The sequence below is a fragment of the Lygodium microphyllum genome, chromosome 6 (assembly GCF_053477565.2).
Source record: "Lygodium microphyllum isolate KBCC chromosome 6, Lygodium_microphyllum_v1.1.10, whole genome shotgun sequence".
Lineage (NCBI taxonomy): Eukaryota > Viridiplantae > Streptophyta > Polypodiopsida > Schizaeales > Lygodiaceae > Lygodium > Lygodium microphyllum.
Window position 1 is genome coordinate 104,912,394 of NC_141140.1, and position 72,089 is coordinate 104,984,482.

A 72,089-nucleotide genomic window follows, 5' to 3' on the forward strand; every position below is an offset into this window, starting at 1 on the left:
CATAGCTTCCCCTCCATGCCTGGCCTCTCTCGTTTCAGTTCGGATCTTCCTTCAGGCGCCATTCTCCAGGCCCTGCCCTGATTCCGCAACGTCGCCGGTCTTCACGAACCTCATTCCAGTGCCGGGTGCACCCGGCGGACTGCACTTGCCGTGGTTGTCCTGGCTCTGCCCTGCTTCCGTGGCATCGGTCTTCTGGAACCCCATTCCAGTGCCGGTATCGCACCCTGGGCCCACACCTACCAAAGTCGGCCTCCCAAACTCTGTGCAGATCCATCGCATTGCGCTCCGAGCACTGGTTTTGTCCCAGCTCTTCGCCTTTCAAATAGAGGTGACACGAATCACCCAATTGGCTGCAGCACTAATGGAGATTTTGCCCTGATCCAGCGCACTACGACCGTAAATGAGAGGCTTTTACGATCCGGGCGGTCACACTCTCATCTTCTAGAGCCTCAGGCTCATGGATTGACGAATGCTGCATCCAGCAGGGTGAACTTCAGAATTTGCAAGAATTGGGATTCGAGGAATGAGTTGGCTGTGTCATCTTATGCAGGTTTGTATGGCATCATCCAGAAAGATGGCAAAGTAGACCTCCAACCACTAAACAGGGATGATGAATGTGAATCAGCGACAACCAGTAAGCCCTCTTCCTACTGTCTTGTACCCAGCTGTGTGATTGAAGTCCATTTCCGTGTCATTGAAATTGAGTTAGTGGTCATGTTTTATTAGATTGACACAAACAAATAAACAGGCACATCATCAATACTCTCCCATCCACCTGCCTATGCATGCATGCATGCGTGCGTGTACAGCTTTTGTTGGTGAAACCAGTCGTACTATATAAACATACAAAAGTTCATTGTCATTGTGACCATGCATAGAAAGAATGTCTGAAACAGTGGAAAAACGCCCATGCCTGGGACAATGAAGTACACTTTCAAGCTCATAAGAGTCTAAAGCAGAGACCTTCTAAAATATGTGAAATTGCCTCGGTTTATTCTCAAGACATATTCTCTGATACTGCTATGGAATGCGGATTCCCATGGCAGCACATTGGTGCTATCAGATGCATGAGCCTTCAGAAACCACGGGCAAGAAAGTGGAACGGAGGGTTGACTGGAGCAGTAATGAGCTGGGCCAGAGGTCTCAACTCCAACGTGCAGTTGACCAAACTGGCTGAACAGTGGCAGGTCAGTCCAAGAGTGATGAGATTTTAACTGGTTGTGGAGAGGACTGCAACCTGGCATTAGATTGCTGCAGGCAGGATAGACAATGTATAATTATGGTGTGCACGACAGAGGTGGGTGGGAACAGCAGTGTTAGAGGTGAGCAAAGAAGGTGCTACAGATCTGTAGTCTGGATGATTTGGTTTCATGACAAGTATTGGTGTCTGACAATGCCTTTTGGGGATTCCATGAAAACAGTCAGCTCTAATTCGGCGGGTGGGGGAAAGGGGGGAGGGGAGTGCAGGGAGAGAACATGGTCTCATATGTCAAAATGTGATGGTAGAGATGAATATGTGGTTCCAGGACACACTCACAAAGGAGTCAGAGGGGACTTTCGCTCTTGAAGGGTAGCAAGGTTCTCTCTCTCTCTCTATCTCTCTCTCTTTGAGTAAGACAATGTGCCGATGCTTAATTTTGTGGCAGCTTATAATGCAAATGTGGCTTGTCCCTCCATCAGTGTTGTGGAGGTGAAGCTGGACATTCTAGGTGGTGGCTCACATTACAGTAGGACTATTGTGTTCTTCTTTACCTTTACTTGGTCATGAATGTGTTACAACATGATGCTATGAAGGAAAAGCTTGAGAGTCCGTGCGGGTTTGATGTCTTTTTGTATTCACTTAAGGAGGCTCAAGATGCAATTTGCAATTGGTTCAATTTTCATTGACGGTTAGCTTGTTCATGTAGTGGCATGAAGGCCAATAGTGGATTGTAAGAACATTCTTTGTCAGCAATCTCTTACTTTTGTAGAGGTCACAATATCCCCTGTCAATATGTAACTTCTATCTTGTACTTTTGAGGACTGGACATTTGGGAGGTATCGGTGGATTGAGAAGAGAATCATGTGAAAATCCATGCTCACTTTGATTGGTTTTGGTATGGAAACTGTGTGACAAAGAGTATACTATATGATTGCAAAGATGGTGAGGATCTACTGATCCTTATTCTTTATGTGGACAACATGCTACTGACTGGCTCGAATGAGTCCCATATGCTGCTGTAAAGGCTGATTTGTAGTTACCTTTTGATGTTGCTAATCTTAGTTTCTTGCACTACTACCTTGGCATTGAGTTTGCTTTAGTTGAGGAGGACTTGTCATACATCAGTCCAAGTATCTTTGATAGTTACTCTAGCATTTTCAGATGGAAGATTGTAAGCCCATCTCTGCACTTGTTAAGATAGGGCATAGGTTCACACCTGAGGAATGAAGAGGAACCATTTGATGCCTCTTTTTATTAGGAGGTTGTTGGATGCCCATTGGACTTCTAAAAGACATGGCCCGATTTTCAGCTTGGCGTTGATAGAGTGATGTGTAGCAATGTAAGCTAAAAGATGAAGCTGCTGTAGACACAAAGAACTGAATAGAAGAACAATAACTTATGAACTCATAAGTAATGAAGTTGGAAAACAGAATCCATATACCGAGGCACGAGATATCAGAAGGGTGTAGAGAAATGGAAACCAAAAGATAGAATTGCGGTAAACACATAGAATTGAACGGAAGAACAAGAACACATGAACTCTAACGTAATGAAAGGAGAGGCAGCCAATAAATAGTCTGAAATAATACATCCAAGCTGTTAGGTTGGCTAGCATCATTACATGCTAGAAATACAAGTTCATTAGCATTAGATGTGCTCCACCTCAGAAATGAAATGCATTCGGACTATGCCATACAGCCATGATATGTAGATCACAAATATTTGCTCTCTAATCATGGGTGATAAGTACAATAAAATATACAATGATCAAAGGTGCACCATAGTACATACAACAATGACCATTAGATAAGACCACGGGTACCTAAGTAGTGGAGGTGATCAAGCCACCACCAAGGTACCTTGGAAAGACATTGATCTCGATGTTGATTCTACCAATCCTTGATCAAAGAGTAGAAATAGCTGAATCTTGATGCTTGTTTCAAAGCAGCTCCTTGGAAAGCACTATCATGACCATGGATACTCCCCCTTTGGCTAGACTTGTAAAGTGTTCCCTTGTGGGAATAGACTAGGAGCAAAGGCTGATCTTTGTCACATCTTCTATTATGAACTTGAATATGGATGTAGAAAGCCATGATCAAGCTCCACCACACCTGCATATAGATAAGGCTCGGATGCCCACCCTCCACCACCCATGCACACTCCTTCTTTGGCATTGGAGGGTTGTGAGGGATGATGGCATCAAGGCTTCAATAACAATTTTAGGGCCTCCTTGGCCTTTGTTGCATGGCCGGAATTAGAGTCGGAATCCGAGAATGATAAAAAATTAGAGGAAGATGGGCTTTTGGAAGAGTGGACTGCATGTTAGGAAGGTGTCACGCTGAAAATGAATGACTAAATCGTACGTGTTGCCTCGAATTGGATATTCTAGAACTGACTAAGAGGATAAGAGAGAATATCTCGGGTAAGCCCAATACCAAGAGTTCAATAGCACAAGCAAGGGAGAATAGTTCAAATTAGAGATAAGAGAGAGGAAAAAGATCTGAAGTGAGTGTAGTGAATAGAGGTACAACAACCAATACGTGTGAAGTTTGAACCTTCCCTTTAGTGTTGAAATTAGGTTGGAAACATAGAAAAGAGTGCTTGTAGAAAAAAGAGATAAATGATTGCAAAATGATGAATATGTTAGTTGTAGATGAAAGATAATGGCTAGTTTGAACGAAATGCAGGCTATAGTAGTAAAAATATAGGGTCCACCCATAGAACATGAAATGGAGAATAGGAACGTCGCACGTGGAATGGGGATGGGGACAATAATTGGGATGCCAAATCTAGGGAATGGGGATGTGGGAATGGAAACAACATTTTAGAAATTTAAATTCATGAAAAAATTTTAATATTTCAATTGTAATCCTTATGGAGTATTATAGCCAAGGTATATGTTCCACAAGGACAAATCATTTTAAGTTTTAACTTTAAAGATATCATGCATCATTCTAAAGCTAGTAATTTTAAATTGAATTACAACTTACAAGTCTCAAGAGTCAAGCTAGTCAATTATAAAACACATAGTACATATGTAAAACAATGAACAATGAACAATGAACCAAACTTTAAAGTATAAGCTGAAAGAACATGCGCATTGCCAAAAAAGGCTACAAATATGAAGTCTAATCTCTAGACTAAAGCAAAATGCAACATGCCCAAATAGCCCAAAGGGCAACTGCAAGACTACAAGTACAAATATAATGTCGGCATGGCACAACGTCCCAAGTGTCACATTGTCATCACTGATCATATACATAAGCAAACTAATTAAAGATCATCATGATTTGAGGTTGCTTTAGCTACTCTTAAAGTGCCACCCTCATCATCATGTGTACCATGATCTACTGCATCTTTCTCAACATCAACATGTGTCTCCTTTTTTTGCTGTATCTCCCACTTTGTGAATGGATCAGGCTTTGTTATCATAGTGTTACTACATGACATCTTTAAATTAGCACTAACAAATATGAGATCGTTTCCCCTCCACATCAGGATGCATCCATAACCCTCAACAAATGCACAGTATGTGATACCAATAGATCTATTCATTTTACATCATCCCAAAAAGCCGAGTTATTTGCTTTCTCCAAACATAAGATACCTATAGGAGTATCTGCCAATGCTGATGAGGTGAACTCATCAATAAGAAATAACTATCTCAAGGCACCAATGCATTCTCTTAATTTGCCTAGTATCAAGAAGGTAAAGGCAAACCTAGTATCAGAGTATTTTAAAAGCATCTTCTTCGATCGCAAAGAGAATTGATGGCAAAGAAACTGGCGATTCAAAACAAAGCTAACCATTTGAGCTTCTTGCTCTATGATAGGTGCAATCCATGACAGGTTACCAATATCCTTCAGTACGTTATTCAAGAAACAAGCCATACAAGATAAAATTGTGATATGTGGATAATATCCTTGTATGATAGGACCTGCTGCCTTGTTTGTGGGCTCTCTCCATCAACAACAAATCCCACAACATGCTCTGGGCCAATAAGCTCAATACCTGTAAGTTTGTAATCCACTTTGTTGCAAGTACATTTGTTGATGCATCATGTGAAGATATGAAATACATCTCCCCATGAGAATAGGTAACCATGCCATGAATGGATCACTTGTGTGTATCACTTCAACCATTAGCAAAATCAATGAAACTTCATTTTTAGCCCATAAGCTCTTTCTAATCACACTGCTACTTGCTCAACAAGGCACTTCTCCTTGTTTAGCAAAGTGTTGATAATGGAGGTACGTAGAAAGAGCCATACTCACCAATCTTCTTGCACATTAATTTAAAATACTATGATCTGGTTGCACGAAATTGAATGTGGTCATGATGAGCATCAAGTGTGCTTTGTCTATGTGCAACATGTGGCGCTATTGATGCCATGGCCGATGCAATGCCCAGAGTAGGTGTGGAGGTAGCACTTTCGGATACTGAACCTACTCTAGACATATTTGATGGGGGTGGTGTCACAGAATTTGCAGGGTTAGTTGCAAGACGTGGTGGTCTAGATACAAGACAAGCTTCTTGACTTATTACACAGTCACGAAGCTCCCTTTGTTGCTCCAAGGTCTCATTAGGACAAAAATGCACCTTTGAATTCGGCTCATGTAGGAGATGAGCTCGGACTTAATTATGCATAAGATGGAACAAGTGGCAATTGGTATTTCATATTCTAAAATTTAAGTAACTTTGAAAAATTAAAATTATTAAAATTTGAAATAGAAATGCTCGGTTTAATAAATTACCTTGTTTGCTCCACTAGTTCACTTGTATAGGTAAAGCTTGCAAGCCCATAGTTGAGATCCTCCACTTCTCAATGGGCGGTCAGCATTTACTTCTTCCCACCATGACCAATCATTAGACCTTCTTTCTTGACCACTGGCATGATGAGCAGGGCAGCAAGATGAAGCTAGTTCAAGCTGAAAATTGAAATAAAAGTGGTTGAAGAAAAGCCTAAAGGGCTGGCTGAAGTGAAGAGGCTTGAGAGAAGGGAGAAGAGTGAGGGAGAACTTAGAAGAGCGAAGGGAGAAGGAGAGAAGGGAGAAGAATGGAGAAGAGAAGCTTCCGCTCCAAAATGCCATTCTCTGGGGGAGTGTTGGTGTTAGCAAACTCTTGGTGAATGCTCCGATTTGCACAAAAACGAGCAAACTCATTAGACATAAATTCCCCTGTGTCGTCTGAACGCAAGGTCTTCAGTTGCCAGCCAAAACGGTTCTCCTCAAAGAGAAGCCAATCCTTGAAGTGAGAGAAAGCCTCCGACTTCAAAGTCAAGGAATAGGGCCAAGTCATCCTGCTGTAGTCATCTACGATCAACATGAAGTACAAGCTCCCCTTTGGTGCATCTTGTTGTCCCAAAGCTCTTGAAGACGATTTCCTCTTCTTGCCTTTGTTGTCCTTCCTTAAATGGTTCACTTGTATAAAGTACTAGTAACAATGAGGGCATCCCCATCATTATAGTCATAGACATTGCATTGATCCATATAGAAATTGATCACAAAACCAGCACATGCAATGGCTGAACTTGAAAGCAAGTTATTTAAAATGCATGGCATATACAAGACCTTTTCAAGCATGACAATTTTCCCATCCACTATGATAATGGGAACTTGAGCAATGCCTTGAATGGCATACAAAGCATTGTTTGTACGTACAACTGATCCCCTCTTTTATACCCTCTTTTGTACATTTGCATATGATACAAACAAGTCACGAAAGGACGTTATGTGCTCAGAGGCATCAGTGTCAAAATACCAAGTGCTGCAATTCTCAACAATTGAAAGACCATACTCATGTGAAGATGGATAATACAGACAACACACATTAAAGGCATAGGACTAATCAATGTCCAAGCTTGCCAAATGTGCAATTGCATCCTTTGCATTTACTAGAATTTTTAGCAATATACATACTCCAGTGTTTTTTCTTTTTAGTTGCCATTCTCTTTTTGCATTCTTCAATTACATGTCTCTTTTTCTTACAATACTTGCACTTTCTTAGCACCATCATCCTTGGTGTTTGAGGAGTCCATAGAAGAAGTTGTTTTGCTTTTTCTTTTGGAGTTTGAGGGCTACCATGACATCCCCTTTTTGTGATAGTTGGCTGCAAATGCTTGATTATCTATACTTATAGTAGAGTGATTCAGCTATGATTGCTCTTCTTGCAATAATAGTGATACCAATGTATCAATTGTGTAAGCATTAGGATCTCCTTTTGCAAGTAAATGGAGTGTAGTGACAAAACTCTGATAAGTATCAGGTAGACCAACCGAGACGGTAGATATAAGAGATACATCGAGAATTATTTCATCAATGCTAGCAAGATGCTTAGTAATGTCCTTAGCATGCATGATATATGCATCCACAGAATCACCCTTTGTCATGTACGCCATTTCAAGCCGCTTACGCAAATAGGCTACACAAGCTTCATTGGGCACTTGATACAATGAGGCAGGCTTATCCCAAGCATCCTTGGTTGTCGTGCATGACGATATATGTGGGATAACTTGTCTTTTGCATGAAAGTGCAATTAAAGCTTGAGCTTGGGTATTACGTTGGTCCCATTTTAACTGATTTGCTATGGGAGGTGTAGAAGGGGCACGAGCTGAAGATCCATTGGTGATTGCAGATAAGCTAGAAGAAAGTGTGACATTCTGTGTAGTAGGGCATGTATGCCTAACTTTTGAACCACATACATAGCCCCAAAGTTGCTTGGCAATAAGTACACGTTTCATCCATAGAAACAAGGAACGGCCGTTCCGGCTTGTAGGAACGGTTTAACGCATTCCAGACCCTTGGAGGAGGTGAAACGGCCTGGGAACGTTCCCTGCCGTTCCCAAGGTCGTTCCCTATCGTTCCCTGTCGTTCCCTATTTGGAACGGCCGTTCTAGGCTTGTTGACAAAAAATTTACATTTTTCCACATTTTTTCTTTTTGCTTGTATCACACTCCTATTGCATGTTCACCCATCTCCATTGCCTAATGTGCACACACTAATCTCTCTCCCTCTCTCTCTCTCTCATTGAATATTCAAAGTGTCAAGACAACCCACAAGCCAATTAGGAGTCCATGCAAAGTTCAAATTTGATGCATTATGAACTCTTGCAAATCACAATCAAATTTCAGCCTGTTCTCAATTCCAAGGTATGCCGTTCCCTGTTTGGAACGGCCGTCCAGGCTTGTTGACAAAAAATTTACATTTTTCTATGTTTTTTCTTTTTGCTTGTATCACACTCCTACCACATGTTCACCCATCTCCATTGCCTAATGTGTACACACTAATCTCTCTCTCTCTTTGACACATTGAATATTCAAAGTGTCAAGACAACCCACAAGTCAATTAGGAGTCCATGCAAAGTTCAAATTTGATGCATTATGGACTCTTGCAAATTACAAACATATTTGAGCCTGTTCTCAATTCCAAGGTAATCATCCATTTATATCGTCCAATTTCAAGGGAAACTAGAATAATTGGGACAATTCAGAGCAATTTGGAGTTGTGGGGGTAATCGAGTCAATTTTGTGACATTTGGGTCAATTTGGAGCATTGAGGGGTATTGGGGCAATTAGGGGAACATTCTTTGGGGCAACTTGGTCATGCAGGGCATATTTGGGGTACTTAAGATATGTGCCGTTCCCCCCGTTTCCGTTCCCCCACCTTGGACTTTTTCCCCGTTCTCATTGCCGTTCCCATTTCCCGTTCCAGGTAACTATGGTTTCATCATATATGTCCACATGGGATAATTAGTGCCATCTAATTTGTCCTAGTTCCCAAACATGTTGAGCAAATCATTTTGCTTGGCCATTGCTTGTTGAAATTTTTGGGTTTTTTGTAACCAGGTGCTGTCCAAAGTACGAAAGCAGTTGTAGCACAAAAATAAGCAAAGAAAAGACTGAAAAGTCACAAGTTTTAGAAAAATTGATGGTGTTGATGAAGAATTTCCAATCGAAAGGGCTCTGTGGCATCGGTGATTGGAAAGGGAGTAGATGGGCTCGTTGACGTGACGGGTTTGTCGCTTGATTGTAGACACTTTTGACAGGTCCACATGCAAGGGAAACATGATTGTTTGTTGGTTGACTGTTGGCTTTGCAGGCGTGTGACGTGATGGGTATGTTGCATGTTGATGGGTGGGTTTGCGTGTAGGGAAAATAGGGCTATCAAGACCAAGGTTGTCATGTTCGATGGCATCTGATTAGTACCATCTGATACTAGTACAGTACTAAGCGGACTAAAAAGTCTTGGATCTACGTGTGATGCTACGTTCGATTAAAAAAAGTTTACATATAATTTGCGTAGTTCACAATCTTGGACTTAAAACATTTATTTAGAGACTTTATTTCAAAGTAAATACAAAGGAGAGTTGAATTAGAGGGATAGAGAGGTCGAGGGAGTAGAGACAGCTTGAGAGAATAGGAAAGGTAGAGAGGTCAAGAAACAGAGATAGCATGAGGGAGTAGAGAGCTTGAGACGGCAAGAGTGCTTGAGGGAGTAGTATGTGGGAAGCTCAAATGAGTAGATACTAGAAAGGAGTAGAGAGCGTGCCAAGCTCAAATGAGTAGATATTAGAAAGGATGAACAAGATTTGGGGGGGGGGGGGGGGTAATCATCATGGGGACGTGAAATTTTAAGATACTTTAATCTTGCTGATAACATTTGATTAAGTTATTAACCAAATGTTTAAGGTTGTTAGTGCATGTGATTCACATGGCAGTTATTTCATGGTAACAAGCCAAGGACCTCGAGGATGTAGTGGGTGCCAAAGGCAAAAGTATAATAAGTTATGTTTGACAGGTACGAGGTGGTACTGATGTGATTTGCAACCTCCAAGGATCAGTTCTATAGCAAGTGACAGCAATTTGGAGCCTCTAGGAGTAGGAGACAGCAACCCAAGGTCCTTCTGGTGCAGGTGATAGTATATAGGAGGGGGCAACAATATTTCTGGTGGTCCTAAGCTGTAAGCGATAGGCTCCGTGGTTGTTTGAGCAGGGCAGTAGTAGTTTTTCAGTGTTTCTTACAATGAAACTTTGGAATTTCTCTATCTACAGCATTCTCTATCATCCCCAAGCCATCTCTTAAGTTATTTCAGTATTTTTTAGCAATTTGAGCCATCAAAGGAAGAGATTTCAATAAATCTCTATTGTATATCCTAATTTATAGCAGAAATCAAGGTTTTGACAGCTGCCTTGAGATATGTGCTCAGAATTGAGGGTCTAGGACTTGAATTCCAGCAGCTGAAATTGAGGAATTTTAGGAAGCTTCAAGAGGCCAGCTAGCCAATATCAGATTTGGGGTTGAATTTGTCTTTTAAGGAGTAGGGTAAAGGCCCAAGCAAACCAAAGGGCAAATTGGTTTGGAGAATTGCTAGTGAGTTTTGACAGCAAGAGGCACTTGGATTAGCAGAGGAGATAAAAGGATCTCAGTTGTACTCCTTCCATTTGCAATATAACATAAAGAAATATCGCAAGGGGCACCAATTTTGGGGCCAACAGGGTGTCCAATGTCCAAGATTAAAGTGATAATATTTGCATTTTCAATTTATGTGAATTTTATGCTTGCTGCAATTAGTGCTAAATCAAGTTATTTACCACCCTATCTGAGAAGGAAGGCTAGAGATTTCAAATTTGAATGTGTAAATGATGAGAGAGAGAGGTGGTTGCATTATGTATGTGGAGAGAGAGAGAGAGAGAGAGAGAGAGAGAGAGAGACTTAAGGTGTAAGAGAGAAGATAAGAGAGTTGTTGGAGAAGACTAGATGGTAGAGAAGAGAGAGTTGTTGGATGAAAACATGAAAAAAAAGCGCAAAAAATGGTTGCAGAATGGTCATTTTGACCTTGGCCCTTGATCGGCGAAGGGAACCCATCGGATGCCTTAGGATGGGATTGGATGAGTTGTATGGAACAGTATGGAATGGATGGGTCAACCTGTTTGTCGGACGTAGACAACCGTGGTCGAGACAGACTATCGGGTAGGCTAATGGAATAGGATGTGATGAGGAGCAGGCTGTGTAATTGAACAGTCGAGTGAACTGTTGAGACCTCGTTGGACAAGAGGCCATGGGCAGGAGGCAGACAATGTGCAGGTTGTTGATAAAGACGCTTAGTAGGCAGGTGAAAGAGAGCACTTGAGCTCAAGGCTCAAGGGCAGCTATGGCAACATGCAAACAAGGTGGTGGTTGAGAGGTATGGCTCTAATACCACTGTTAGGTTAGGGTTCAACAGCACGCACACACTCACATACTCACAGTGAATAAGTAAACAACAAGAGAGAAGATAGTGCTAGAAGGTTACTGTTGCATGTGAGTGCTATAGTGTGCAAGATATGAATGAGCAGGGATAGAGCTGAGAGTGAGGAAATCAAATGTGAGTGTACCAGTGTTGTAGGGTACACAAAGAATAAAAATGGCTTTTATGTTAGGGTACAAGTAAAGGGTGTTTTCACACCCGTAAGTTTACACACATGGGATTAATGGGAGTTTACACCCAAAGGGGATTTACACCCAACAACCTCCCACTTAAAGGCCCGAAGTGGTACCTTTAAACTATCAAACTCCCACTAGTCGAATGCAATGCTCATGATGAGCCTTTGCAAGGCTTTTAGTGAGAACATTTGTAGGGTTATATTGGGTTTTGACCTTAGTTAGTGACAAGGCCATCATCCAAGACTTGTCGAATATCTACGTATTTGGTACGTGCATGAAACATGGCATTCTTAGCCAGACATATTGCACTTTGGCTAACACAACTAAGAACTAGAGTACTTGAAGAAAGACCAAAATCCTTGAACAAACGGCCAAGCCAAATAGCTTCCTTAGAAACTTTTGTGGTTGAAATATAATCAGCCTCTGTAGTACTTAGTACTACAATTTTCTGCAATCTTGAACACCAAGAAATAGACCAGCCAAAGTAAAGACATACCCACTATTAGATTTTCTAGTGTCAAGATCTCTTGCCATGTTCAAATCACATAATCCTTGCAACTTTAGTGTACCCTTTCCATAGCATATACACTTGTCTTGTACCTTTTAAGTATCTAAAGATACATTTCATTGCTTTCCAATGTGGTTTGTGAGGGTTAGACATGAATCTACTAACAACTCCCATTGCATGAGTAATGTCTGGATGAGTTGCAACCCTGGCGTATATCAAAGAACCACAAGCTGATGCATAAGGTATGCCCTTCATAGTAGTAGCAGCTGCATCATCTTTACTAAGCTTTGTATATGGCGGTAAAGGCACACCAAGAGGCTTAGCATCAGCCATATTAAATCTATCAAGTACTTTGCTGATGTACTTGCCTTGTGAGAGAAACAACAAGTGTTGCGCTCTCTCTCTTTTAATGCGCATACCCAAATGTGTTCAACTGCTTCCAAATCTTTCATTGAGAAGGCTTAACTCAGCTGCCTTTTAAGAGCATGTAAAGTACTCTTATGCTTTCTTGCAATCAACATGTTGTTCACATATAAGACCATCACAATAAGGCTTCCATCATCATCCTTTTTAGTGTATAAGGAGTGATTTGCATGACTATGTTTGAATCCATGGTTGAGCATAAAAGTATCAAACTTTTTATACCATTGTCTAGGGGCTTGTTTCAGCTCATAGAAGCTGCGTTTCAGCTTACAAACTAAATGCTCTTTCCTTGGAATAGCAAAACCTTTGGGCTGTTTCATATACAACTCTTCATCCAAGTCACCATGAAGAAAAGCAGTCTTTACATCCATGTGATCCAACTCTAAATCCATGGATGCAGTGAGAGCAAACAAAACACGGAGTGTAGTCATCTTCACCACCGGTGAAAAAACATCCTGGAAGTCTATGCCTTCCTTCTGTGTATAGCCCTTAGCAACCCAACGTGCCTTATATTTGGGCTTCTCATCAATACATTTCACCTTATAAACCCATTTATTAGGAATAGCTTTTCTATCCTTGGGCAAAGGTACAAGCTTACATGTGTTATTCACATACAGAGACTTCATCTCTTCTTGCATAGCAATCTCCCACTTTCTCTTGTTTTCACAAGATTGTACCTCTCTAAATGTTAGAGCCTCACCTTCATCAGTCAATAAAATTCAATCCAAAGATGGTTGAAACCTCTGTGGCTGCCTTGTGACATGTGTAGGCCTTCTTACCAGATGATCTGCATTGATAGGCAATAGGCCTACATCCTCAGGTACATGCACATCATCACTTGGTGGCTGATTTCCAGCATTTTCTTGTTGCTGGAACCTGTTTTCAGCATGTTCTTCTTGCTATCCTATTCCATCACGTGCATCAATTTGCTGTCCATTATCTTCTGGCTGTAGCACAATAGGTTGCTGCTCATTTTTAGCATTAAAAGGGACAGAATCTTCAGCTAATGGTTGCTGAATGGTTGGCTGTTCATGCTGTAATTTGACCTTATTTTTGTAAAGATCACTTTTAGTATTTTTCAATAACTTTGCCTCATTAAATACTACGTCTTGGTTGCGTACTATCTTCCTATCCTGAGGAAGCTAACTCTATATCCCATCTCTCCCTCATCTCCATATCCCATGAAGATTCCCTTGATGGATTTCATGTCTAGTTTAGTCCTTTGATTTACAAGAATATTCACAAAAGCATCACAACCAAAGACACGCAAATGGTCATTTGAAGTAGGTTTGCCAGACCAAATCTTTTCAAGAATGCCATTTTCCAATGCACGATTGGGAGAGCGATTGCACATATGAACTGTAGTTTTAAGAGCCTATTCTCAGAATTGCTGTGGGAGATTAGCTGTTGACAACATGCATCTGACTCTCTCATAAAGTGTGCGATTATATCTTTCAGCCACGCCATTTGATGTAGGATTGTAAGGGGTTGTCAACTCCCTCTTAATGCCATGCATCTCACATAACTTTTTGAACTCATTTGAAACATGCTCACCCCTATTATCCATTCTTATAACTTTTAACTTAAGCCCTTTCTATGTTGTAACAAAAGCATGGTACCTTTTAAAGGGGTCCAACACTTTCTTTTTACTCTTTAATACATAAACCCATGACTTTCTACTAAAATCATCAATAAAAGTGACAAAGTACCGTGCATTCCGATGTGAATTAACATGCATAGTGCACACATCAGAATGTACTAAGTCAAGAGCATTGGACTTCTTAACAACACCAAAGTAATAAGGAGACTTTACATGTTTTCCATATATGCAATCATTACAAAAGTCCAGACCAGAGCCTTTTACATCAAATCTCCCTAAAGAGGAGAGAACTTGAAGGCCTTTTTAGGCCATATGGCCAAGTCTTTTGTGCCAAAGTTCCATCTGTGAATGAACTTCAGCAACAACCAAAAACTTGCTAGGTAATGCTTTACAATGCAAATAATACAAAGTTTTCCTTTTGCTACCTTTAACAATCAGTATGGAGTCCTTGTGGACCTTCCAAGATCCACCACCAAAACTAGTAAAATACCCTCTTGCATCAAGCTGCCCAACTGATAGTAGACTTTTCTTTATGCGAGGTACATATTTGAATCTTGCAAAATCAGCTCTTGACCATATTCAAGGGCCAAGTGAATGGTACCTACACCCTCGATTTCACATGCATAATTGTTGCCCAAGTAAACCTTGCCTAGGCAACTTGCATTGTATTTAGAAAATGACTCCAAAGAATAAGTAACATGAAAAGAGGCACCGCTGTCCACTATCCATGATTGAGACCCATCATGAGCTGAAGGTAAGGTATTAATTACCTCCCTTTTAGTGATGTGCATATCACCTGTTGCTGCCATAACATCTACATCATTACATGAGGCTGCAAAAGTATCTCTCGAGTGTAAGAGAGCTCTTCAATGACCACACTAGATGCAACATTTGCCTTTGCAACTTCTTTTGAGGGAGAGCCGTCATCATCTTTCTTGTCATCCTTCTTTTTCTTTCCTTGCTATTTCTTTCTTTCTTACTCTTTCTTACAGTAGTGACAATCATGCTTCCTATGCCCTTTACGTCCACATTGATAGTAAGTAACATCCTGTTGTTTGCCCTTGCTTTTACTTCTACTTTTGCCTTTATTTCTTGCATTACCCCTCTTTTCTGACCTAACTTTGAGGTAATAGGCTGAACCATTGCTTTCTCCATTGGACTTTCTTCTAATCTTCTCATTGAGAATAGAGCCCCTAACACCATCGAAGGTTAAAGCAGGGTTCCTCAATGAAACAACCATAGACTCCCAGCTATTAGACAAAGTCATCAACAAGAAAATAGGCTTCAATTTATCATTGAAGGGTTGCAAACCAGAGTCTTGCAACTGGCTCAAAGTCCTTTTGAAATCACTCAAATGCTTTGACGTTGGCTTAGACTTATCCAACTCCATGTTTACAAGTTTGCGCATGAGATGCACTTGATTTATTGGAGTTGTATTTTCATAGGTGTCCATCAACTTTTTCCATATGGCATAAGTTGTATCAAGATGCATAATGTTTGTAAGTACATCATTAGATACAACCATTAATGTATGCAATGGCCTTCTTGTTGAGTCTAGCCCAATTCTCATGTGTCATAGCTATAGGCTTGACTTCCAAAAGAGCATCATCACAATCCTTAAAAAACAAAATGTCTTGCATCTTGTCCTTCCACAAGTCAAAGCTAGTGCCATCAAACCTCTTGATTTCAAGAAGGGATTTAGTGTCATTGCTGCTAGAAGCATTTGCAGCCATTTTTCAGCAATGCACCCAAAGATCAATGCTGCAATTTATGACAGCAAACAATGAGTTGAATATTCAGCTAATATCGGCCCAAATTTTCAGATAACAAGAGTAAGATTCAGTCCAAGCACATATACAGTAGTAGAACAGATGGCTTTCATCACTGCCAGGTGACTCCCACTTCAGTAGTATCACCAAAAGTACATCTGCAACCATCCCAAATCTGCAATTGATCACTAAGACTGCTGCAACATGACTATTCAGCAATACATCAACTCAATGGGAGCTGCCCAACATGCGTACTGCATACATATATGACCAAGTCAACTTGTTGTACACAAAAAACACCAAGATTGTTTGCAATTTCTTCAAAATCTCATAAGTGGGAGATAAATCTCAATGCCCCAAAATTTTTCCAACCAATCTACCTTGATTGCATTAGTACATGATTGCGAGAGCAAAAAACAAGCAAAATTAGCAAAATTTACCAAAATCTTGCAAAAGTTCCAAAATTCTTAGGTCAAAATGTGCATCAATGTCAACAAATTTGACCAAGCTAAGCAAAATTTCACTAATATGAGAAAAGCCCTTGAATTTTCGGAGCCAATGTGCACAATTTCTGCAATTTCCGGGTCGGATTGTCCTGTTCTGGATCACAGTTCTCGAATCCGGGAAAACCCCCAAAATTTTCAGCCAAAATGGTATTGTGTGCTTGTGCACGCGAACACCCGATAGAGAAAGGAGAGAAAAATTGTAGATTAATTTTTTTTTTTCAAATCGTTGATCTGCTCGTCTGCATAGTCCGTTGCCTAGCCCGTCAGTCCGTTGTGTGTAGTCTACTTGACCTGTCGGCCCGTCGTGCGTTGGTCAACCTAGTCGCCCTATTACACGCGACGTGCATCAGTTGTCAGGCCCATTGGTTTGGATCTGGTCGCCCGTTGGTCGGCAGCCGTCGACTTGCTCCTTGTTCTGCATGCGACCTGTACTGGTCGTCTTCTCCCCCACTTCATTTGTTGCACGTTGGGATTGTATCGGTTGCCTTCTTGACTGCTACTTGTTGATTGCTACCAGTCCCATGACCTGGCACACTCTTGGGAAGTGCGAACGCTGTAACCTATGCTCTGATACTAGTTTGTTGTGCATGAGTGCTATGGTGTGCGAGACAGGAATGAGGAGGGATAAAGTTGAGAGTTGAGAGTGAGGGAATCGAATATGATTGTACTAGTGTTGCATGGTACACAAAGAATAAAAATGTATTTATATGTTAGGGTACAAGTAAAGGGTGTGTTCACACCCATAAGTTTATACACATGGGATTAATGGGAGTTTACACCCAAAGGGGCTTTACACCCAATAGTCACATCCACTATGTGAGAATGAATGAAAGTACAATCCCTAAGGTACTAAGTACCATACCCATTGATGGGTGTTTACACAGGAAAAAAACCCTTCTCTAGCTAGAAGGTAAAAAGTGCCTGAGAGAGAAGGGAGTGTTCACACGAGAACTTATGGAGGAGCATGATAAGTGTAACGGATGCCTACTGGCTGAGATCTACATGTAGGAGAGGAGTCACTTGCTAACAGCTAGAGCAATGTGGCATTTGCGAGGAATCTGATGTTTCATGCTGTGTAAAGCACATTGAGGTGCATTGCCACTTTGTTAGGAGAGCCGCCATGTGGGAGAGATCGACTTGGTTTGTGTCCCTACATAGGGCAATGTGGTGGAGGTGTTTATCAAGGCTCTTTTAATAGAGAAGTTTGAGGTCTTTCCAAGGCTTTAGGCTTAGTACCATTTACCAATTGATCTACCATACCTTGTGTGTGTTCATATCATTGAGTCTAGGGTGGTTTCTTACACTTTTTATGTTCCTCTCGGTGGTTCTGGTGTGAGCAGTCTTTTACATGGGCACTTTTATACTTATTATTGTGTTTCTTTTGGTTGTTTTGATATGAACAAGTCTCTAGCACACAAGCACTTTTTACCTTCATGCTGGAAAGGATTTTCCTCATGTGACTGCCCTCTTGGTGGTGGTACTTTACTATCTTAGAGATAATGTACAGAATGTTCGAGCACACTTTCTTTCCCTCATTATATTATGTGTGAGCTTTGCATCAAACCCAACAATGAACCACAATGGTCACAGTCTTGTCTCAAAGGGAATGAGGTAACGTGCAGTGCTCAAGCATGGAATGGGTCATCTCCAACACATTCCTATGTTGTCACCATAGTTTTTTTCATACTCATATCTTTGAGCAAACAAACGTTTGCAAACGTCTGAAAAAAAAAGAAGTATGTTAAGCATAACATGCTTGTCCCGTCGGCCAAGTATGTTTCGGATAACATACTTTGCAAACGTATGAAAGTATGTTATTCATAACATACTTGTCCTGTCAAATGTTTTTAGGAAAATAGTCCCAAGTGCCCGATAACTCCATAGGGCTCAGGCAACTTGTTACTTGACAAAATTGACTTGTTATCTCTAGCAACCCTTTTTGTGTACTTACGACTTTGTTGAGTACTTCAACCCACTTATCTGGATCAGCATACTGTTTTGGACTGTTTTAGGTTAATTTTTTCTTTGTTTTTTGGATCTGATGTCTAAGGTGAGCCTGTAGGCTTACACAATGTGGCTTAGATATGTCAAAATTTCACATTGTAATGCGTGTTTTAAAATGTATATGTGTCATGGGAAAATGTGGTTAATTAAATGTATACTAGTAGAAAAGTATGTTATATTTTCAGGTCATGTATGATTCAAATTTTGTCAAGTTAAACCCATTATAACATTGTTTTAAAATGTGTATGTGTCATGGGAAAATGTGGTTAATTAAATGTATACTAGTAGAAAAGTATGTTAAATTTTTCTGTCATGTATAGTTCAAACAGTACCGGTGAAACATACTTTTTTCATACTTTCATACCCATATGCATATTCGTATAAAAAACGTATGAAAAAACTATGGTTGTTGCTCTACCACACCAGTTTTTGATGGTCTGATGGTGTGTCAACATTAGCTTACTCTATGTGAATGCGATGACAAGGACAATACTGTTGATACTCGTGTGGGAGGTGAACTTTCCACTCTGATCTACTCTCATAGTTTTGAACATTCGGAGTGGAGTGCATTTCTACCATGCTCCTCTAGCCACTAAAAGTGCTGGAATGCCTTTGACCTGGCCTTCAAACAGAAAGCTCATATAGATCTGGAGAATTCATAAAAAATCAACATGAGGTAAACAAGCTTGCCCAATAGAGGATTGCGCATGGGGCTGCACAAATCCATGTGGATAAGCTCTAAGAGTAATAGTGGCTTGACAAGATGGCTTTTGTAGAAAAGGCTTTTTATGCTACTTGGCTTGTATGCAATTGAGACAAGGTGCTGGAAGGTGCACCTCAAAATCTAATAACCTCTCAACTAGATGTGCATGGCTGGCCTGTCTCAAGGGATCATACTGCAGGTGGCTGTATCAGGCATGCCATAAAAATGCTCAACTCAGAGGATCCCTGCAGCAAGGGCTGAAAGCTTATACAGCTCACCCTCCTATAAATCAATCAGAGAGGCTTATTAGTGGCCTCATCCACAGCGTGCACATCTTGGTTAGTGAAGACAACCTTGGAGCCTAGTTGTGCAATATTATATACAGAACAAAGTTTAAACCCCCAAATCTGGATCATAAAGGGCCTCAGAAACGGACCTGCAGCCTTGTCTGTGTGGAAGTATTCCAAGATGATGAAAAGCATTAAGTCTTGGCTGACACAGAATTGCAGAATGTCCGGCTGTGCTAGACCTAATATCACTATCTTGATTCTCTATTCAGCTTCTTTTCAAGGTAGGACCAATATGTATGTATGTCACAATCTAATCAGTATGTTTTTCAATTCTGTATATTTTCCTATATGTACCAATGTTCTGCACATGATTACTTAAAACCTTCTTTTAATTGGTCCTTTTTGGTCACATTGACGTTGGGGGTCCTTGGGTTCATGAAACCCTTCTTTTTGGTTTGTGTCTATGTATGTGTACACTGAAATGCACCTACTTTATTGAATACTGCATAGTTGCAGTGTGCGCGTGCGTGCGCATGCTTGTGTGGATGTGTACACTGAAACGTGCCTACTTTATTGATACTGCATAGTTGCAGTGTGCGCGCGTGCACATGCTTGTGTGGATGTGTGTGCATGTGTGTGCACATTATGCCACCACTGTACTTAATGAGTAATTATTACATACATGTAAATAAATTTTTTGGTGTGCATGTGTGTGCGTGCTGGGGGGGAGTGTTTCACAAAAAAGTGCCCATGTGTGTGCATGCTATAGATGCCATTGCTGTAATGAATTTTTGTTTACATACATGTATACATATTTATTAGCATGCATACGTGATGCATTGATATGTGTGTGTGTGTGTTTGTTTGTTTGTAAATGCCATTGCTGTAAATATTTATGCAGATATTTGTATAGACATTGTGTGCATATATAAATGCCCCTGCTGTAATTAATTTACTGCACATACATGTTAAATATATACAGATTTTTTTGTGAGTTGAGAGAGAGAGAGAGAGGGGGGGGGGGGGGGGGAGGATTTCTTGGAGCCATGTTTGCATGTCTGCACCTAAAAAAGCATGGGTGGTGGGGTGATTTTGGATGTATAGACCCATATGGTGGCCCTTCGTTGGTCACTCTTCAGAGCAATGTGTTGATCCTCATCCTTGGGTCTTTATATTCACTTGTTCTTGGAAGACCGAAGTATTGTACATGGTAGCACTAGCATATGGGCATCATGGTGGCACGCTCTTAATTCGGATACTCACTTTTCCACACTCTCCTCCATTTTGGTAAATCATTTGGTTTCTTCTTGGAGGCTCGTTCTTCAAAAGGCCCCCTGGTAGCCTGAAGAGGATCGTCTAGAGGAAAATTCCTTTTAGTTGGAATTGTTGGCGGTGTTGCGGCTCTTCCCTTTGGATGTGAAATAGGAGAACAGGCCCAAGTTCATTTGTATGGCACGTGTGGGTTTTTCTTGTTGCTGATGTGAATTTTATGAGTTGTGGGGGGTTGATGTCTTTTGGTATGGCGAGGAGACTTTTCCAGAGTCCTCGTGGATACCGCGACTTATGGGGCTGCATTGAAAGGTTGATGCAACCTTTTCCTGCACTCGACTCGGATTGCCCTTGGCAAGATTAGGATCTGGCTAGTTGTGTTTGTTTCCAAAAGGCTTTGGCTAACTAGGTGTATCATCTCTTGATTAAGGACAAGCATTGGCTGGTTACTAAAGCCAATGTGATTCGGGGCATGAATAAATCCAAGGCTTGGTGGAAAATTCTAGTGATGGAAGGATGGTTGAACAAGACCCTGTTCAAATGCAAGGTCTTTCTTTGGAGAGTGATCATTGGTGGGCTTCCCCTTGCTTCAACCCTTTCTAAGTGCTAAATCTCAAATGGCAACTACTTTTTTTGTACAACCAACCTGGAATCTTCGCATCATAGATTTATTTCCTGCCCTTTGGCTAGGAAAATTTGGGCTCTTCTGGCATATATTTGGCAAGTGCTTGTTGGTCTATTGTTATGCCCTTTTGATTGGGTTTTGGCTAGGGCCAAATATCCCACTCCAGTGCAGCCACATATGAAGGTCTTTTTCCATTTTTTCAAGTTTTGGGGCTGTTAGCATAATTGGATCACCTGGAATGCTTCGGTCTTTAACTTTGTCGCGGGCGTCCTGAGGCACATAGCCAAACTCAAGGGTCTTTCTACACTAGTAGTTAGTTCTTGTGTAGCATGCTGATCTTCTCCCTAGGGAGGATTTAGCTCCTTGGCATACGGCAATCTCTATTGCTTCTTTGCCGTGACTTTTGTATTTGATCTTCTATAAAGGGAGTTTATGCACGATGGCCTAGAGTCATCCTCTATCTTGTAATCATGTCATCTTGTACTTTTTTCGTAATTAATACAATTACCTATGACGAGAGAGAGAGAGAGAGAGAGAGAGAGAAATGAAATGATATATTAACGTCTACAAAAGGCCAAAATGACCTATGAGACCATGAGTTACAATCATGTGTATGATGGTACAATTGTCTGGGCAAAATATGTAGCACAAAGCAAAATAAGAAAGGAAACTAACTATGGCTATGTGTAAAACATAGAGCTCCAAATGGTACAATCTCATGTGGGTATGGAGGGCCTAGCTCTAGCCCAAGCAATAATCCCCTGTATCCGCCTATGAAGGTGTTGTTAGTGTTTGTGTCAAGGCCTAGGACGTCTGGATCGGCTAAGTTGAACGGCTCGATCAATTAGTACTCCTTGTCTGTGTGTGGACTGTAGCGGTGAGAGAGGCTCTCGTGTGGACTGTGGCTGTAACTGTATTGAAGTCTTCTAAGTCTCCTTTGCAAAGGAGTTTGTGAGCTGCCACTGTGAAGGGCCTCGATGTCCTAGAGTAGCTGTACTCCCGAGGCGCATGTCACGAAGCCGTCGTATCTCAAGAAGAAAGAGGCCAAGGCATCGCTGATTGGTAAAATCCATGACTGTGGATAGTGGTCGAAATCCGTCTCTAAAGAGACAGTGGAAATAACCACGGACCTCATAATACGCTGGGCAGCGGCATATATAATGCTCCTCTGTCTCTGGCTCTAATTGGCATATCTAGCATATGCGCTCCTCTGGTGGGATGGATCTATATTTGGCAGTCTCAATCTCTAGCTGATGTGAGGATGTGCGCAATTGGCCAATAGTACATTTGATCCCATGGGAAAGGTGGGTGTCCATGTATCTCGGGCAAACAATAAATCCATCATCTGTAGTATGAAGGAAATGCCCGTGGTAGAAAGCCATCTTTGTCCCCAGCTCCTGCCCTGGCATCAACCATGTCCACCTGATATCCAACTGGGTAAGATCCATCCCGATGATCTTGCGGATCTCTAACCCGCTCAGATCAAGAGATGGTGCATCAAGGGAGTACTGGAAGGGGGGTAACTTGTCCATGCTAAAGCCATGCAGCTCAAACCAGGCCGACATCTGTGCATACCAACATGAAGTATCACCCTCTTTGGCAAGTTGCCTGGAGGACTCAAGGGCCAACCGTGCATATTTGTGTTTGGGTAAGTCCCATAGGCTATGTATGTATGTGACCGATCGGGTGTGGGCCTCTACCACAATCGGTGTAGCTGCTAGCTCGGCTTTGATGATCTCATGTGGCACTAAGGCCTTACATTTGATCATCCTGGATATCATGGACACTAGGGGTTTCTCCATTGACCGCCATCCGTCTAAGTGCTCCCTGATCTGCTACTGTGGTCAAGACTGGGCCCCCATATTTGTACTCCATAAAGTAGTGTGGATGTGACCAGTGTATCGAAGATCCATAGCTTGGTGCGGGGTTCTTGGAATTGCAGCTGTGAGCACATCCTCTCCAAACCACCTAGTGTTGTGTATTTGCGAGTCAGTCTAGTGTCTGCACCCTCTCGCATAGAAAAGGTGGGCCCTGTGAATAAGACTCCTAGGTATGTATAAGAATCCACATACTCTAGCTCCTCAGATCCTTATGTGAATTTAGGTGCTGATCTCCTGACCCAGTGTGGTGTAGTATTAAATACCATCACCTTGGTTTTACCAAGGTACACTGAAAGCCCACTGTCCAAAGTATAGGAGTGTAATGCTTCCAAGTGTCTCTGTAGACCCTTTGGAGAGTCAGCTATCAATACAATGTGATCTGCATACAATAGGAGAGCTATCCAAGTGCTAGCTAGTGGAGCTCCTGGCATTTTGTTTGGACTGTGGTGGGCACCAATGAGTTAAAACACAACAGATCTTACCAAGAAGAAATCCAGTATGATAATAAAACTGAATTAGGATTATTTGATTTGTTGAGTAGAATTTAGAACATGCCACCAAGAGGCTTGAATCTGTGTACTGGCATGTGAAATCCCTACCCTCTTAATAAAAATTTTCACAATAGCTGCCCAAGGATGTTACTCTGAACAAATGTCCTACACAAGGGCCGATTGAGAGTCATCACGTGTTTCTTGACATTAAAAAGAGCAGCCCCATCATATGCTGTGGAGTAATGACTTGTACTTAAATCTCTCTCTCTCTCTCTCTCTCTCTCTGTGTGTACCTATAATAGCTTTCATTTTCCTATAATTTGTTTCCTTAGTTGTGCATTGTATATCTTCTCCATTCTTCTGCTTGTGCTAGCAGGGTTTCCTGTATTTTGTTCTCAGGTCATTTTTTAGATTGCAGTGCTTCTTAAGAAATAGCTTATCTTTACATATTATTTCTAAGTAAAATATCAGTATTTGAGAGTTGGTAGTATCTTAATCTGCTGTTCATAAGTTCACTGGGATTCTTGCTTATTATTGTTGTCAGAAGAGATTTAGTGCATGATTTGACAGTCTTTTAAACTGTAGCAAATGACATGACATATAACAAGTTATATCTGTCTCTAAGGCTGATGTTTGGGACTTGGTAGCATCTTAATCTGCTGTTCAGGACTTTGTGGTATCTCAATCTCATAAATTCACCGGGTTTCTTGCTCATTTTTGTTGTCAGAAGAGATTTAGTGAACGATTTGATAGCCTTTTAAACTGTAGGCATAACATGGCATATCTGTCTCTCAATGATTGTTATAGATGATATGTCTCTGATGCGAAAGACAGACAATCAGCTCTTCTCTTTGCAGGCTATGGACTCTACAGAAGTTCTGGCCAAGTTGTCCCAACTGATTGAAGCAACCTTGTCAGCATCAGAGAAAGCCACCTTTCATACAACTAACTGTCAAGCCCTGGCTAATTTAATCAAACAGTTACTACCTCTGTTAGATGAAGTTCAGGAGTCTGAAGTTCCAATCATGGGGGGTGCTGTTACGTCATTTGAAGGGCTGCAATCTGCTATCCTGAAGGCCAAAAAACTTATTGAAAGATGTGGGAGAGAAACAAGCCAACTTTATGTGGTAATCTATACATTTTGAATTGTGTGGCAGATTTATGGGGGATTTTGCAAGTGCCAGTGTGTCAAAATTTGTATCTGTTGCATTGATGAGTTTGGAGTTTGCAACAAGGATCTAACCACATGCATTTTACATCAAGAAAGGAGTGATATTCATAAACAATGCAAGTTTGGGGAAAATCTTGTAGGCAAGAAACAGTAAGTCATACTCATTCTGCAAATGTAAAAATGGGATGGAGTACATTTCTAGCCTCTCTCTCCTACCTTCTTGGTGCAGAATTTGATGCTGTTGATACTGCTTGATGTGTTTACAAATGGTAGGAATAACTTTAAAAAAATTTGTATCTGGTGATTTTTTGAAATTCATTTAGCATTGTCATATATATATCTTTCATTATGTAAGGCTGGACCTTCTCTCAGCAGTTAACAGTATGTTGTTGGTCCAAGGTGGGCAACTTTTATGTAGAGATGGGTTTTGCCATGTAGAACCCATTACCTTCAGAATGAGCCTGATTGCTGTTGCTGGATTGGCTTAGGCAGTATGTTTTTCAATTCCTATCTCAGGATGACTAGGGCTGCCCTTAGTGGTTGGAGTGCCAGAAACGCTTTGTAAAGGTCACAGCAGGTGGTTTATATTTAATTATGGATTCATGAGCTTCTGGTTTCTGCTTTTCTGAGGATTGAACTTCTGTAAGGTCTTGGAAAACATGCGTTGCTGTTGAGCCTAGTTGGTAATGTTCCAGCTACAAAGCTTGACTGAATCAAATTGCAGGTTTTACGGAGTGAAAAATTTGTCCAAAAGTTTAAGCTGGTTGCTTTGGAACTAGAAGCTCAAGTCAGTTCATTGCCTTTGGGAGCTCTCCAACTGACCGAGACAACACGACAGCAGGTGCAGTCCTTTGGCACTGGTTGTACTTTTATGGAGGGACTGTTATCGCCCCTTAATGTACTGCTTATTTTATTGATATAGGATATTTTGTATTGGACTACGTGTACTTGTTATGTTGTTTGGATAGTGAGTTTAACCGTTGATGGAGCTTGACAAAAAAAATGTCTGAAGTTATTCAACTCATACAAGTTGAACTAGACACTTGATATTTTTCTCGATCATGTTTTACACCAGTGTCTCTTCATGAGTTGTGCTATGCTGCTTTCTATATTCGAAATGTGTATGCTGAACATTAATTGTGCTTGTAAGGGGCAAGTTTTACACTCTAGATAGCACCCAAAATGTGGTTCAGTCCAAGTCTCAAACGACGGTTGTGTGGACAACCAACATTTGGGCATGAACTTGCAAGTAGGACATCAGCTAATGAGAGTTGTAAAACAGCCAAATTGCCTGCTTTTGGCAGGGGTGGTTCATCTCTTGAACCCACCCTAGACATCATTATAGCTGCCTGAAAGGTTAGGGAGCTTTTGAAGCTTGTCATGCTTTTTTGCCATAAATTTCCCACTAATTGTGAAGAAATGGTGACCACATATATAGATAAACTCTGGAGGACTGGTAACACTGCCAATTAGTGGAAGACAGGTGCTAGGTGCTGACTAACTCCCCCCTTGGAGGTGTTGGAAGTTGGCCTAAAAAGTAGAGAACCTAGTGCAAACTCCAGGAGGCCCTAATATTGAGGTAGGGAAATGCATGTGAGGGACATAGCAGTTGGTAAGATGATGCCAGTCGAAGATGTGTGTGGGAAATGTTGCATTGAGAGTGGAACCTAGAGAGAAAACTGTGTATCAACTCAATGATAGCCATACTTGGTGGCTTCCATTAGGCCGTAAGTGTAAGGTGTGAAGATATGCTAGGGTTTGCGCTGAGGAAACACATAATGTACAACCAAGACTGAAACACAAAGACTTTGATAGAGATAAGCAAAACTCAAACCTTAAATGCAAAACACAAAAACTCAAAACTCAAACACAGAGAGAAGAAACTTAAGTGAATGTTGTAAATGAATGTAAGGGTATGCAAAATGCCCAAGGGTAGAGCAATGTAGTGTCGGAGAGTGACATCCACCGGAGATAGATCCGAAGTTCTATAACCATCAGTTGGAGATGAGAGAGTGCTGTATAATGAAGGGTAGTAAGCTGGTCACCAAAGCATAGTAGTCAGAGGCTGAAATTTGGTAAACGTAGTAGTGTACCACTAGAGGAGGTTGAAAACTGATCACCCGAGGTAGAGAACTGTCAAGCAACAACAAGAGAGGTATTTGTTGATGTAGATGGCTTGTTGGATAGTAAAAACGTAGGTGTTGCAGCAGTCGCCCAATGGGAGAGATGACAATAGCTTGTCGTTTGGCACTAGATGTTGAAAACGCAAGCTGATTAGGTGTTATGATGATGCAACAAATGGAGACCTCCAAACAGTAGGGCAATGGCTGAAAACAGGCTGCCTAGGGCTGAATAGTTATGGGCTGCAATCGGTGATGGCTGGACAACAGATGGCACAAAAGGATGAGGTTGAATGGTGGGAAGCCTATCGGGTGCTGGTCGGCTCCCCAATGGCCCACCAAGCCCTACAAAAGAAAATGGGACCACATTGAACCTTTTTTGTTTTTTATTTTTATTGGGTGAAAAGTTAATTGTAGGGGTGGTAGACGATTAAGTAACAATGACCCTAAAGGTGGTAGTAGGGCTAAGGGATGGTGCACTCAACACATCACAAAACAATACAAGCTTACCCAACCACTCGAAGATGTCGATGATGAGGAAAAGGTGATGAAACATCATAGGAAGAAGGATGGTGGTAAACAACTTAGGATCCGTCTAGTGGTGCTTTGCAAAATGGAATGCATAGTATGCTACATGCTGAAGAATGTTCATGCAATATGTGCCACTTGGACAATGTCCCCTGTGGCGAAATTGTTCACTTGCCGAAGTGCCCTAGTACAAAGATGATGAAATCATGCAATGCACAGGGGAAGGTATAACAAGGGAAAAAGCCGATGTCGAAGATTAGTGCCGAAACATATAGAATACCAAGAAGTGTAGGAATCCCCTCTCAACTTGGATATCGATCTTCATGTCGTGCTGAGAACCATGTGGATGAAGATGATGAAGCATTCCTACAGGAAGAGCAAGGATAGAAGTCACCGCCATGATAGCATTAAGAGAGATGCTGCACAATCCACCATGGGAGGGAAAGCCTCCATGCTGGTAGAAGAGCAAAACTCCAAGTAGATAGAACCATGAAAGGGATGGTGCGTATCTCCTCTCTCCAACTTAGGAAGGATTGGTGCAAGCTTGCATGTTAGTCCTATATTGAAATACAAAACCCTTCAAAAGAGAGAAAATTTGCAAGCATAGAGTCGAGTAGTAAGATGCTCCCAAAAACAAAACAAAAAGTAAAAGAAAGCAAAGCTAAGTGCAATGCAACAAGTATGTACGTATGCAATGGAAGTCTAAAAAGGGAAAGGCCAAGTGTGTGGCCACCATTACGTTCAGCGAAGTGGGGAAGGGGTCCTAGAGGGTGCAAGGGATGTTCTAGGAAAAGTACAATAGGTGAGCTAGTAAGAGACCAATCAGTCAATCCTTCAAGAGTAGTGAAGGAGATAGGTTGCTGAGGCTGTCTGCCTGTCACATGTCCAATACCCATGGGGACAGATTGTGCAATAGGAGGCGTGGCCCCATTGGATTGGCTAGCCGGAATGGAGGCAGTCACAATAGTTTGGTGTGGTCTTCTAGGTGGAACACATGTTAGAATTTGCCAATTCAATGGGCACTGCCCAATGTTTGTCTTTAGTTCTTTTTCAGTTCCTAGTGTGAACACAACTAAAGTTGTGTTACCACTCTTAGGGTTAGAGTTAGAGTCAATTAACTCTAGTGGAGTTAGTGCTAGGTCTATCTTAGACCTATCTTGTGTCTTTCATTCTTAGACCTATCTTAGACCTATCTTGTGTCTTTCAACAAATACACTCTACACTTTTGCTTTGGCACACTCTCATTGTCTCTCTTTTCTCTCCTCTACAACTGGCTATCATTTTCCAACATTTGGTATCAGAGTATGTTCTAGTATGGATTCAGTTCAACCACCATCAACTGGTGCCGCCTTGCCTAAGGTCTTGTTGTTGTCAGCCAACTCTCCGCCCAAGGAAGAGAAGGACGAGTTGCTTCTGTTTTCAGCTTATGCATTGCCCTACGTGCAGTCTTGTATGCAGCCTGCACGCACCCCGAGGAGCTACTGTTTTGGAGGAGCCGTTGTTGTTTTCAGCTTTGCCTCTTATTTTCTCACCTTTGCCAGCCATATTCTTAGCATTGCCTGTGATTTTCTGCAAAACCTGAAAAGTGCAAAAACCCTAATTTTCAAACCCTAATTTTCAGATTTCTACAATTTTCTATCCATTTTGGCCATCTCTTTCCAAATCGCAGCTCATGGTGCTCAAAATTTGGGGCTTTTGTCAATTTTCACTTTTGGAGTTCAAATTGACAACCAATTCAAAGAGATTTCACGATTTCTTTGACATTTCCATAAAAAATTTTGGGGCTTTTGCCCGATTTATATTCCCCCATGCTTTGTCCTAGAGGCTCCGGCATGCATCACAAGGCAGATTTTGGTTGCTGTTCGCTGTAGACACACACCTCGAGGTGACATTATTGCAGAAATTCAAGCTGTAAGGTACAAATTTCATTAATTTCTTTGAAATTTTAGGAAAAAATTTGGGCCTTTTGCTCGACACACATTCTAAGGTAGCAAACAAGCGGTACAACATCATTTAATTGCTGTTACAGTCAGATTGAGCAGTAAATTTAGGGGAAATTCAATAAATTTTGGTAAGAATATGCATTAAGTTGTTGTAATTTGTACCTTTGAGAGGATGCATTACAAGGCAGGTGTGGTACAATAGTGCATGGTTGTTATGTCTTGGTTGAGTGTTGATTTAGGTCAAATTGGACACACTTTGGCATTTGTGTGATAGTTTGATACTTGTTATATAATCTCGAGGGAATTTTTTGTGCTCTGAGGGGTACAATCTTTACTTCAGCAAACAAGTATTTGGTTGCTGATTTTTGTCCATTATTGATAGCATGGTACGTCAGGGGACTAATGATTGCAACATGAATAGATTTAGAAGAATGTTGCATTGCGTTTAGGAGATGTGGCTATGCTTTCCAAGTTCAAAGGCAAAGGAAAAGTCAAGCAAAATGTAAAAAATCACAAAAGAGTGATATAGTGATGTTGGACAGGCATCATATAAGGCTGTCCGAGACATAGAAAAGTCTAAAAAAAAGGGAAAATATCATTATTGCAAAAAGCGAGGTCACTTTATTGATGAATTCCATAAGAGATTAACCAAAGAGAAGAAAAAGAACTCAGTTTTGGCTGTCCAAGAGACATCAACCAACAAATCTATTGGTGGTGATGCTTCAGTAACTTTGTGGAGGAGGGCTATGCTTTTCCTCTTTGCATTCAGCCCTTGCTGGGAAGCATGTTACATGTGCGAACAACAATTACAATGTTTATGGCATTGGGATAGTTACTACTATAATTGTAGATGGTTCTGACTTCATGCTTCTAGATGTCTTGTTTGTACCTGGCATTACAAATAACTTGTTGCCTATATCTGCTTTTAACAAGCATGGCTTTCAGGTCATATTTGAGGATGACAAATGTATTGTCAGAGATAAGGAGATGGATTATGCATTGAGGTTGTTTGGGACCTTGTATAAGGGTTTGATTTTGTTGGATACCATAGTTTCCATGCGTTTCGGAAACGGGAGTTTCGGAAACTTGAAGAAATGGAGTTTCGACCATTTAAAAATTTGGTGGAAACGGCGTTTCGGAGAAACCAATAAATTATGATTAAATATACATATATATATATATACATACTAAGTATACTAGAGACTAGAGTCACTGGTGATTGAACAATCTTAACTTTTAGCACAAGAATCCAACTTCCAAGACCCATGATTTAAATTTCACAAATCACATTGCGCAGCAATTTCACATAGTTATCAATTTCGCAAGCTGCAAATCACAAGATTGAAGAGATCTTATATCACCCAAAATAACTTACAATATTTTGAAACAAAAGTGTAACATACTAACATCATAACATCTGTCATCCAAGAATCATGATCAGAACTTAAAAGTTAAAAGTCAAGTTCATCATTCATGAGACTCATCACTTGTCACTCATGATAATACGAGTAGTCACCGGTGACAGATCATAGTACTAAGTAGATACATGATACATCAAGATTCATCATTCATCATTCAAATTTCAAAAGAAGGCAACCTAGATTCTAGAATCTAGATACATCTAACATCAACAAAAGCCAATTTAAAGACTCGAGTCAAGACTACAAGCTATAGCAATGATCATATGATGTATCATGTGAGTCGTGACATGTCTCAAGAGTCAAATATCAAAGTAAAATAATAGATCTATGAGATCTCAAAGAAGTGATAACTTCAAAGTTCAAACAATGGCCACTGGCTAGCCTGGAAAAAAACATAAGCAGCTGACAACTATCGACAATGCTCAACATCAACGATAAAATCAAGGCTCAAGGGTCAAGCATCTGTAGCAACATCATCTAAGCCAATAGAGGTGCTGTCATCCTGATCCTCCTCTGGCTCATCGCTATCCACATCAGCTGATGAGCCAGAACTGTCAGAAGCATCTGAATTTGCTAGAGGATTTGCCAGAGCAGTTGAAGTACTAGCTCCATCTATGGCTCTCTGATGTTGTGAAGCAGTCCTGCTGCGCGTGGTATAGCTCGGGGCTATCATCTCCTGGTAGAGTATGGTATATATGTCCCCTCCTCTGGAGTGATGTCTGGAACAAACCTCACCTTCTCTATGTCGATCTTGTCAATATTTACCTGTGTTTATTTGACATAGAGATTTAAAAAAGTTATAATCTTTAGATTTTAGAATTAGCATTCAAGAGTCAAACTTCAAAGATCATAAGCTATTAGCAAAATATAAATATAATCACCTGCACAGGCTCGGGATGAATATCGTTTTTCTCAAGCAGTTGGAGGTTGCAATGGCAAAAGACCAACCTCTCTAACTGAGCAGTGGTAAGTTTATTGCTTTTCTTTGTATGGAAAAGGACCCAAGTACTCCAATTTCTCTCACAAGGGCCTAAGCTACAATCTTGTGAGAGAACCCATATAGCAATGCGTTTCTATAAATCATCATTCAAATAGAAACACAAACGGAGTCGTAAGAATCTAAGATTCAACTTTCAAGAATCAAACTATGCAGTGAATGCCAGTGATAATAAATTACAAATATGTGATTATGTATAATTATTAAAAGAAATCTTGGGGTTGCAAATTACCAATGTGGGCGCACAATTTCCATACTTTTCCCACCATGAGACAGGCTGAAGTTGAGTCTCTCTCAACTTTGCAATCTCTCTACCAAAATGCAAGCTCTCATTGTGGAATATCAAAAGATCATCCTCAATCCTTTGAAGCATTGATACATTGCCACCTGCCACCTTTGTCATATACTCCTTGAATCTCTCCTCTAGCTCCTCACACTCACTCTGCTCATCATCTCGCCAAAGAGGATGTAAGATATGGGCCATTGCATGAATTGGTCTATGAAACCAATTCCATCTCCTCTCCCACATTGCTACAATTTGAGCAGTCCTTAAGATGTCAACATTGAAGAAATGTCAATTCAAGTCTCAAGAATAGTTATTCAAATTTCAAAATTTACACATATAATATCAATTTGTAAAATAAAGACTCAAGAGTTACTTGTCCGAGGGCAAAAAGTTTTTTTTTTCTTAGAGCCTCTCCTATCTTATCCATATACTCATAAAGAAGACCCATAGTGCCACCCTCCATATCGGTAATGCGTAGCACTGTGTAGATAGGATTGAGAGTTCTCACCATAGCCTCAACATCTTTCCACCAAGTATCATTCATGACATTGCATCGAAATGCCATGGTCTTTGGATAATCATACTCATCCCACTGCATGAACTCATCAGACCATATAGTGCTCACCAACTCCTTGTGAATGCGTACCAATCTCTCAAGCACAATGAAGATGTAGGCAATCGGGTGGTGGAGGGTTTTAAGAGCTCAAGGTGGCTAAATGAGTGAAATATAGTAAGAACCTTGGCCCTCCTCCTCACAAAATTGACCATACTTGTGGCCGTGCTGAATATGGCTTCAACCCATTGAATTTTGCCTATATCCTCAATCAAAAGATCAATGGAATGAGAAGCACATGGTGTCCTCGTCGCACATGAATTAGAAACCGAGGCAAAGGAGTCCTTGTTGCACGTGAATCAGAATTTTGCCTATATCCTCAATCAAAAGATCAATGGAATGAGAAGCACATGGTGTCCTCGTCGCACATGAATCAGAAACCGAGGCAAAGGAGTCCTTGTCGCACGTGAATCAGAGACCGAGGCTGAAGCGGATGCACTTGCAATAGGATTTGATGTAGCCCTACTTCTCTTTGATAGTCCAACCACACTTGTGCTACCCTCTTGTTGGTGAGCTATGGCTAAGTCTTGGTCCTGCTTTGCACCAAGTGTTGGAAGACCAAGCCATTGCCTCCTCCATAAATTAAGAGAAAGCTTCACATCTCTTAGCACATTTGCACATGGAGCTGTGCCTCTTCTTGGCACATGAGCAAGATGGTCTTTGACCCTAGTGACACTCCTTGTTTTCACCATGCCACAATAAATACATTTCCACTTTTTAGATCCACTTGACCCCTCATGAGGTTATGAGAGTAACATCGCGTCAATTAGGATTAGGAGCCATGGTATTTCCTTGGCTGCAAGCTGTCCAAACATCAAACAAATAACATATAAGGCTGAAATAATGTGCACATGGCTGGCAATACAAAAATTTTCTTATATCTTGGCTGAAAATTGCAAAAATTTAGTTCTGAAATCTACATGTGCCATGAAAACATGCTGAATGTTCACAAACAAATGATACACAAGGCTGAAATGTGTGCACACAACTGGGAGGACAAAAAATTTCATATATCTTGGCTGAAAATTGATTATTGCAGACATTCAGGCTTGAAATTTGCATGAAATAGGCTGAATGTTCACAAACAAATGACACAAGGCTGAAATAGTGTGCACACAACTAGCAGGACAAAAAATTTCATATATCTTGGCTGAAAATTGATTATTGAAGACATTCAGGTCTGAAATCTGCATGAAACAAGCTGAATGTTCAGAAACAAATGACACACAAGGCTGAAATAGTACACACACAACTGACAAGACAAAAAATTTCATATATCTTGGCTGAAAATTGCAGACATTCAGGTCTGAAATATATAGGAAAACAAGCTGAATGTTCACAGCTGAAGGTTACCTTTCGAGAAGAGAGCTTTCAGCGTTATTGAGTGACCACGGGCTGATGTGCAACAAACAGTTCAGGCACAATTGCTTCAGTTCGAGCAGGTGCAGCAGTAGGAGAGTTCAAAACGAGCAGGGGGAGAGATGAAATATGCAGGGGACTAAGAAACACAGCCTGTTTTGGGGGTTTTACCCTGCTTGTCCCCTGTCTGGCAGAAACGCTGTTTCCCAGAAACGGCCATCTCGTTTCTAGGCACCAGAAACACCGTTACTGGAAACTATGTTGGATACCTATGATGTATAGTCTCATGATGCTTTGGCAATCACTACTCTATTGCTGGCTATGCAGAATGCGGAGCTATGGTATGCCTGCTATGGACATATGAGTTTTGCGGGTTTGATGATCCTTCAGAGGTGTCATATGGTAGATGCATTGCCTCCAATGGAGACTCCACCTCTTCATGCATGCGAGGGATGTATTTTGGGCAAGCTGCACATATTTGCCTTAAAGAAGGATGGTGCAGTGCATGCTGTCTGGAAATCGCACCTTCTTCACTTTGATATTTGTGGTCCCATGAGGACACGTGGACTTGGAGGTTATCTTTACTTTGTTACATTTATTGATGACTACTCTTGGTATACATGGGTGTATGGGCTGAAAGCAAAACCTGATGTGTTTATGCATTTTAAACATCTTGTTGCAAAGCTTGAGGCTGGAACTGGCTTGAAAGCAAAACCTAATGTGTTTATGCATTTTAAACATCTTGTTGCAAAGCTTGAGGCTAGAACTTGCTTGAAAGTGTAGACACTTCGCACGGATAGAGGGGGGGGGGGGGGGGGGGGGAGTTGCATAGTCTATATACATGTTCCGAAAGAGCTTTGTGGGAAGCTTGTGACAAGGTTGTAAAATGCATATTTACTAGGTGCAGTTCGGAAAGTAAGGGCTATCACTCATATGACCCCTGCACAAAGAAAGTTTTTGTCAGTAGGGTTGTCATATTTGTTGAAAATGTTGCATTTTCACATGATCAGTTTGAAATGCCAACCACCCATGTCATTGGTGATGTCTTTGAGAGTCTCTTGCATTTTTCTTTGGAGTCCGTGCCTGCTGTAAATGGCCGGACAGACATAATATAGTAAGCTATTGTTGCACCATATGTGCTTGAACAACAGGGTATTGATGATGGTTTGCCATATGCAGTGGAAGATGTAGTACAACATGAAAGGGCTGTTGTAAATGCAGTAAAAACTGTCTCGAGATGGTTGTTACAAACTCTCCAGGAGAGTAAAATGGATTCTCCTTTAGCTCAATGCTCTAGAAGGGTGCTAGACATGCAACACATGATGCAGAGGGAGCCCATTTGGCTGATTTTACGAAAGTAGATGATTGTGATGAGCATGTTTTTATGAGCTTACTATTGGATGATGATGACCCTACTTCCTTGGACGAAGCTTAGCAAGATGTACATTGGATACAAACCATGCAGGATGAGTTAGACTCTAGTGCTACTAACTCTACATGGGATCTTGTGGATTTACCACTTGGCAAGAAGGCCATTGGTACAAAATGGGTTTTTAAACTCAAATGCAAGGCTGATAGTACCATTGACAGGTACAAAGCACGGTTGGTAGCAAAAGGTTATGCACAAAAGAAGGGCATAGATTATGAACCCCTTTTGCTCCTGTGAAGGAAACTGCTAGGGTTTGCATTGAGGACACACAGAGCGTACGACCACGACAGAAACACAAAGAGACAGACGCAAACACAGAGGGCAAAACTCAAACCCTAAACGCAAAACTCAAAACTCAAACACAAACAAAAGAAGGGAGAGAGAGAACACAACTCTGAAGTGAATGACTGCTGTAAATGAATGTAAGAGTGTACAGTGTGCTCAAAGGTAGAGCAATGTTGGAGTGTGACGTCCACTGAAGACGGATCTCAAGACGTAGCAGTCTAGAGGCTGGAAACTGGTAAATGCAGTAGTGTACCACCAATCGGAGGCTGGAAATTGTGCACAGTCGGCTGTAAATAGTAGGCTGAAAGTGTCTGAGAGTGTCAGGACCTGCAATGCTGAAAATGTAGGCTGGCTGACCCTGGAGATGATGGACAGCAGGCTGAACAGCAATCTAGAACAGTCTGGAGTAGTCACTAGTAGCTGAGAGATGTCGCCTACAGCAATGGATAGGCTGAAGATAATGTGGCTGCAGTCGATGATGGTTGGACAGCAGATGGAAGCGGGCTGTAGGTTGGAAATTGGGCGCCAACAACAGCAGAGGGTGTGTGGGCTGGTGTAACTTGCAAACAAGGATGATAGCTAAATGGGGGTAGCTTGTCTATTTATAGATATGGAAGGGCTCCCCAAAAATTAGGGTTTCCACTAAACTCTTTCGAACCGTTCCCCATTTTAGGGTTTCCACTGATCTCTCTCGAACCACTCTCCCTTTTTAGGGGTTTACACTATAAGAGCATTTTTAGTGTGTTTTGGGGTTGTTTAAGAGGCTAATCAGCAAGTAATGTATATTTTAGCTCAATACCCCCTCTCAGGCCCAAAACTGAACTGAAAGTTTAGGCCAACCATTGTGATGTTTATATACCCTAAGGCGTCCCACCCCAAAGTAGCCAAGGCATCGGACAAAGGGTGCACGTTGGCTACCCAGTGGCCTACCAAGACTACAGAGGCGATGGTTATCCTACCAAGAAAATCCAAGCAGTCATCCCAGAGAGGATAGGGCATCAGGCAAAGTGTGTACGTCGGCTGCCCAGTGGCCTACCAAGCCTTACAAAGGCGAATGGAACTAGATGGGTTTTTTTTTTTTTTTGAATAAGTGAAGTAAATTTGATGGGATGCAGTCGATTGAGTAAAAGTGACCCAGAAGACGGTAGTAGGAAGGGTACACCCAACACATCATAAAACAGTACAAGCTAACCCATCCACTCAAGGTGTCGATGACGAGGAAAAATAGATGATGAGATATCCATGTGATGAAGAAGGATGGTGGTGTGGTAACAACAGCCGTCGGTGGAAACAGCTTAGGATTTGCGCAAGTGGTGCTTTGCACAATGAGATGCAAAGTATGCTATATGCTGAAGAATGCTCATACAGCAGGTGCCACTTGGACAGTGTCCCTCGTGGGGAAATTATTCACTTGCCCAAGCGCCCTAGTACAAGGATGATGTAATCATACAATGCAAAGGGTAAGGTGCAACAGGGGAAAGAAGCTGATGCCAAAGACAAAGTGTTGAAGCTTGTAGAATACCAAGAAGGGTAGGAACCCCCTCTCAACGTGGATGTAGATACCGAAGAAGGAAGAGGAGCCTGATGTCGGTCTTCATATGGTGTCGAGAACCATAAGGAATGAAAGGAGATGAATTGGATAGAGCACGCCGCTAGAAGAGTAAGGTAGAAGTCACCGCTATGATAGCATCGAGGAGATGTTGCATGATCCGCCTTGAGAGGGAAAACCGCCATGCTGTAAGAAAAGCAAGCATGCCTAGAATGATAAAACCATGAAAGGAACGGTGCGCATCCCTACGCCTCTAGCCCAGGTAGGACCAAAGTAATTTGCAAGTTAGCCCTACACCGAAAGACAAAACCGCGCAAAAGAGATGAGAATCTGCAAACACAAAGGTTAGTGGTGAGATGTTCCAAAGCAAAACAGAACAAAAAAAAAAATCTAACTCAAAATAAATGTAATGAATGTGTATGTGCGTGAGTAAATGCAGCGGAAGATAAAAAAATGGAAAAAACTAAGGATAATGAATCCTATGGGCCCGACTCTAAGAGTGTGAAAAATGAATGCTAGACTGACCTAGGTTATCCAAAAGGACCTAGAGGCATGCGAGTCGAAGAAGATGGCCACTATCGCGTACGTCTAGTAGCAGGGATTTGCCAAGGTAACGCTTGACGAGGTGGGGAGGAAGGTGAGATAGATGCATGAAGGGCAACAGGATTGGAACTTCCTGACCAATCAGCCAACCCGTAGGGATAGTGAAAGAGATGGGCCGTTGAGGTTGTACTCGAGCCACATGTCCAACAGCAACAACGGGTACTGAAGGAGCAGATGAAGCAGGAGCGGAGGGCGTAGCCCCACTGGACTGTGCAATCACAATGGTTTGCTGAGGCTTTTTAGGTGGAAGACCGTAGGCCTTGAAGTGACACTCCTCGTCCACATGGCGTGCTCTTTGGCAATGTGTGCAAAACCAGTTTTTTCTTAGGGAGTTTTTGCCAGATAGGTCTAGATTCTTTGGTTCCATCTGAGGAAGAGGAGTCACCCTTTGATTGGCTTGCCTTCGCATCTAGCGAGTTCTTGCCACTAGTGGTTGTTCCTCTTGAAGAAGAGGCAACCAACCCCCTTTGCTTTGAATAAGGCTGTGATGAGGATTTTTTGTGGACTTGATCATACAGCCTCGCGTAACGCAAGAACTGACACTCAAACTCGTAGAAGGTTGGCAATCTAGGTTGGGAGATGATGTGTTGAATGAAATTGAAGTACTTGTTGGGCAACTTATTCAAGAAGAATGTAACCTGATCGTCATTTGACTTTGGAAAGCCAGTAGTGGCGAACTCAGTAAGTAACCGCCTATATTCAGCCAGCTTGACTTTCAGATCATCCCATTCTTTAATAGAGAATTCTTGAAGCTCAAAGTTGAGATTGATGCGCTAAGTACGATCACGAGCCGCATAGCGGTCGAGAAGGTGACTCCAACTCTTTGACGCGAGCGGAAAGTGTTGCAACTGAGAGTGAAACTCAGGAAGCAATCCTTGCATCAACTCAATATTGGTTGTGGCATTGCGGGCTCTCCATTGACGGATGTAATCAGGGTGAGCTAGTCGAAGGTCCGACATAGACTCTAGACCAATGACGAGGTTCCAAAGACCGTGAGACTCAAGCACTTGTTGCATGAAATTAGACCAAGTGGTGAAATTTGACCCGTTAAAACGTGTCTTATCCCAGGAGTTATGGGTGTGGTCATGTGCTGAAAGGTGAGAGGCACTGTGTTAAAGGGTAGCATTCCCGCTAACAAAGTACCATGGTGCAAAGAGGTAGAGAATGAGGTGAAGGAAAAGGCGCTAGGAGCGGAGATGGAAGATCCAACGCCTAGGATGTGTGATGCAGATGTGGAGTGTAATCCAAGGTTTTGGAAAGATGATGAGAGGTGTGATATAGAAGAGGGTGGGATGGAAGGGAAGTGAGAAGTGTGTGTGAGATGCTCAAATGAAACAGAAGTTGTAGATGTACTTGAATTTCGTTTGCTTCGTGAGCCCCCCTCTGTTGAAGCTCACATACGCAAAGCCATTTGGATCCTGTATCTCAAAAGAAGAAACATGCGAGGGTTTCGATTCATGCAACACAAAAGAATTGTACAAACCTGACATTGGACCTGGCTGAGATGATGAAGATGGATCGCTAGACGTTCCGAATGCTGTATGTCCTCCATGATCGGAGAGGTGGCCAACCTCACGAACCGGTCCGGATGTGGTAGCAAAACTGGTAGGAGGGGTGTAAACATCACCATACTTGTTGCGATAGTACTTCTCAAAATCCTCTGTCATGTTAGTGAAATCTGGTGAAGGTGGAGTGTCGTCCTCCTCATCGAGTCCATAATGCCGTCTTAGGGCCTCCAATGATGGAGAAGCTTGATAAGACATCATAGGAATTGGAGAAGGTGTTTGGGACATTGTGATTCACTCGTATTGTGTGCCTCGCACAAAGACTAGCTCTCCACAATATCTGTAGGATACTCTTTACAAGAGCACCGGCTCTGATACCATGTGAAGGAAATTGCTAGGTTTTGCACTGAGGACACACAGAGTGTTGACCACGACAGAAACACAAAGAGACAGACACAGTCACAGAGGGCAAAACTTAAACCCTAAACGCAAAACTCAAAACTCAAACACAAACAGAAGAAGGGAGAGGGAGAACACAACTCTGAAGTGAATGAATGCTGTAAATGAATGTAAGAGTGTACAATGTGCTCAAGGGCAGAGCAATGTCGAAGTGTGACGTCCATCGAAGACGGATCCCAAGTCTGTGACCACTAGTCGGAGTGTAGGAGTGCTGAATAGTGAATGGCAGCAGGCTGGTCACCAAAACGCAGCAGTCTGGAGGCTGGAAACTGGTAAATGCAGTAGTGTACCACCGATCAGAGGCTGGAAACTGTGCACAGACTGCTGTAAACAGCAGGCTGAAAGTGTCTGAGAGTGTCAGGACCTGCAATGCTGAAAACGCAGGCTGCCTGACCCTGGAGATGATGGACAGCAGGCTGAATAGCAGTCTGGAACAGTTTGGAGCAGTCGCGAGCAGCTAAGAGCTGTTGCCTACAGCAATGGACAGGCTGAAGATAATGTGGCTGCAGTCGATGATGGCTGGACAGCAGATGGAGGTGGGCCGTAGGCTGGAAACTGGGCGCCAATAGCAGTAGAGGGTAGCATCAGAGGGTGTGTGGGTTGGTGTAACCTGCAAACAAGGATGATAGCTGAATGGGGGCAGCCTGTCTATTTATAGATGTGGAAGGGCGCCCCAAAAATTAGGGTTTCCACTAAACCCTTTCGAACCGCTCCTCGTTTTAGGGTTTCCACTGAACTCTCTCGAACCGCTCCCCGTTTTAGGGTTTGACTCTAAAAGAGCATTTTTAGTGTGTTCTGGGGGTGTTTAAGAGGCTAATCAGCAAGTAATGCATATTTTAGCTCAACAGCTCCTACATCTTGTATGAGTACGGTGAGATGTGTAATTGCTATTGCTGCAAACTATGGTTGGAAGGTAAATTAGTTGGACGTTGAGACAACATTCTTGAATGGGGATTTGCACGAGGATGTTCATGTGTTACAACCTCCAAGGTTTATGGTGAAGAGAAAAGAGTATATGGCATGCAAGCTAAACAAAACTCTTTATGGTCTCAAAATTGATGCATATTTGGCCAGCAAAGGGTTCAAAAACAGCCCAATTGCTCCCACTCTATACATTAAGAATGAAGGGGGAGACTTGCTGATTATCATTCTTTATGTAGATGACATGCTGCTCATTGGACCTTTAGAAGTAAAAATTCCAGATTTCAAAAATGAATTAAAATATGCATTTGTTATGTCAGATATGGACTGTCTACATTATTATTTGGGGATTCAATTCACCCAAAATCAGCATGGTATCATCATGCCATAGTCACCGTATGTGGATAAATTGTTACATAGGTTTAATATGCAAGATTGCAAACCTATGTGCACTTCTGTGGACCTAGGCTTAAAGCTGTCTATGCATGATGGTGAAGAGATGTCTGATGTTGCAATTTAGCTAGTGGGTTGTCTTATTTATCTTTGTAACACGCGCCCTGACATTCAATATGCAGTATCTCAGGTGAGCAGGTATATGCATAGTCCATGGACTATACATTGGCAAGCTGTTAAGTGGATCTTCAGATACTTGCAAGGTACTGAGTTACATGGATTATTATTTTGCTAGGGGGGAGACTTGCAATTCCAAGCTTATAGTGATTCGGATTGGATTGGTGGTACAGATACTAGGTAGTCTACTAGTGGACATTGTTTCTCTTTGGGTCATTCATGCATTTCATGGCTAAGCAAGAAATAGCCTACAGTGGCTACCTTGTCCTGTGAGACTGAGTACATGGCAGCCGTCACGGCAATAGTGGAATGTGTATGGTTGCGTAGATTGTTGGCTGATCTACATTTACCATTAGAGGGTTTTACATCCATTCTTTTTGACAATCAAAGTGCTATTGCAGTGGCACAAAATCTTGTGTTTCATGCTCACATGAAACATATTGAGGTGCATTACCATTATGTCAGAGAGAGATGCTATGTAGGAGAGATTAGCTTGATGTATGTTCCTACACACGAAAATGTTACAGATATTTTTACCAAGGCATTGCCTCGTGAGAAGTTTGAGGCTTTTCACAAGTCCTTAAACTTGCTATCCTTTGGTGATTGATCATTTCTATACTTTACTACATTGGCACCGCAGGGGGGTATTAGAAAGACAATGGCCAATGTTTGTCTTTAGTTCTTTTTCAGTTCTTAGTGTGAAGACAACTAAAGTTATAAGTTGTGTCACTGCTCTTAGAGTTAGAGTTAGAGTCAATTAATTCTAGTTAAGTTAGAGCTAGGTTTATCTTAGATCTATCTTGTACCTTTCATTCTCATTCTTTCAGTTCAGTAAGTACATTATACTCTTTTTCTTCAGTACACTCTCATTGTCTCTCTTTTCTCTCTTGCATAGCTGGCTATCATTTTCCAACAAGACTTGGGCCTTGGTATGACACTCCTCGTCCACATGGCCCAACCTCTAGCAGCATGTGTAAAACCTATTTTTCTTAGGAATTTGTTACCAAAGGGATTGTATTTCTTTGGTTCCGTCAGCGAAAGGTGGTGTCACGCTTATTTTATCTTGCCTTCTCATCTTGCGAGTTCTTGCGACTGTTGGTTTTTCCTCTCAAAGAAGAGGCAACCAACCCTTGCACCTTTGAATGGATGTGTGTGGAGGACTTCTTGTAGACTTGATTATGCAGCCTCTCATAACACAAGAATTGACAGTCAAACTTGTAGAAGGTTGGAAATCTAGCTAGTGAGATAATATATAAAATGGAAGCACTTGTTAGGTAACTTGTCAAAGAAGAATGTAACCTGATTGTCATCTGACTTCAAGAAGCCAATAGTGGCATACTTGGCTAGTAAATGTCGATACTCTACCAACCTGACTTTCAAATCATCCCCTTCCTTGATGGAAAAATTTTGAAGCTCAAAAGATTGATATGTTGAGTGCAATCTTGTGTCGGATAGCGGTCAATGAGATGACTCCAATGCTCAAATGCGAGGGGAAAGTGTTATAACTGAGAGTGAAATTCAAGAAGCAACCCTTGCATTACTTAACATTGGCTGTGGCATTGTAGGCTCTTCATTGACGGATGTGATTATGGTGAGCTAATTGAGGCTTTGTACCAACGACGAGGTTCCAAAGTCTATAAGATTCAAGCACTTGTTGCATGAAGTTTGACCACGTGGTGAAATTTGACATGTTAAAATGAGTCTTATCCGTGAAGGCATTCTTGGCCGTGGCAACAAGAGTGGTAGTGCTAGGAGATGGGGAAGGTGTGTAATGGAGGTAGGGTAGGGGAGCAGAGCATACTTAGGAAGGACTTCCAAAGTGCTCACTATGCATACAAGAAGTGTGTATAGCAGATTCAAATGTGGGCAAGGGTGGATTGGGTATGGGCATGGTAACTGCTGCTGTAGAGCCCATGGTGGAGGGATAGGGACATGGGGAGTAGAGGATGCAAAGCCCCCTGCATAGGGGTGACCCAAGCAATGTGGGACGATAGTCCATAAGCAGAGGATGGAGATTCGTGCGTCTGAAAGGTTGTATGGGGGGTTTGTGAGTGTCTGGGGGTAGTGAGGGGGATGCCCATCACAATTGTCTTAGAGTGAAAGGATGTGGTAAATTAGAGGTAGGTGAAAGGTACAATGTTAAAGGGTGGCATTCCCCTTAATGACACCAAGAGGTGGAGTGAATGGAGGGTAAGTAGATGGTGGGATGGAGAAAGAGAAAGTGTTAGGAGCGGAGATGGAAGATCCAACCCCTAGTGTGATTTGAGCGGAAGTGGAATGTAATCCAAGATTTTGGAATGAAGATGTGAGTAGATCAGAATGTGGAGAAGATCGTGGTGGGATTGGAGGGAGGCAAGAAGTGTGGTTTACTTGCTCAAATGAAACAGATGGTAGAGATATACTTGATGAACAGGTTGGTTCATTGGAAGGTTGCAATAAGGATTTTGCGGTTCCTAAGGGGGACCCCTGAGCTAGGTATTCATTATCCAATTGGCACTAGAGATTCAAACTTTGTTTTACAAGGCTTAACAAATTCAAATTGGGTTGGAGATGTTGATCACTGGCGGTCAACAATAGGATATTACTTCACTTTGGGTGGAGGTGCTATCTCTTGGAGTAGTAAGAAACAACCTATAGTTTTCCTATCATCGACAGAGGCAAAGTATAGAGCGGTGACTTCTACATGTGAGATTGTGTGGCTTTGGATGTTGTTAGGAGAGCTTGACTGTCCTCAAATAGGCCTTACTACACTTCATTGCGACAATGAGAGTTGCTTGGATGAGACTATTCATCTAGTGTATTGCAAGGTGGAGGTATAGTTGCTAGGAAATGCGTTTCGTATAGGTAGGCGATGTTAGAAATGTCCATGCATTTCTGAAACATAGGACACGGGTGAATTAAATTTTTGGTCCATGAAGATTACAGTTGGCCTAGTTTTGCACATGGGATTGAATTGTCCTTTTCTGCCTAGTCAAAGGGGGCCTATAGAGAGAGGGATTCAAAGTTTGAACATGTTTAATAGCAACTTTTATGACTCATGTAGCATGCCACATGGTGGATGGATTCATTTTGAAGTCCTATAGAGGCGTGGATTGTTATTGATTGATTGCAATTTGTATGCTTAAGCAATTTTTAGTCTATGGCATTATGCTTCTTTTATATTTATGAAATTTGAATGATGAATCGTGAAATATGGTTTGCTATGTATGTAAATTGTTGGTCTACTAATTGTTCACTTAGATTTTGTATACAATGTTGAATCATGTGCAATATGTGCTTTGTTGTGGCCCATGGAACTTAAATGTATATTTATATGTATAAATAATTTTAATAATTTTTATCTCGATTCTCGAATGAAACCCATTTCACACGTTTTAGGAAACCCTTGTGAAACCTTGGAAATCCGTTTCATACCTCCAGTTTATGAAACCCATGGCAACTATGGACGGAGGATAACTTGGCAGTTTTGTTTACGAAGGCTCTTCCTCAGGCTGTTCTTCGACAGCACTCCAGATCCTTGAGCCTTATACCATGTCCAAGATCTGAGGGGGTGTGTTAGACATTCAGTCATCCCCTAGATGGGCACAGGTAGTGTACTACTGTACAGTCAGTACTCTCCGGCACAATTACACATTTCTCGGATATAGGTTGGACAGTTCCATGCAGTCATTAGCTGGTTTCCAGCGTTTTCAGGGAGTTGGGCAGGCTAGACAGGCTGCGTAGGATGCCATGTGGCATGTGCATTATTTGCGTAACATTTATTATTATTATTATTATTATTTTATTGCTGCGATTTGATTTATGTAGTAGTTGGCTATTATCAACAAGCAGATCTGATCAGTTTTTCCCTATTTTTTTGGCCTATTTATAGGCTGGCCAGCCCTAGTCATTTTCACTTGTTTTTCAGGTGGAGAGAGAGATCTTTTGGCGGAGATACACTCAACAGCCCATTGTACATATCTGCCTTCTTCATTTCAGTGTTCATTCAGTGAAGATTTTTTCGTTCTACTATCGCTTTCTCTCTTCCTTTTCTCTCCATGTTCATTTTTTTAAGTCCGGTCATATGCTTCCGAATTTGCTGCACTCTGATCCATATTGAAAGTTGTGAGTACTAGAATGAATGAATAAAAGAACAATAGATCTAAAGTAAGTTAGAGCTATCTCTAACTCAACTAGAGTAGAACAAACTCTAGAGATAGTGACACAACTTACTAATGTAGTTATGTCCACACAACACACTTAAACATTGGGCACTATTCAGAATTGACAAATTCTAATACCCCTTTGGGCACTACCCAGAATTGACAAATTCTAACATCCCTTTGTAGTGCCAATGTGATGATGTTCAATGAGTGAATCAATCACCAAAAGGTGTTAAGTTCAAGGAATTCAAAATTCCTTAGACTTTCGTTGTGATTGTGCCTCCTTGCATGTGATCTCTCTTTGACATAGTGATAGTGTATCTCAATGTGTTTTATATGAGTGTCACATTGGATTTTGTGCTATTGCATTAGGACTTTGACTATCAAAAAAAAAAGGAGAGTGTGCCTCCAAATGGACATGAAGCTCAACCTCTCATTTGACTCTTGCTGTGAAAGTTGCCCTGTACTGAGCTTCAGAAGATAAGGTAGCCACAGTAGGCTGCTTCTTTCTTAGCCAAGAAATGCACGATTGACCTAGAAAGAAACAATGTCCACTAGTAGACTGCCTTGTATTGTGATCACCAGCCCAATGTAAATCATTGCAAGCATGCATTTGTAAGTCTCCCCCCTTGGGACATAGCAAACCATATGATTGCATTCCTTGCAAATAATGAAAGATGCGCTTAACAACTTGCCAACGTAATATCCTTGGATTGTGCATGTATCTGCTCACCTATGGCTCTTCATATTGTATGTTAGGACAAGTGTTATGCTTACCTACGATTCTCTGTACTGTTTGTAGGACAAGTGTTATACAAATAGATGACGAAGCCAATAGTTTGACTGTAAATAGCAACCTTTGATAGATCACTACCATCATGCATTGAAAGCTTCAGCCTTGTTTCCATAGGTGTGCTCGTAGGTTTACAATCTTGCATGTTAAACCATACTAGTGACTTCTAAACATACTATGACTGAGGCATAACAATTCGATGTTGATTTTGGGTGAATTGAATTCTCAAAAACTATTGAAGCAGCCTTATATCTGCACTTCAAAGGTAGACATCAGCCTTGAAAATTGCAATTTTTCTCTCATTTAGTCCAATGAGTAGCATATCATCTACGTAAAGATGATGATTATCGAATCCCCCCCTTTCTTCTTGACATAGAGGGTGGGTTCAATTGGGTATGTTTTGGAAACCTTGTGCATTCAAAAACTCATTTATCTTGGAGTCCCAAGCACATGTAGCCTGTTATAAGTCATACAAAGCTTTATAGGGACTGTTTTGGCTGTATGTACAGCAGCCCTTTATTGCACAATTGCCTCATCCATTAGTGTAAGAGAAATCGGATTAGTTGGGGGACTGATTTAGGGCAGGTGATGTAGGTGCAGCATGCTGTAATTGCTTATTTTTTGCATGATAATCAGCCTTGAACCAATAGCATATGGAAGGAGACCCTCAAATACATCCAAAGAGTCTGATGTGGTTGGCATTTCAAATTGAGCATTGCATATGTACCAAATTACTTATGAAAACTTTGCCTATGGAAGGGTTTTACAATCAATATCCTTTGCTTGCCATGTTATACCCAAGAAGATATTTGTAATCCATACTGGGCGTCTTGCCATACAATGCCTCATACAATGTAATTGTCTTCAAGGCTTTTTGTAGGAGCACAATTCTAAATATGATTTGTATACATAAGGTCTTCAAGCCAAAATCTATCAGGTAGCCCTTTGCTCTTCAACATACATCTCTTCATTTCGAGAAGAGTGTGGTTCTTGCATTTAGATACTCCATTTTGTTAAGGAGTCATCCTCAGTGTAGAATGATGTGCAATGCCATGGTCCAACAAATAAGCGTCAAAGGATTTAGACATGTACTTCCCCCCTCTATGTGTATGAAGGGTTTGCACTTTGAAACTAGTTTCAGTCTCCAATTTGGCAATCAAGTGTTTGAAATGCATAAACACATCTAATTTGGCCTTTAAGCCATACACTGAAGTGTACCTAGAGTGTTATCTATAAATGTGACAATATAAATGACCCCCAAGAGCACAGGTCCATATGGGACTATATACATCATTGTGTATAAGCTGTAATTTTCGAACAGGACACATTGTACTATCTCTCCTATTTTGTCAAGGATGCAAGCCTCACAAGCATGGGGAGGTGGAGTATCCAAATTAGGCAAAAGTATCAACTATCTAATAGCTTTGAAGAGTCGTATAGCAACTGAAAATGCACTGTTTGATCTCTTCACATAATCATCCAATTTCCAAAAGAAAGAGTCCTTTGTACAAAGTGCCAAAAAGCTTCAATGCATAATCATGTTTTTTGTCATGCACAATGCACTTGTCACCCTCAAAGATGAACTTGAAATCCACTTCTCTTGGAAGTAGACATTGAAAGTGTTAGCAGTCATGTTTGTCATGATTCATCTCTTGCATGTGAGCCTTAGTTTGAGTCAGACGGGGACATTAGGAGCTTAGACATGTCTGTTATGTGCTTTGATGGAGGAGGCAACTTATTCTAGAGCATGAATTTCTTTTTCCATTCGAGTTTTGTGTGCATTTCTTGCATTTCCAGTCAGTTTTCAGCCCTTGCTAGGATGCCATGTCATCATTTTCTGGAATTTTCTGGGCAATCAGACTGCATTTATTGCAGCCCTACCATATTGTTTAGTAGGTGGGCCAGATTTTGGGCTATTTAATGGCAGGTCGACCAGATTTGGTGGCATTCAACTATTTATAGTTGATGCTCCTCACTTGGCACTATCATCTTCTTGTGTTCCTTGGTAGGTGCTTTGTTGGTTGCTGTAGTCTTCTCCGTCTCCGGCATGGACAGCAGACTGGATATTCTCCATCTCTGTCACCATCACCATCTCTATCACTATCGGTGCGGCTGCCATTATTTCAGCCTGATCCGGTACCCTCACTAATGCCTCGGGTTGTGTGCAAGGATTGATCAGTCCACTTGTTTGTTTTCAGTATTCTTTTTAGTCAGTGCAGATTGCTTTTCTTCATCTCTTGCTATCTCTTTCTTTCTCTCCATGTTTGTGGTATCTCTTCTATTGCGTACTCTCACAAAAAACACATACAAAATATTTGAGTGTCGGAAATTTGTGCCATTTGTTGTTATAATTAACACCTCACCAATATCACAAACTGCATGAGAAGTGTTGGCACAAGACCACTGCTTGCTAGAAGGGGTTGAAGGCATAGAAGAAAACAAACTTTTTAGAAATGATATGACATGATGCTTCACTATCAAGATATTAAGTATATTGTGTCTTTGATGCATTAAAGGGTGACCCATCCACAAAAGAATCATAACTGCATGCAAGAAAAGCATAGTCCTTCTCCATGAGGCTGGGTGAAAAATCACTATTGGTCATGGAAGTGGTGGATGTTTGTTGGACAGCTATACTAGGGTTTTTCTTCTCTTTTGCAAGCTTTTTTTTGCAATCATCAATGTAAGGACTCGGATTTTTGCAATAGTGTCAATTATCTCTTTTCTTTCACTTATTTGCATCATTGCTGCCCTTGTTTAACGGCTGCCCAACATCAGCTTTGGTGTGATTTGCATTTTGCTTTCCTTTCCCTTTGCCTTTGTACCTAGAAAGCACGTTTTAGTTATTTGAATGTAGGGCCATATTCTTCGGAATTTGCTCCAGTTGAAGCAAGAGGTTGGTCAACTCCATGGATATAAGAGGCTCAGCTACACCCCTCAATGACAAATTCAATAAAATGTGGACTATCAAGGTATGCCTCTAGAAGAGAGTTCAAGGTGATTTACCATCTCACCATCTTTAATCACCTCATCAAGGTTGAGTAGCTGCTTAAGCAAATCTTGAATGACCCTCATGCATGTGAGCATTGGCCAACTCTCTTGGCAAGAAATAAATGTGGGCCTTATTCCTACGTGCAAAAATTTGCTTCAGGGCAACTTAAGTTGCACGTGAGGTTTTGCAAGGTAGGATGTGAGCTATGATAGCTCTTTTCAATGGTAGATCTTTCAAGCACAAAGCTTGTGTATTGCGAGAATCCCATCTCTTCTGGTTGGGTGTAGAGCAAGTTGTTCTCTCCATCTCCCTTGTGGGGGGAGGTGTGTTAGGAGCAATCGCTACGGATCAAACTTTATCATCCATGATAGAATCCTAGAGATTCTTGGCCACAAGGAGGTTCCGAATCATGGAACTCTAGAGGCAATAATTTATACCATCCAATTTGTCCTCACTATTGAGGATGCCAAGGACATCATTGCTGTTTTATGCCATTGCTGAATAAAAAACTGAACACTTGCTGTACCAAAACTGTCAAGTCCTGAATCACTGTTGTGTAGCCAAACAATGGCTGTCATTGCATTGATTTCCGTGCCCAAATTGATCAAATGAGCAATTTAATGTTGTGCCACCACTTGTAGTGTGCCTTTGAAGGCAGGAGAGCAAAAAGCCCCAAATGTTTTTGCCTGAATTTGGAGAAATTGCAGAAATTTAGAATTAATTACAGCTGATTATCAATGTTGGCGACGAAGCCTGAAATTTTAGCACAAATCGGAGTCAATTATAGCAAAACCCCCAAAATTCTTGTGCAAATGTAGATGAGATTGCACGAGGTCAAGGATTTTGGTGATGATGTGCGCAAAGGACCTTGAGTCGGGCAAAAGCCCCAAATTTTCGAGTCCTCAGGATGTGTGCAGAGATTCTGAATGTGTTAAAGATGTGGTGGACTGTCTTGAAATCGGCTGAGCATGACAGACAAACCTTCCATGGCATTGGACAGTGACAAGTGCAAGATTGGCGGTGGTGGTCAGACCCTGGGTGGCGGTGGTCAAACCCTGTACAGTGCAGGATTGGCACATTTGCAGCTGGCAGGCGGCTGCACAGGTGGCAAACTGGTGGTGTCACTCTCAGAGTGGTGGTGCTGCATAGGTAGCAGAGGCAGCATGAACAGAGCTGGCAGTGGTGGGCAGAGCAGACGCCAGGTGGTGCAGTAGTCAGAGGTGACACTGGCTGCAGAGTTGCTGCAGCAGGCAGCTTGCAGGTGACAACAGGTAGAGCAGGTGGGTGGCTGCAACGGGCAGCAGGTGGTGCTTTCAAGGCAGCTGGCAGGTGGATGGCGATAGAGGTGTCACTGGGCGGCAGAGACCTGGCAGTAGTGGTGGCAGAACTCGCGGGGCAGAATGTTCTTCAGCAGCTCCTCCTCCTCCTCCTCAACTGGCAGTTCCTCCTCCAAAAACCGGCAGTTCCTCCTCCCTTGTTGGCTGAGCAGGCCGAGGGGAGCTGGCAGCAATACGGACCTCTGGCGGGTGGCACTGGATGTGCGGTGATGAGACGGAACCTGCATGTGAAGCTTTGATACCAATTGTTGGATATGGAGGGGAAAGAGAGTCAGTCAACACAAGACAGAGACAGTGTGCAATAGTGGGCAATAGTTCCACACTCAAAGTTGCGTAAGTACTGGAATGAATGAATGAATATACAATAGGTCTAAAGTAAGTCAGACCTTTCCTTAACTCAACTAGAGTCAAGCGAACTCTAGAGATAGTGACACAACTTACTAACTTAGTTGTGTCCACACCACTCTTAAACCTTGGGCACTGCCCAGAATTGACAAATTCTAACATTCTTTTGTGCATGGCTTGTTTTCTTTAATCATACTTTGTGCATCTGCAGACCAGAATTGCTTTGTTCTGACCTTGCGAGGTTAGGCTCTTATTTGAACGAGTTGCTAATTCGGTACATCTTTCCAGTCATACAATGATGGAATCTTACATAAGAAAAGTTATAAAGTTTCTGCTAAAAACCACAGATTCTAATTCCCTTTTTCATGGTCAGTGGGCTTGGTTTTTGTTGTGTATTGTTTAGTCATAAAGTTTTAGCTTGTTTGCTCCCTTGTACATGACTTAGCAATCATTGTAAGACTGATTTATTTGGCAGGTGGAGAAATGTATCTTGGAACTGCATGAAACAACATACAAGCAAGAAACAGAAGTAGATTTGTCGAAAGACATTGAGGCTGTCTTGAAAGAGCTGAAAGAAGGGAAGAAAATTGGCCACGAGAGGTTGGCTGATTTGTCATTGAAGTTTAATTTAAGGTTGAACCAAGAAATTCTGAGAGAAGCTTCACTTCTTGAAAAGGAAAGAGAAAATGCCAGAATGGAAAGGGATAAAGTTGAGGAAGATTTCATAAACCAACTGCTTGTCCTCGTAACAAAAATGGGGGATGACTTAGCTGAACAAAAGCAGGCACAATTGGAATTCGGGGGAATACCAGTGCCTGCAGATTTTCGTTGTCCATTATCCCTGGAGTTGATGTCAGATCCCGTAATAGTTGCTTCTGGGCAGACATATGAAAGAAGTTACATCCAGAAATGGCTTGATCAAGGCAATACAACTTGTCCTAAGACTAGGCAGACTTTAAACCACACAAATCTTATCCCTAACTACACTGTAAAAGCTCTCATTGCAAATTGGTGCGAGGCAAATTCTGTGCCCTTTCCTGAACCTATCAAAGTACAGAGTGTTAATGGACAGTCAGTTGCAACCCCAACTTCTTCTGCTGTAAAATCCAGACCAACTGACAATGGGCAAATGCTGGAGCACGGAGCTAGAGATACACATGTTACATTTATTCCAGGATCCAGACCATCTGAAAGGACCCTTGGTAGCAATCTTCTCAGATTCCTTGATGAACGTGAAGCAGTCCTGGGAAGAGCTGGATCCAGTGGAGAAGGGCATGCAGTCAATCAGAGCAGTTCTAGAGCTATTTCTGGTGGAAATATAAATGGGAAGCTCTTGGCATCAATCCCTAGAAAAGAGGAACCTAATGCAGAACTTCTACGAGCTCATAGTGGAAATACCTCCAGTTCTTCCAGTGCAGATGATGCTTTGTTTAGTGCAGCATTTGATGACAGCAATGTGGAGGCAGCCCAAAAGCCGATCTATTCATCCTCATCCAGCAGTACTTCTGGGGGTGACTCAGGGCATCCTGCACTATCGACGTTTCGGACCCCAGACCAAGTAGTGCATGGATCTATAGCCCCAGTTAACATTGATAGAGTTGTACTTGCCAGTCCAAGAAGAGACAGAAGCAGTGATTTTAGTGGTTCAACCATATCATCACCCTCGAACTCAAGGACTCTTGAGATTGGTGAAAATGATACGCAAGCAAACATATCTCAGTTAGTTGAGGATCTTCAGTCTAGCTGTGCAGATATAAAGAGGAATGCAGCAACATCACTGAGATTATTGTCAAAGCATAGTATGGATAACCGAATACACATTGCTAACTGTGGTGCAATCAGGCCTTTAGTCAGCCTGCTTAACTCCACAGACACACAGACCCAGGAGAATGCTGTAACAGCTCTGCTAAATTTGTCCATCAATGATAGCAATAAGAATGAGATTGCTGCAGCTAATGCTATTGTGCCCCTTGTAAATGTGCTCAAAGAGGGGAGTGCCGAGGCAAAAGAAAATTCGGCAGCCACTCTTTTTAGCTTATCAGTTATGGATGAGAATAAGATTGCAATTGGGCAGTCAGGTGCAATTCCACCGCTAGTGGATCTTCTTATGTATGGCAGACCCCGAGGCAAGAAAGATGCTGCAACCGCTCTCTTTAATTTGTCAATACATCATGAAAACAAAGCAAAAATTGTGGCTGCTGGAGCAGTCAGGCCATTGGTGGAGCTGATGGCTGATCCTGCTGCTGGAATGGTAGATAAAGCAGTTGCGGTGTTGGGTAATCTAGCAACTATTCCTGAGGGAAGGGGTGCCATTGGTGAACAGGGTGGGATTCCTGCATTGGTAGAAGTGGTAGAACTGGGTTCACAGAGAGGAAAAGAGAATGCAGCAGCTGCATTACTTCAGCTGTGCACGAATAATCACAGGTTTAGAGCTATGGTGCTACAAGAAGGGGCCATACCGCCTCTGGTTGCACTATCACAGTCTGGTACACCACGGGCAAAGGAGAAGGTAAAATACTGCATCACTTGCTGGTGCCATCTCATTGCCACAACAATTACACCATATGTTGATGTTTATTTTATCTCTAATTGTGTATCTTGGTCTTCCTCTTAAGGTGCCTCGATCCTTAAATTATGAACTAGAAGGAAAGTGTACCACAATAAATTTTATATTTAGTGTTTTTACACTGATTAGTTCAGCGCAAAGTTTTCAAGTTTTTGACATTGAAGGAAGCATTTCGTCTTGGAATATAGTTTCCATTGTTGATGACTTCTGCAATCTAAAATGTTTGTTGTTGTCTATCTGCTACAGGCCTCAGCTCTCCTTCGCCATTTCAGAGAGCAGCGCCAGGCTGTACTAGGGAGAGGTGGCCCTGAAAGGCATATGGATCACCGGCAGTTTGCTAGACCTTATGGGTAATAGGGATTCCTGATCAGCTCCACAGTAAATAAGAGTAACGTGATGTAAGTTATGGATTATATCTCACGGTAATGTGGGCAAGCTGGTTGCAGGAAACTGCAGGGGTAAGCTTATTTATCCTTGAGATACTTGCAGGGCATTTTATCTGTTCTAAGAGGGCATTGTTTGCCAGTGCTGAAGTCTCAGTGTGGATAATGAAAGTGAGCGAGGAAACATGTTCCCAAGGTTGAGTGCTGCATTGTATCATTAGATTTTGGCCATTAACTTAGTGTAAAAGCCCATTTTGTATCTGTTGCTGCACAAAGTTGTTCTGGCAAAAATGTGGCAGCATAGCTTGTATTGTAACGAGCTTCAACATTGGCTTTGAGTTTACCAAATTTACTCATGTATTCCATGCAATTATGTAGTATTTTACTAGTCAAGCTTTAGTGTGGGTTTCCCCCGTGTGTGCATGTAACTGCCACAGGCACACACTCATCAGCTTTCAGACAGCAAAGAGGAATTTTCATGTACAGCAATGTCATCATGTCATTTGCCATCATCATCATCAAGTATCTGTGCAGAGTCTGCTTACTCTTCCATTCTCACACAGGTGTAATAAAGACGTCTTTACTGTGTTCCTTGAGCTTTAGAAAAATTTGAGGAGTCTGTGCAGCTAGTCTTCTTTGCTTAGTTGACTGACGCCATAAAATCCTTTCCAAATTGTGGTAGGAGATGCATCACCAAATTCTTTTCCAGCTGCAATTCAGTAGGAGACACCTCAACATATCTTGCTTTCTCTAAATGCATTTGAATTGAATGTACTATGGGGATATGTTTAAGATACTGAATGCAGAGGGTTGCATGTGTAGGACCTTTTGTAAAGTTGCATTCTTATAGAAGGTCAACTTATCCAACATTGTCGCTGTAGTTACATCTATACCCTATCTCTTTCCAAGGTAAGTTGCGGCTCTCACGTTTGCTTAGCATTCATGTGAGATTATACATCTTTAATATACTTGGCGCTCATGAGAAAGAAGATAAATTTATATTAATGTCTACAAGTAGCCAAATCAACTTCACTATCAATCTTTTCTAGCTCCATGTAGAGTTCTCTAAAGATGGCATCCTAATGTACTTTTATCTTTCTATTTACACATTTAAGTGTAGCCTTTGTTAACTTGAACTAGTTTACATTTACTTGAAAATCAAAGTTGAGATATATAAATAACAAGATGAGTTAAAAATTTATATTCTTGAATTTGGAATAAGGATAGACTCAAGTTCAAAATTATATATTGTGTCATTGGTATATCATGTATGTTCTTAAATATAAGCAAGTTAGAATGATAATATATAAGTTGTTTAATTGCTAAGTGTTAAGTTTATTTGTAATCTTTGATAATGACAATACATAAGTTGTTTAATTGCTTAGTATTAAGTTTATTTGTAATCTTTGATGAATAAAATAATAGATTTATCAATTTTTTTCATATACATTATATGAACAATCGTATTCAAGTTAATAAAGTGATTTTAATTTACTAAAAGTAAAAAGTAATAAAAAAGCTAAAAATCTTTATTAAAAGTATAATGATAAGATTTAAATTTTAAATTCATGAGCCAACACTCTTAAAGTTGTTTTTTACACGTTGGATATTTGATATCTAAATGACTCACTTGAATAGTGATTTAATCAAAGATGTTTAATCATTCAATGTTAGTTAATGTTATTTTTCTTTGGTTTGCATAGTCTATTAGGTTCTTGTCGAGTAATGGATCATGCACATTCTCACACAAAGCCTTTAGGAGATGAGCATCTTGATTTGAGATTGGTTTTTGGTTTATGAAAATAGAAGAGCTTTTATAAGCGTGATGCAAGAGAGCTATTAGGTTGTGGATATGTCGATTTATCCATTTTTTTCTCTTTTCAACAAGGTAGTGAATGTATTATATATCAGTATTATTCAAAATATCAATTGTGTCACTATTTATGAAATAGACTAATATGCATGAAATTAGTGAGATTGATTTTACATTTAAGAAGATAGAATTTGTATTAAAAAATTAGAGTTACAAATTTTATTATCAAGGAATCTCGATATAAAAAACAGTGGATGTTTTAATCTTTACTAGGGTTTTTCATGAAATAAGTGAGGTCTAGAGGTGCATTCTTTATATTTATTATGTAAAGAATCTTTTATAAGGGTGTGATTATAATGACTATAAATTGTATCTCCGTTTAAAATTATCATTTGACAGCCATTGAATGACTTTATTTTTCATGTTTACTATAGGTTTTTTATCCATCTATACTTTAAATCTTCTTAGATATCACACTTTTACAACTTACTTTGTACGTTTTAGAGTTACTCAAGGAGTAGCCATATAACGACAAAGTGAGTTTTTGATGGCCTTTTTAATTTCATGTTACTCATGTAAAAACAACAAATACTTAGATTTTTTGTAATAAAATTGATGATTGTATTTATATTGTCTACGTCCTCTATGAGAAGATAAAGGCAATGCATAGCATAAGGTGTTTATACTATAGAAATGAATTCTTGCTAAATTAATCGTCTCATCCTTTGATAATTTGAAGCATTGTTAGTGATGACTTAGGCAATATTATATGGTCTTATCTACATACATATAGAACATAATATGGCTTAGAGGTGGGTAATTGGGTAATGTAGGTGGAGATGGATGTAGAGAGATGGAGATATTTGAGATTTAAGAAGCAAAAAAGTTTGAAATATGATAAAACATAAAGCATAGAAAATAATATTTAAGAAGTATAAAATATGAAAGATAATTAATAAAACATAAAATATTTGAGAATGTAAACTCACCTCTATAATGGCTTATTGGATATGCTTATAGTTGAATTGACTAGACGTCTTATTTTTCTTCTCATAGACGTAGGTGCAAAGAGAGCAAGAGACAAGTATATTAACGATATCTATTTTCTTTTGATCACCAACCATTGGAGAGAATGGAGCACTCATACTTCAGCTAATTAGCTCGAACGGGCTCGAGGGACTTGTGGATCCCCTCTCTTCTTGTCTAGGTTCATTTGTATGCATCTCGTTGTAGGTAAAACCATATCATCTGTTACATGGACCCATGGCAACGATAGCCTTCACTATTTTTCTCCACCTATCCACTCTTAGAATGTGAAAAGAAAGATTACACTCGATGATGCCTTCTGCAATCTCGATTTACACATTCCTTTGTCACTCTCGAATAGGAATGAGAGTGGGCTCGAAATACATCTTGTTGTCTCAATAAGTGTGGCTCATCTCTTGAGCCTCTTGGATCCACGATGTTGGAGGGATTTTAGTTGAAAGGTCGTATCCACCGGGAATTAGAGAGGAGGAAGTAGAGAATAAGAGATAAAAGAGAAGAAAAAGAGTAAGCAAGGGATTCAAATTTGCAAAAGCCTTTACACAATATAAAAACAAAGCTCAATAATTTGAAACACTATGTATTGATAGAACTTGAGAGGATAAACAAAGTCCTTGTACGAGACTACTCAGAATTAATCTCCAAGCATTAGATCTCGTAGAGCTTCTTACAAGATAAAAAATAAATACTAAATATCAACTTTTTCTTTACTATTGAGACAACAAATTCAATGGTTCTGTTGGCTCCGAAAGGGGGGTAAAATTGTAGGACATCTAGTTAGAATTTTCCTAGATCATTCTTTTTTCTTATTCTAATCCAAAGTGTTATTTGCTGCCTGAAAATTGCGATTGCGCACCACACGAATTTAGAAGCCTCTTCTTTTTTCATGAGATCTCTCAAACTACTTGAAAAGCAGCTTGCTTTTTGGATGTCGTCTTATTTTAGAAGTTTTTTACACATTTTTAGAATATTTATAAGAAATAATATTCAAAATATCAAAATAAACAAAATTTCCAAAAATCTCGTATTGTTGAACTATCTATACTATAGATATTGACACTAATGACTAATATTGCATTGACTCTCTAGATCAATAAGAAAGTCATATGATGATGCACTTTAGGATTTTTCACACTGTGTTCACATAGCGGCAAGACATCCACCTCCTTTGAACTTGCACATCCTTCGATATGTGCCATCGATGCATCACTTGGGTTAAACATCCACAACATCAACTTGTTGCTCATCATGCACATAATAAGGTATCCCCCTGGATCATCGATCAAAATACTCATCATCTATACAACTCTTGAGCCGGACCTAGTATCCTCTCTAGGGTCATAAGGCCTTGGATGCGTATCAGACACCCATCAACAAATACATATCAACATGCCTGCTCTTTCGAAGTCTAGGGCATGGAAATGTGCTTATATTGATAATTATGTACCACATCAAATATAAATTGAGCCTCACTTGCATCCAACACATGCTAATTATTATGAAAAATAGTGAAGCAGTCCATATATTGAAGTATCTTTGAATGGCATGTCAAAGCCTTTGATAAAGCATCTAAAATATTTTTCAAGTGTGGAGCATCATATACAGGATCCTGTATCTTCATAGCCTCCAGTTCATGAATTGTCTCAAAGACAATAACTATATCTTTGTAAATCATGTACATCCAGTAAGTCATCAATCTCCCTTTGAGTCTGTGCATTAAGTAAAACATGAGCTTTGTCAACCTCTTCAGATGCATTAAGAAAATCTACATATGCAATGACTGACTCTTTCACTATAGGATATTCCAAGGCATCTGTGGCTATCTCAATATTAGACTGCATCTTATATCCCGGGTGTTTGCCCTCTTGCTTGCTATTCTGTTTTTGCTCATACCCAACCTCTTCCATAACATGCTTGGGAGGTGGTTTATTTGTAGCTTTATGTTGATCTACACTTCTTCTTGTCACTCTCTTAGGTGTCCCTGCATTATCTTCATCTCTCTTTCGTTTCTCTTTCACGAGTGCATCCGTGTTTTGTATCTTTGCTAAATATGCATGCACTAAATATGCATCTATTGGTGACTCTTAGCCAGTTATATCACGAATGTCTTACCCTGCATGATACATTTCACTATTGGTAACTTTCCTCTTTTTAGCTACATGCAAAGCATGTCTCCATATTGTAGCCTTTGGACACTTGGGCATGCATTCTATCCAATTGTAGGCTAAAAGTAGCAGCATGTACAATCGCATAAGCATTTTGGACATCCAAGTCTTTCAACAACTTTTGCATACCTCTCTTTCCAAAATTCAAAGCAAGAGACAATCTTGTTTCTTGTGTATGGATCTTGTTATCTTTCTAAAAGATGAGCTGTCGTGCTACCAAGGCCTCTTGATAAGCACCGTAATCCTTCCTTTCATGTTGCAAACTATCACACCACATATATCTTTTTCTTAGTTTAGGGGTTGCTGCCGGTCCCCTTTTCTCTTGTTCTTTTTCATCCAATTTTGCGACCTTCAACTGAAGATCTCGCATGCCTTTAACCAATTCATCTAATACATCTTCTCTAACAGTGGGAATAATCATAGGGCCAGCCATAAAAGTAGGTGGCTTAGTGGATACATTAATTGTTTTGCCTATAACAGTGGGCAAACTAGATACATGCAATCTTTCTCTTCTTCTATATTTTTTTAGTAGTGCAATGATAGTAACCTTAACATGCCTCCAATATGTTTTAAGCCCTATCTTTGTAGTCTGATCCTCTAACAAATCATCAAGCTTCTCTTGAAGCTCAAGATTTGCCACTTGTAGAAATTATTCAATTTTCTGACTTGCAAGAGCTTGCTGTTCTGCAATATCTAACTGCTCAAACCGACTTTCAAAATCTTTAATAACGTTGTAGCCACAAAACCCTTATTGGATTTTAGAACCCACTCTTGGAAAGTTTTACAGGTAATCAAACTAATTGGTGTCTTCAATGTAAAATTCTTCCTAGAGTGTCTTTTTAAAAGCTACCTCGTCAGCATCCTACATGTACAATTCAGTAACTTGGGCTCTCAATTCATGTACAGTGACCCGTACAAAGTACTGGCTCCATGCAAATCGAGTCACCCCAAAGAACTCCATCTTTTGAGTATAGGTATGCAAATATGTAGATACATTCATGCCATTAAACAACTTTATCTCATGCTCTACTGCCTACAGAGCATTCATCACAACAGTTTTTGTTTGAACAGAAGCATGCATCACCTATTGTTGTTGTTGTACCTACATAAACATGTTCATATTCTTCACTAACTGCTATAAAACATCGCTAGAAATTGTGCTTGAAGGTTCCCCTATCCTATATTTCCTTACGATGATCTTTCACGTCAAGTTCACCAATGTCAGAGGGGTTTTAGTCCAAAGGTCATATCCACCATGGATTAGAGAGAGAAGGAAGTAGAGAATAAGAGATAGAAGAGAAGGAAAAGAATAGGCAAGGGATTCAAATCTACCAAAGCCTTTACAATATAAAGAAAAAACTCAATGATTCAAAGCACTATGTATTGATAAAACTTGAGAGAATAAACAAAATCCTTGTCTAGAACTACTTGGAAGCAATCTCCAAGCATTAGATTTGCTCGAGCTCTTTGGTAGATAAAAAACGAGCACCAAACATTAGCTTTTTCTTTGCTGCTCAAACGGTAAATTTGATGGTTCCGTTGGCTCCAAAAAGGGGTAAAACCCCAAGATACATGTTCAGAATTCTCCCAGATTACACTTTCTTTTTCTTCCCATTGTCTAGGAGTGTTGTTTGCTGCTTGAAAACTGCAATCATGCACTGCACGAATTCGAAAGCCCCTTCTTTTTGCAAGATCTTTCAAGCTTGTTGAAAAGTAACTAGCTTTTTGCATGTCACCTTTTAGAATATCTACAAGAAATAATATCCAAAATATCAAAAGTAGGCTAAAATTGTCTAAAAATCTTGTAGTTTTAAATATCCATACTATGGACATTGACACTAATTACTAATATGGCACTAACTCTCTAGATAAATAAGAAAATCGGATGCTGATGCACTCCAAAGTTTTTCACATTGTCCGCGTAGAAGCACAACAATGGGTGGCTATGATGGCCAAGGCAAGTGAAGCGAAAGGGAAATTCGAGGGGTCTATGAATCCATCCATAGTAGGGATAGGGGTAGTTGAAGGGGTGGCCATGGGTGTGCACGTGTCAAGGGAGATTTAAGCTTGTGCCACACTAGAGGATACCTTACCCGATGCCTTTGAAATGGGAGAATATTTCTTGATGATCTCATCGGCCCCGCTTGAGGGATCTTTGGGCATGGACCACATTCTCTATCTATCTTGGATAAGTAGATGAGAAGTTGCATTATACTACTTGTTTGGACCTTGTGACAATACTTGCAAGTCCAATGATAAGTATTGGTGCGATTGGTGGCTTTCTCAAGTGTGAGGTATGAAGAGAAAAGGCTTCATGAAGGGCTTTAGGCATGGTGAAGAGATCGAGGTGGAGATGATGGTGGTGGTGGTAAGAGAGGTCAAGCTATAGATAGAGGAGGTGGTACGAGAGGTGGAAGAGGATGTGGTAAGAGAAGGTGGTATGGAGTAACTTGTAAGTCTTGACCCTTAATACTAAAGAGAGGAAAAGAATGAGAGGAAAAGGAAGATGAAACTTGGAAGTTGGTTGAAAGAGGAAGAGGTGGGAAGAGAGGAAGAGGAAGAGAAGGTGGTAACTTGGTAGAGAGGAAGAGGAAGAAAAAGAAGGAAGAGGAAGATGAAGAGGTGGAGATGATTCTTGAGCAAGAGGTAGAGGTTTGAGAAGGCTTGAAAGTTGAGGATGGAGATTGCAAGGGAGAGGGCCATTTGCAAACTTTCTTGGCCAATTAGAAAGGGCTGCATGCATTCTCAAAAGGCCCAATTTTTTTTGAAAAGGGGCAAAAAAGGGGGAAAAATTTGTCACAAAACACTCAAGAAATGGTCAAACATTGACTCAAAAATTTACGTGCAACGGTCACCTAGGCGAGTATAGTTTGAATCGACGGATTGGACAGATCCGACTAGAGTAGACAGAATGGATGGTGTGGTTTTGTCTACACCAGACAAAATGCAACCTTGAGGATGTAACATGGAGTTGAGAGATAGGAAAACTAGAAGAATAGCATAAAAATCATGAGAGAGAGAGAGAGAGAGAGAGAGAGAGAGAGAGAGAGAGAGAGAGAGAGAGAGAGAGAGAGAGAGAGAGAGAGAGAGAGAGAGAGAGAGAGAGAGAGAGAGAGAGAGAGAGAGAGAGAGAGAGAGAGAGAGAGAGAGAGAGAGAGAGAGAGAGAGAGAGAGAGATGTATTAATATCCTCTTAGATGCCAAAGGCATATATGACGAAGAGAGACACATCAAGGTTTTAGTTATAATCCACTTTAGAGTACCATTGTTACAAAAAGCAACCCATGTCAAGGAGCCTTTAGCACAAAACAAAAACAAACTACTAAAGACATAAAAGTTGCTAAATATGTCATGATGCAACTTAGTGCTTAGGCTTTTTGAGCTCTATGATGACTTTACTACCTCATTAAACTACACATTTGCCTTTGTTTCAAGTTGCCTTCATCTTGGTAATTTCACTTGGTCATGCTTTGAGTTGTGCTAGTATAAGTTCATTTGTGATCCATATTGTGGTTCCCTTGAAACATTTTGATTGCTTTAAAAATTTGAATTTATCTATGCTTCTAACTCTAAAGTTGCTTGATTGTTTCCTTGATGATTTTCTAGATTTTTTGCTTGAAATGAGGAAGATACAAATGGAATAAGCCTTGGTTGAAATAGCAATGGATGTGTGGGGCATACAAATGGGGTTGAAGAAGGATACACATCCATAAAGCACTAGTGGCATGAGAGTTAGGGATCCTTTGCGATGTTAAGGGGGGAGGGGTGAAAATTGCTAGTATGCCCTACTAGAGAAGTTGGCAAATGGGATGGGATAGGGGACCTATATGCTAGATAGTTAAGGAGGGGCCTTTCAAAATCTCTAAAGGATTTGTTGGGATCCTAAGAGAGAGGGACCACATCTATGGAGTCACTATTTTCAAGCTCGGATATTTGATCCATTTGCATGATCATTCACGTGACCCTTTTTATTTTAGATTGGTCTTAGGTTGGTGTATATCTCAAAGTATCCATTGTGCTCTTCATCTACTAGTTTCTCTTGTGTTTCTTCATGCCATTTCTCAAGGGGGCCTCTTAGACATCCATGGAATGCAATATTCTTTGGCAATGTAGCTTCATTAACTATTGAAAGAAAGTGCTCATTATACCTTGTTAATTTTCCTCACTCGTTATTTCAACTTTCTTTTGTACTTTCCCTTGCACTTTGGATATTATTTTCATAACCTTATCTTTAATCTTTTAGTTAGTTATAGATATCTTTGTTGCTAGGTTTTCTCTAGTTTTGCCAAGCAAGTGTAAGGACTTTGGCAAGTGAGGCTTTTAAACCATATTCCGTGCTTCCAAGTTGTTAACTTGTAAGTGCAAGTGTTCCTCCCATGGAGCTGGCTCTTGAGTCAGTTTGGTTGGTGATGCCAAGACCATTGAGAAAGTTTCTGGGTATATGTCACTGTTAGGGCAAGAGCTAAAGTCTAATCCTCACTACTGGGCATTTCTCTTTGGGTACATCTTGTAGCTATGGTAAGAACTTAAGTCTAATCCTCTCACTTGGGTGATGCCCTTGCACCAAAGGGGGAGGTGATGGAAACTTCAGCAAAATCTATTTCATAGGATTTGTTAGTGTGCACAAATTAGAGAAATGGAGGTAGAGACAAATGCACATCGTGAGAGAGCTTGCTACTATATATATATATATATATAAAGTTCTTTCAAAATGGTGTAATGGGGACATTGGTAACGAAAGCCAAGGCCCATGCAAGAAAATCTCATCAATACTCTTGGTCCTATGTGTCTATCAAGTCCTAGAGTGCCTCTTCCACACTTGTCCTTTTGTGTTTGTTGAATACATTGTATCCAGTTTATATATGATGGCCTAGAGCCACCTTGAACCTTTTAGTCTTGTTATCTTGTACGTTTTTTTGCAATTAATATAAACAACCCATTACAAAAAAAAAGAAGAAGAGAAAGATCACTCTCTATTGTACTTGGCATTCATGTAAGATTACTCTAAAAGAGAATGAAGTACAAGCTCCTTGAATTTTAATATTATGCCTTGTATAATTAATGTTGCACTATAAATAGATGGTCTCTATTTGCTAGGATGTATGTTCATAATTGACTAGTTCTAGTAGTGGCATGCTTTGAACAACAATAAGCATGTTGTCAATAATTGTATTAGTAAGAAATGGTAAGAAATATATAGGTGGATGTTGATAAGCATATGCATGGTTACAAATGTGGGGCTAGAGACAATGTGGGATGTTAACAACTATATGGTTGGTAGGAGTCAAGGAAATTCATACTACCAATGAGGTGGTGTAACACTAACTATGGCCTAGGTGATATTAGATATTGGAACTAGCATTAGATAGACATGCAATAGGATGAAATAGATATGTATATTAGTGGTAAGCTCTCGACAAGCACACAAATCGTTACACATTGAAATTGGTTTGTATGTTCTCTACATATAGCTCTTGGGGGGGACTAGATTTTTGTGTCACTAGGCTCTCGTTCTTATTGTAATTTTGTCAATTTTTTAAATTCAGTAGCTTTGATGTTAAATATGGTTAATAGTATTTTACTTTTAGATAGAAGATTGGGGTACTATACTTGGTTGAGGGTGCTCTATCTTGAAATATGTTGTCCATATAGGATAGAAGGTTGGTACTATACTTGATTGAGGGTGCTTAATCTTGGAATGGGTTGTCATAAAGGATGAACCGATTAGCTTCTTGATATTTAGAGGGTTTGTGTTATATCTTTTTTTTATAGAGAAAAATATATATATTTTGGATATGGTCTTTCATTTATGCATAAAATCCATGCCACTACAAAAAAGTTTAGGCCACAATTTGGGAAAATTTGGTGCACACATGTGTGCATGCATGCATGAAAGATGACCTTGCGAATGAGGTTTCACAATGGATAGTGCAAAATGATTGCAATTATGTTATGCCATTATAAACTAGGGTGAAGAGTCACAACAAAGAGGTAATACTTTTTATCATGAAATGTGGTAGACATTGATGGATGATAAGGAAGAAACACATGTAGAGGCACAAAGAGACTTATTGATAGAGGATACTTACATGGATGTGGGACTTGCATACAAGGGAAAGGATCAAAGAAGAAATATTTAAGAATAATTGATCACACATCAACCCACCCCAAATGTGAATCATATTTAAGATGATTACTCATATTTTGGGTGATGATGTATTTTAGTCCCTAGAATCTTTAGAAGATGTCTATGTGCCTTCCTAGAACATTTGAGGAATGGAAAAAATGTGACTTTTCAAAGATCCAATAATGAGAACATTGAGTCATTTCTAAGTTTGTTTGATGAATGGAGCCATAGAAAGCTCATACATGGGTACTTTCACATGATTTTGGTTACATTGTTGATGTGCTTATTAGATGATGTTATATTTAAACTTGTGAATATAGAAATTTGAAAATATGATGCAAACTTTGAAAACAGGGAATATTTGACATTGTAACATCTTAATAAAAGAATGTGTTCAAAGAAATGTTTTAGCTCTCTATCCAAAAGTTTTGTTTGTAGTGATTTAATAAGACATTCTAGTGCACAGTTTTGGCTTATAGTGCTAAACATTTTTTATTTCTTTCCATCATGATCAATTTCATATGATTGCAATTGTGTTTCATTATACCGTTGTTTAATCAATGATTAAGTGTTACTATATGCTTTAATAAGCAAGGTGAAACTTTCTTAGTGGTGGTATCACTAGCAAATATGAGAAATCCTTACAAAAACAAAAAGGTCTTCTTATTCCTTGGATAGTTGGATTGAAAGCTGCCACTTAATTTCTTGCTTCAAGATTTGGCGTATGTCTTTGAGATATATTCAAGATTCAAAACACATTTAAATATGGAGATTGAAGTTACATGTGATGTTGTAGTATTGTAGCTTAATTTACTTGATGAATTAGTTACTTTGTAGCTTTGGAAGGCATATCCTTGCTCTTGCTACTCACCTCTACATGCATGAATTAGTTACTTTGTAACTTTGGATGGCATATCCCTGCTCTTGCTACTCACATCTACATGCATGAATTAGTTACTTTGTACCTTTGGAAGGCGTATCCTTGCTCTTGCTACTCACCTCTACATGCATTAGGTTGTCTCTAAACCATTTTGTAGCCTTTAGATTGGGCATCTTGTGCAAACCATTTCTAGCCTTGTAGATTGGTTACCTTAAGAGTAATCACCATTAAATTTGTTTTGAGTCAAGCTTTCTAGTGTATCTACCACCATAGCTTGCTTTTGAGGAGTACTATTCCTTCTTGTCCAAGTAGAGACACAAAGAGAGAGAGAGAGAGAGAGAGAGAGAGAGAGAGAGAGATGTGCTCCATGCATGCAATGTGCAAAGCGTAGGATATGCTTTTACTTTTTCAAGAGCTTTGACATAGATGTCATTCATCTACCTCGTATAACCACAAGAAGAGCTTGCCTCTAAACTAATCTATCACCTATCATCCTATTCTAGAACGATAGATCCAAGTCATAGTGGATAGGGACTTACCTCTTCGTTGTAGTTGTGCCCAAAGGCTCATTGCTTGCTCCATGATCCACATGATGCTCTATACACCAATCAAGAACTTGCCACTACATTGCGTGCGCATAAAGAGGAAAAGAATGGTAGAGGATGGCAAGAAAAGCTTCACACTTGTGCCTCTCTCTCACTCTCACATAACCTCATATGTGCTCTCCTTCACCTTTCACCAAGATGGGGATGGATGGAATCAAGAAGAAGAGAATGACTTCACTTCCCAAGTTCCTCACTCCCTATCACTCTCACTCTCTTCTTCTCCTTCACTCTCCCACAAAGCATGCACGAAGATAGCGATAAGTAAGAAGGCTCAAAGTTAGCATACACATGAATAATTTGCTTTATTGGTTTTTATCACTTATATAAATGAGTTTTATAGTTTTTCCATGGTCTCACAATAATTCCTAAACCATTTTCATAATAATCTTATAAGATTGCTTTCCAAGTTCCTTATGCCCTCTCACTCTCACTTTCTTCCTCTCCTTCACTCCCTCACAAAGCATGCATGAAGATATCAAGAAGCAAGAAGACAAAGTTAGCATACACATGAATAGCTTGTTTTATTAGTTTACATAACTCATACACATGAGTTTCATGGTTTTGCACCTTCTTGGGCATCCTACCTTTTACATGGTCTCATGACTAGTTCCAACCTATTTTCATACTTCTATTATAAGGTCCATGACACTTTCCTATGTGAACTACTTGTGCATCTTGGTTTAACCTTGTAGATCTATGTAAATTAATTAAAATTTTCATTGTAGCAAGCTTGCCTCTTATTAAATACAACATAATAAATTCTCCATTGAAAATACAATTGTTCCCTAGAATAATTTATGTGTCCTTGGGTAGCTTTAGACACTTCCATGTTGTCTCCTAGTGGTTGAGTATTCCAAGATTGTGGTCGTTTGGTTAACATTAGTTGATGCAAAGTTTTACTGTGTAGTGCAACTCCCAAGGTGACAAGTTGTCCCGAGCAAGCCCAAAGTGACTTGCCCTTTATCCGCTCTGAGATTTTGTTATGAGGAAGAGTGCTAGGGGGTTTAAAATGGAGTTGGGTGACTGAAGTACCAATAGGTGCAGTGATTAAGTGGTTACACCTATCTAGGATGGAGCTTTTTCTTTTTGTAATGTTTTATTCTTCTGTTCTTTCTTTTCTCTCCTTTTTTTTCAATTGTCAAGGAATGGTTGTAGGGTGTGGGTTAGGTACTTTGCTAAGCATGTAATGCTTCACAATTTCTTACATCTTGATGGACGAATGTAAGCAATATAGATGCATGCAAAAAGCAAAGTGGCTCTCCAATATGTCTTCTTAGCATGGCTATACAGTGTGGTGGATTGAGTATTGTGCATAGGTGTAGCTAGATCATAGCTCTCTAACTTTAATATGGTTGGTTCTTTGGTGCATGGCTGAATTCTTTGCTAAAGATTCAACTAAGATGTTGTCACAAAGGATAAGAGTGGGATAAAAGGATCTACCAAGAGACTGTTCTACTTCTAAGGAAGAAAGCATTACCACTAATGTTTTTCTATAAACCAAATTAGCTACATAATCAGAGTCACTAAATCGATGTAGATTTAGCTTATCACCTTCATATAAGATACCCCAAGGACCTTAATACTCTTTTAGCTACAACCCAATGAGACATTTTTGTACTCTATATAAACTAAGCAAGTGAATGGATTGCATAGCAAATACCATGCCTTGTAAGAAGCAAGTAGATGAGGGAACCAATGAATTGCCTATACATAGTAGCATCACAAGAAGCACTATTTTCATGCATAGTTATCTTGAGTGTTGATTATGTGGGTATAGATATAGCTTTGGAGCTAGCCATACCAAATCTTTCAAAGATTGATTGAAGATACTTGTGTGAAGAAACAAAAATGTCTCTTAGCTTTATCTTGCAAATTTCAATACTTTGGATACAATGCAAGTATCTAAGGTATTTCATTTCAAACTCATGGGAGAGTTTGTGTTAGAAGAACAAATCTAGAGCATGGCTATGGTGGCTTGAAGAGATAGAGTGAACTCATGAAGACATAGAGTTGAAGATGGAATGTCACACAAGTGAATTAGGTTCCAAGGTTGATTAGCTTGGACTCATAAACATAGTCTTGTGTGGTTTGACAACGACTCAAACTCTCAACTGAAAGGTCAAAATTACCATCATAATTACATTACTCATCTTGCAAGTACAATGCTTTATAGTAGTTGGGTTGTTCCACTCTCCTCACTGTGCATATGGGATTCAGGACATCTCTTCCTGGAGCATACACGATAACATGGTCCATGAGACTAGGTCATAGGCAGCCTAGTCAAGTTAAAGCTTGAAACTTTACATATTTGGCAAGGGTTTTTATAAAGAAAATCCACAAAGGGAAACATAGATATCCACTATGGGAAAAACATATGAAAGATACAAAAAATTCCTAAGAACAATCTGTCAGAAGTGTTGATGGTAGTGGAAGCATCTTCTTCTTCATTCATGAATTGGTTCTGGTGGTGATCATTTTGCATATGCTATGCTCTTTTCTTATGGAAACATTCATTGGCTATATGGCCAATCTTACCACAATAATGACATGTCATCTGATTTTTTTTGTCGGTATTGAATCCTCGATCTCTTCCTTTGGGTCTAGCAGCTCCTTTGGTGTATAAGAGATTTTCCCTAGATGATGGAATACCATCTTTTGCATTCTTGTTCTTCTGTTTGTTCTCTTCATCAAGAAGATAGTGTTCAATATCTTTAAGTGAGAGACTTGGAACATTACTTAAGGTGGACACAAGATCCTCATATGGATCCTTGTTTACACTTGCAAGCAGTACGGCTATTGCTTCATCTTCATCAATATTCTTCTTAAGAGTTGCAAGTTGGGTTTTTAGGCTCTTGAACTTGTTAATGTGTATGGTCATGGAAGCACTATCTTTTATATCCAGTTTATAAAACTACATGAGTAATTTTACCTTTGAATTCTTTGCTTGGGTACCAAATATTCTGTCAAGTTCCTCCCAAGTAGTTCTAGCATCTTTGATGCTAGAGATATGATGTAGCACATAATCCCTTAGTCCCCAAGCAATGATGCCTAGAGCCTTGTTGTTCATATTTTTCCACTCCTTTGTCTTGAGTTGGTCTTCTTCAACGAACCCATCTTCATTGTCTTCCTTCTTGCTATCTATATCATCTTCAAACAGGTCTCACAAGTCCTTTCACATAAGGTGGTACATGGTTTTCTCTTTCTAGGTATGGAAGCCTTCACCATTGAATTTAGCTATTTGCTCAACCTCTTCCATTTTTTATTAGTAGCAATTCAACTAGCAAAGAAGTTCATCCTCAATGTGTCAAGAGACACATGTAATAGTGTTAAACAACACTAGCTAGTATCAAGAGATACTATGTAGTGGAAGTTTGATGCTTGCAATTCCAAATATTTTTGTTGGAGATTCCATTGCTGGAGAAGTAAATTTGAGTGATAGTGACCTCGGTGTATTGTAAACAATGAAAGAGCGAGATGAGAAATGAGCTTGTAGTTGAAGTGGCTATGGTGGAATTAGGGTTTGCAGGAACATGCGATTGATTTTTGGGTTGTAGCAGATTGTACATGCAATTATTTGGGACAAGAATCTTTGGGGAGATAGCCTATGAGATAGGCTTCAAAGTCCTATGCCAGCAGGGTATATTGTGTTGCATGGAGGACAAATTGATCGTACGAACTGAAATCGACACAATTCTGGGTAGTGACCTGGGAAACACACAATGTCGAGCAGGGAGGAGGCCAATCTCAACGGTTGACATCCTAGCCTAAAGTGCCCTGAGTAGGAGAAGATTTTCTTAGTTCAAAGAATGAGCTATCTCCTCTTCTTTGGCTAGAATCAAGGCCTCTAAATAAGCAAGGTGTTGTTGGTTATGGCTGCCATAAAATGTCAAGTGAAGATAGAGATGAAAAATGAGGTCAATAGCTAGCATTGAGTTGAACTGAAGTTGAGAAGGCTTGAGAGAGTAGAGAGGAGAGATAGATTGAGTTAGGCCATGCTCAGTTGAGCTTTGATACCATGTCAGAAGAACGGATCTAGAGCATAGCTGTGGTGGCTTGAAGAGATAGAGTGAACTCATGAAGACATAGAGTTGAAGATGGAATGTCACACAAGTGAATTAGGTTCCAAGATTGACTAGCTTGGACTCATAAACACAGTCTTGTGTGGTTGGACAATGACTTAGACTCTCAACTGAAAGGACAAATTTACCATCATATTACATTACTCATCTTGCAAGTACAATGCTTTATAGTAGTTGGGTTGTTCGACTCTCCTCACTATGCAAATGGGATTCGGGACATCTCTTCGTGGAGCATACATCATTTGTATATTTCTCAACAATTTTAACTTCACATCCGAGTCCACCAAAGCACCATTTCTTCCTATTAAAAATTAGATCATCCACGAAGCAAAAACAATAATAATATCATTTCCTTTAACCTTGTAATAGAGAGTATGATCAACATTACTCTTCTAAAATCGTTGAATTTAAGATGGTTATCTATTCTCCCAAAACAATCTCTTAGATTGCTTCAATCCATACAAGCTTGTTTTCAAATTGCATAGCAAATGCTCATTAGGTATTGCAACATAGCCTTCTGGTTGTTGCACACATATGGTTGCTTTAAACAAGCTCCTATCCTTCCTCTTTACAACAACATTTTGTTGAGGTGTATAGCTATATGTAAGCTTCCTTATTATCTCATATTGTAGGAGGTGTTGGGTGAAATTTGGATAATAATTGTTCTCTGTCATCCAACCTAAACCATTCCATTCTTATACTTGTCATAATATCAACCACAATATGAAAGTGTTTGAACATGTCAAATACTTGAGCATTGGATTTCATGAAGAATATCCAAATATACCTAGAAAAATCATTGATAAAACTAACATAGCTTGTATGTCCACCTATTGAAGTCGTATGGGTTGATTCACATACATATGTATGAATGGGATCAAGGACTTGTTTTAACCTATTTGTAATCCTTGAGAATTTTAGTTTCTTGATTTTTTCAATGCAACATGATTCACAAACTTTGCCAATCCTTTATAGTTATGGTATGCCCAAATCATGTTTTGAGATCTCAACATACACATGCTTCTAAATTCAAGTGCATAAACCTTTTATGCCATAGTTCAAGCATCTAGACTTCAACATAGTTCAAGTGGCTAAACTTCAATATACACATGCTTGTGAACTTCAAGTGTCTAGACCTTTTTTGCCATAGTTCAATAAGAGAAAGAGGGGCTATTCTTGCATATTTTATGTTTGCAAATATTTTTTGTAAACTAAAGAAAGCATTTTATGGGTTGAAATAAGCACATAGAGCACAATATTAGTGAATATATAAATTGTTTTAAAGGTCAAACTTCAATAGATATGCCTTAAATGCTAACTTATATGTTTACAAGGATGGTGAAAAGTATGTAATGATGGTCCAATATGTG

The 72,089-nt window shown here is 40.3% G+C and overlaps 1 protein-coding gene and 1 pseudogene across 4 annotated transcripts; one reads left to right on the forward strand and one right to left on the reverse strand.

The window, feature by feature from the left end:
• The first annotated feature begins 495 nt into the window (after positions 1–495).
• On the forward strand, positions 496–54,598 carry LOC148034899 (U-box domain-containing protein 4-like). Of its 4 annotated transcripts, none has more exons than XM_087679847.1 (5): positions 496–634; positions 24,548–24,817; positions 25,586–25,702; positions 51,534–53,567; positions 53,871–54,598. In XM_087679847.1, the coding sequence occupies exons 1-5, from the start codon at positions 608–610 to the stop codon at positions 53,976–53,978; spliced, it is 2,556 nt and encodes an 851-aa protein (XP_087535973.1). In that variant the 5' UTR covers positions 496–607; the 3' UTR covers positions 53,979–54,598. The 4 variants fall into 4 exon arrangements, with proteins under 4 accessions (XP_087535973.1, XP_087535972.1, XP_087535975.1 ...); XM_087679846.1 differs by having other exon boundaries at positions 504–634; positions 24,498–24,817; XM_087679848.1 differs by lacking the exon at positions 496–634 and adding an exon at positions 1,560–1,578.
• LOC148034900 (uncharacterized) lies at positions 31,328–34,348 on the reverse strand (annotated as a pseudogene).
• Positions 54,599–72,089: the final 17,491 nt, after the last annotated feature.

Bases quoted from the DNA above. Each gene is read 5' to 3' on its own strand.
- LOC148034899 (XM_087679846.1), top strand. From the start codon at position 24,503: ATGTCTCTGATGCGAAAGACAGACAATCAGCTCTTCTCTTTGCAGGCT. The intron at 24,818-25,585 runs GTAATCTATACA...ATCAAATTGCAG, and splicing joins AAACAAGCCAACTTTATGTG to GTTTTACGGAGTGAAAAATT. The intron at 53,568-53,870 runs GTAAAATACTGC...TATCTGCTACAG, and splicing joins CACCACGGGCAAAGGAGAAG to GCCTCAGCTCTCCTTCGCCA.